The sequence below is a fragment of the Eucalyptus grandis genome, chromosome 5, assembly GCF_016545825.1.
Source record: "Eucalyptus grandis isolate ANBG69807.140 chromosome 5, ASM1654582v1, whole genome shotgun sequence".
Taxonomy (NCBI): domain Eukaryota; kingdom Viridiplantae; phylum Streptophyta; class Magnoliopsida; order Myrtales; family Myrtaceae; genus Eucalyptus; species Eucalyptus grandis.
Window position 1 is genome coordinate 50567038 of NC_052616.1, and position 72089 is coordinate 50639126.

Sequence of the window (72089 nt, forward strand, 5' to 3'; positions counted from 1 at the left end):
ACTGAAGTTAGTTCTCTTTATAAAGCAAGAAAATACTTTAAATTATCATCGAAGAATTTTATCCCTATAATTCCACCCGTTACAATCAAATTTCTAATTTTGAGATATTTTTAGTTTCATGAAACGCATGATTTTTATTCTTGCTCATCGTGCAAGATAAAGCGCACGCACCCATGCCTTTAATGCTAGCCACCATTTAAGTAAAATCCTCTTTCGGGATATATAGGGGACAAAAGGGATATGATATGTGAACAGATGTATACTATTATTTTGCTTAAAATATATGTAAAAAATAATTTATAATCCCGTTTTGATTATGAGTGATTGGTGGAATTTTTTTTATCAATGGTTGAAGCTACACGTAGATGATAACAAATAGGGATAGGTGCACTACAAAAAAAAAAAAAAATGTAATAGTCATAAAATTTTTAAAACGTGCAATTAAATCCTAAAATTTATCAAATTAACGTAATCAAGTCATTTTGTTAGCTCCATCGATCTGTCCAATGAAAAATGATGACATGATATTCTTTATTATTTTCTTTCCCAAATCTTACTTAAATTAGATCTAAAAGATTAACATGGGTAGTGTAGCACTAGCCTGTAATACCCAAACAAATTCAGCTTGCCCCAGCAACCTCCGGAAGGAAAGAAATGTGGCACTTCAAGGAGGAACATCTTCAGCTGTTATCAGCAATGTTCATATCTCCATTAGACTGTAGATGTTCTCCTTCATTATGTCGAGGAAGAAGGGCATTGTTTAAAGATGATCAGAAGCCTTTGGAGGGAATATATGATCACTTCAACGCAAAATTTATCCAACAATGGGCGGTTGTGGCTGTCCATCGGCGAGGGCCTCATGGCTCTTTTTCCTTTTCAGCTCAGGTCCTTTTTATATAATATTTAGCATTTCTAAATCTAATTTAAATAAGATTTGAGGAAAAAAATGTCTTGTAAGAGATAGAAAACAATGAAATATTTCACATCAGTATTTTCCGTTAAGCTAATTGAAGAAATTAACAAAAGGATTTAATTGCACTAATTTGATAAATTTTATAATTTGAGTGTATTTTTGAAAGATTTATGACTCAATTGTTCTTTTACGATAAATTTTAAGACTTATGGGTCACTTGTCCAAGATTTTTTTTTTTTTTTAAAAGTACATCCAATTTTATAAGGTGCGGTGGCAAATTGCTAAAATAGGAGAAAATTAAAAATAAAAGAAAAGAAAAAGAACTCTAATGGAAGTCACATTTCGCCGAAAATTAAGCCGCCAACTTTCGAGGAAATGTGACTTATGTGGAAGTCACATTTCGCCGAAAATTTATGTACTGCCGACATTACGAAAACAAACGCCCTCCGATGGTTATAAAAGAGTGAATTCGCTGGTAAACTGTCTTGTCTGATTTTCTCTGCTGCATTCTAAAGCAACCAGACACCAGGCATTCTCTTAATTCTCGTTAAGCTCCACAAAAGAAAAGGGAGAACCATGTCCATGCCAAAGAGATCTTTGGGCCCGTTTGGTTCGGCTTTTGGGGAATGTCTTTGGCCAAATGCAAATATCTTTAGGATAAAGGGGTTTTCGGAATGCTCGGCCGTTTGGCAAATTACGCATTGAAAAGTTGCTTGTGCGAAAATACCGTTTGGCAAATTTTATTCCAAATGAGCTTTTGCTTTCAATTTTCTTTTTTAAAAAATCTAAAAATCAAATCCGGCGGCCGGCGATGCCGGACGGCCAGATCTGGCCGTCCGGTCGCCTGAGGTCACGACCTCAGGCGACGCCGTCGCCGCGACCTCAGCGCCCTGGGGTGCGAGGCGGATCCGCCGTCCGGCGGCGGATCACGCCTCCCCGGACTGCGAGATCTGCGGCTCGAGGTCGCGCGGACCCGAGCGGTGCGGCGCGCGACCTCGGGGCGCCTGGAGCGCGAGAGCGAGATCTGGCCGTCCGGCGGCCGGATCTGGCCTCCGGACCGCCAGATCTGGCGGCCTGAGGTCGCGCGGACCCAGGCGGTGCGCGGCGCGACCTCAGGCGACGCCGTCGCCGCGACCTCGGCGCTGGGCGCAAAGGCCCAGATCTGGCTGTCCGGCGGCCGGATCGGCCTCCGGACCGCCCGAATCTGGCGGCTGAGGTCGCGCGGAACCCGGCGACGCCGCCCCGAGGTCCGTGCGACCTCGGGCGACGCGGACCTCGGCGCGGCGTCGCCTGGTTCGCTCGGAACCGCCGACGCCGCCCGAGGTCCGCGCCGCCCGAGGTCCGCGCCCCGCTGGGTCGCGCGTTGCGGCACCCCCAGACGATGGTCACCGGCGACGCGCGACCCTCAGGCGGTAGAGGCGGTGGCTGCCGGAAGCTTGGTGGCCGGAAAGACGAAGAAGAAGACAAGAAGAAGAAGAAGAAGACGACCACAAGGAAAAATGATGAACAGTAGCGTGGCATTTCCCAAATGCCGAATGCCCAATGCTGCCCCTCCCCAGCATTGGGCATTGAGCATTCCGAATGCTGATACTTGGGCAAAGGGGCTTCCAAAAAATTTGCCAAACACTAATATTTTTCCCAAATGGGCTTTGGGGGTCAAAGGGGCTTTGGGAATGCCCAACCAAACACCCCCTTTGCCCTCCTCTTCTTCGGGTCAACCAAGTCAACCCAAGAGGCCCTGCTTGCCTCCAATCGAGTAAGCTCACTCCTCCATCGTAATGTTTCAATGCTTGATTCATCGTTTGAGGATCGTGTTAGTTTTAGCTTTACTTGAGGGGGATTCAATGAAGGGTTCTTGAATTGAAGATTCTTGAAATGAGAAATCGAGAAGGTTTTGCCTCATGGCCAGCCAGCCACCTCAGCCCGTTTGGGCTGAGACCCTTCATTTCCTGCGCTGCGCGCCCCCTGTGTTTCAAGGGGGGAAGCCCGCTTGGATCCAGGCGGGGTCCCAATCCCCCGAAGGGGATTGTGGCTGGGGTTCCCCATGGGGGCTTATCTTTTTCGAGGGAGCTCCGCCCTTTACCCAGACTTTTTCTGATGGTCAGAGCCTTTTAAGGTCCTGCTCAAGACCATGATGTTTCAATGCTTGATTCATTGTTTGATAATCGTGTTAGTTTTAGCTTTACTTGAGAGGGATTCAATGAAAGGTTCTTGAATTGAAGATTCTTGAAATGAGAAATCGAGAAGGTTTTGCCTCGTGACCGATCTAAATCGCTTTCGTTCGGCTTTCTTTGTGGGTTTGTGCTGTTGCTTTAACATGAAGTATTAAAGACCTCGAATGTTGTCGTGTCGAATCTGTTTTGTGATTTTGCATTGGCCGATTGCAGTACTTCCACCTTATTCGAACTGAATTCTGCCAGAATCATTTGCCAAGCAAGGGAGCTGTTATCATTTTCAGCTTACTCTGCTATCCTGGTGTCTAAAATATCCTATCTCGCTTGTACTTTTGTGTTGATCTTCATGCAGGGAAGCACGGATTGGGTCTGAGACAAATCTCGTGCTGCGTTACCTTTTGACGAAGGATGAAGTGCGGAGTGTGGTAAGATGAATCAAGTAGCCAACTTGGACATGCAAAATACATTCCTTATTATATCTCAATTCCCGATCTCTTCAATTAGAAGCCGTTAGGAGAAAGTATTCAGAGATTAGTTCTCACCACGTTAACAGTACCACGTCAGCAGCGTCATATGTTGACGCGGCATATATTTTTGTATGAAAGCCAATAAAGGCGCGTTTGGTAACTATTACATTTTAGAGAAACAGATTCTAATTAGTAATGATTATTTTTATTATATTCCCAAGAATGATTTCTAAATGTTTTAAGCCGTTTGATAACTGTAAAAAATTTCTGATTTTTTGTACCGTGCTCATTGATTCCATTCCAAATCAATTTTTTTAAATTTTTAAATAATCTTTTTATTTACATTTTTTCATTTCTTTTTCATTTCTTTTTTCTCCTACTCTTCTTCTTCTTCTTTTTCTTCTTCTTCTTCTTGTGCAAAGGCCAACAACCTCATCGGAGTCACCGGCCCTTGACAAGGTCGGCCCTCATTGGCCGAGCCTCGCCGGGGCCGTCACAAGGCTTGCCCAACCTCGACGAGGCTTGGCCTCGCTGGTGACTAAGCTTGCCTTCGACGAGCTCGCCAAACCTCGCCCTAGCTTGATGAGCTTGTTGGATCGGTTGTCGGCGATGGCGGTGGATGACAATCGCGAAATGGCGATCAATGAAGAAGAATAAGAGAAAAATGAAGAAGGAGAGTTGATTTTGATTCTTAGATTTGTTCTCGAAACAATAATTAACAATTTTTTATTCTTTTTGTATGTTCCAAATCTTTTTTTTTTTGGTAAAGGTAAGAAATGTTCCAAATCTATTTTAGAAAACTAAAAAATGAAAATTTATTCCTGAAAATAAAAATTTTATCAAACACTGTTTCAAAATTATTCCTAGAAACAAAAAAGTCAGCCTAAGAAATTGACATGTGTCCATGACCTGGCAGGTAAAAAAATCAAAATTTAACTTCTGTTTTTTCTCTCCCATCTTTCTCCTCCGTCTACCGCCGTCTCCGTCATTCAATCACCGGCAGAGTCGCCAATGCTGCGTCACCGGCGCGTCTCTATTTGCCGCCACCTCCTTCATTCGACCACTACTGCTTGTCACCGGCGTCATCCCTCGAGACCTTCCATCCACAGAGTACCGTCGTCACTCATGGCCTTCCATCGACAGGCCATGGCCTCGGAGATCTGGGCTCGTCACGGAGATGGAAGATCAACGAGTTCCTCCGGATCCTCACCATCTCATCTCAGATTCAACCTCCTCTCTCGATCCAAACTCAACCCAACATCGATCCACTCTCACGCTTTATTCCTTGAGCCATGGGTGTCACTCTCAAGCTCAAGGAATGGTTCTCTCTTCCCCCCGGCAAGCTTTATTCTATTCAAAAGATGAAAAACAGAGGATGTTTCATACTATGGAAGCGGCGGTGCTCTTTGGATGAAAGGCCGCGAGCGACAGCTCGTTCGATGAACAGGAGCCATTGGCTTGACGCAGCGCCGGCAACTCCACCGGTGACCGAATGAAGGAGGTGACGGTGGAGTAGGAGGAAGATGAGAGAGAAATCACATAAGTTTAATTTTGATTTTCTTTTATTTTACCTATCAGGTCATGCACACGTGTTGATTTTTTATTGGCCTTCAGTACAAAAGTATATGCCACGTCAGTCTATAACGTGGTGAGAACTGAGAAGTAACCACTGAATACTGTTTCATAAGGGTTTTACTGTGAAGCAAATCGTCCTAAGAACATGCTTTAGGCTTTTCATGTTGTTTTGGACAGTATGGGTCACGAAAAGATGCAAATTTTCAATGAAGTGCCCTGGACATGTCGTAAAAATGACCTGAATGTTCTAGGCTTTTACTGTGAAGCAGTTGCCCTAAGAACATGCTTTAGGCTTTTCATGTTGTTTTGGACAGTATGGGTCACAAAAAGATGCAAATTTCCGATGAAGTGCTCTGGACATATATGTCGCCTTGAATCTTGGAAATGCAGTCAACATCAATTTGCTTGTAGAAGGAGGACAATGAAGATACCTCTTCGATGTGGAACTTGAATGTGATGGCTATGTGATGGATGATTCTTGCAATGTAATTCTTTGCTATTGCTCTTTGCTGGACAGGTCAGAGAAGAGCTGGAGTGTGCCAAATCTCACGCGGCCGAATGTCGTAGGTGAATATATATCTGTGGTTCATTGGCAGTTTTCTATCTGCAAATGATTCCTCTAGTAGAATTTCCATGTGTATTGTCTTACCAACTAAAAATATCATCAGATTATCATATGCCATCAATCCATGATTCTGTTAGCCAAAGTGGAATACCTATGGATACGGTTTTTGTTAATCACTGAAAAACCGGTGCATTTGTAGATAGCTGCTAATTAACTTTACTGGCTTCTTTTATAAATGTACTGGATAAATACGTATTCCATTTTCATGTTGACTTTTTTTTTTTAATGAGTTTAGTATCTATGTTATTATACTGTAATGAGGTCTAAAATTCTTTTGAAGTAGTAACTAATATATTACATATGGATAATTCTCTATTTGTTACAAATAAGTCCACTGGACAGCAGTTGATCACGGTGTAATTTACATGTTGTAGTTGCACTGGGCATGCTGTTGAAGATATAGCACAACGGGTGCACTCAATAGAAGATACTGTTCAGGAACTGGTAAGATAAACAGAGTATAAAATTACCACCTTGTCTCAGTCGTGTCCCTTCTGCTTCAATTTTTTGATGTCTCCAACTTTGGCTATCCTGCTGTTGGTGTTTTTGAACAGAAGGATGCAATCATTCACTCTCCCCACCTTGCAAGGTACGAATACATTTCCCCTGTGACGCCATTGAGAAAAACTTTATTTGTTACGAATAAGTCCACTAGACAGCAGTTGTTCACAGTTTAATTGATATGGTGTAGTTGCACTGGGCATGCTGTTGAAAATATACAACAACGGATGCACTCAATAGAGGATACTGTTCAGAAACTGGTAAGATAAACAGGGTATAAAATTACCACTTTGTCTCAGTCGTGTCCCTTCTGCTTCAATTTTTTGATATCTCCAACTTTGGCAATTCTGCTGTTGGTGTTTTTGAACAGAAGGAAGCAGTGGAGCTTGCAATCATTCACTCTCCCCACCTTGCAAGGTATGAATACATTTCGCCCGTGACGCCATTGAGAAAGGCTTTCTGTGCAGGGTTGACAGGTTATGCATTGTTGATCTTTTGGGGAATAATGGTCCAACCTACCACTACCACCCTAAGCAGGCAGTCTGAGCTCAGCAAGTGTCAGGCCACAGTGACTCGGTCGTGCACCAACTGTCAATGCTCAATTTAGAACAGAATTTTTGTAGCTTGTGAGCAGCGGAGCATTTTATTTTTATTTTAGGGAAAAAGCCACGAAAAACCGAACTTTGCCCAAAGTGACACATTTACTGCCAAACTTTTTTTGACGTGAAAAACCCCAAACTTTGCCAACCGTGACATTTTACCCCAAACTTTTTTGTGACACGAAAAATCCTAAACTTTCGTTATGTGACACATTTACCCCAAAATTAGGGCATTTTGGTCTTTTCATTTTAAAATTTTTTAAAATTTTTTTACTTTTAAATTTTTTCCTTCTCTCTTCCCTCCGCCGGCTGGCCGAAGGGAAGCCGGCGTCCGGCGAGGGCTGCCCTTGCCGGCGTCGGGCGAGGTCACCCTCGCGGCCTCGAGCTTGGCGGCCCTCGCGGCGTCGGGCGAGGCGGCCCTCGCTGCGTCGGCGAGGGTGTCCCTGCCCTCACCGGACTGGCGAGGGCCGTCCTCGCTCGTCCTCGCCCGACGCCGGCGAGGGCCGCCCTCGCTGCGTCGGGCGAGGCCGGCCCTCGCGTCGCGCGAGGGTGTCCCCGCCCGCGGATCGGCGAGGCCGTCCTCGCCCGGCGCCGGCGAGGTCGCGGGCGCCGGCTTCCTCCGCCGGCTCCACCATGGCCGGCGGAGGAAGAAGAAGAAAAAAAGAAAAAGGAAAAAACAGAATAAAAGACAAAAATGCCCTTGATGGGGTAAATGTGTCACGATTTTGAAAGTTTGGGGTTTTCACGTCACAAAAAAAGTTTGGGGTAAATGTGTCACTGGGTAAAGTTCGGATTTTTCGTGGCTTTTTCCCTTTATTTTATTTAAATTTTTAAAATTTGCATAATTAAACAAGTGAGACAACGGGTCTATTTATCCTTCTAGTTTTCTCGGCTGTAAAACCTGTCCAAGGGAGATGTTGGATGGTTTGTCTCTCTTTGTCATTTCTTTTTCAATTTTCCCAGTTTCTATTTCTAATGGTTGTTTTCTGGAGAGAATGCGGGCTAATGCTAACTCTACGGGAAGGAATGATGTGAGAAACTTACAGCTTCAACTTCGAACAAATGTCACTTCCTCTATATACGCAAACAAACTAGAAGGAGATGGGGGAGGAGACATTTATGTTGACTTGATCGATGCGAATACCAGGGAAGTTGTTACATCAGGCCCGGAATCCTCTATTAAGTTGGACGTCGTCGTGCTTGAAGGTGACTTTAACAAAGACGATGAGGATAACTGGACCCAAGAAGAGTTTGAGAACCGCATGGTTAAACAACGTGAAGGAAAGAGGCCACTTTTGATTGGAGATCTCTTAGTGACGCTCAAAGGAGGTGTTGGGAAGCTGGGAAATCTCATGTTTACTGACAATTCCAGCTGGAATAGGAGTAAAAGTTTCAGGATAGGGCTTAAGGTGGCCTCAGGTTATTGTGGGAACGCACGAATCCAACAAGCAAAAACAGAAGCCTTTGTTGTCAGGGAACATAGAGGAGAATGTAGGTCCTTCATGGCTTGGGACATCCATAGTCTTCGATAGTTTTATAGAGAGCATCATTTCTTCCCAAGCTTTACATCTCAAACAAAATTCTGATAAATAAGAGAAAGAGATCATCAGCTTCTTTGTAATTGGCAGATGTCGACATGCGGATCAGTTTTAGGAGAGAGTTTGCATGCCTCTTAGAAGTTTGCTTCTACTTATTAATCTAATAGTGTCCGAGACCTTACTATAAATGTTCTCTTCATTTTACAGCATACAAGAAACATTATCCACCTGCATCTGACGATGATATCTGGAGGTTGGAGAAGATCGCCAAAGATGGGAAACTTCACAAAAAACTATGTGAAGCAGGAATACACAAAGTGGAGGACTTTCTGCTGCAACTGTTTATTGACTCTGAGAAACTGAGAAAGGTGAGCACTTAGTCAATGATTCTCAACCAGGGTTTGATTGACTACCAAGTATGTAAGTCTTGTGTGTTCATTCATCATAGATTCTCGGAAAGAGCATCATACCGAAGAAGTGGGATATGCTTGTAGATCATGCAAAGACTTGCAAAATAGATCAGAAACTTTATTTGTACTATTCTGATGGCATGAGGAAGCATGGTGCTGTATTCAACACTAATAAGCAACTGATTGGTCTGATCAAAGACATGGTATATTTTGCTACTCATCAACTTACTGCCCAAGAGAAGGTAAGTAACCAAGAAGTTCCTACTGAATTTTTTCAAGCCAGTTCATGCACTACACACCATCATGTTGAATTCATATAATTTGTCTAATATTATCTATATAATCAGTAATTTACTGTTTACCGCTAGCTGTGTGGCTTAACAGGTGTTGGAATTGACAAGAGATACTGAAATTGGAAAGAGTAGTTGGTTGGACATCTAGATACTTTGTTTTTTTATTTGTCAGTAAAAGTAATGGGAAGTGCCTGTGGAGAAAACAAAAAGAATATGTAGATGCTGGTGATTTTTAGCTTTCGCTCTTTGCAATGCAAAGTTGAGGATGATGACCTTGTAAAGCCAAGTGGCCTTCTGTAGAGAGCATTTTCAGCAGTTGATTTGCCGTCATCCATGACAATTAACACATTCACGTTGCAAAGATCTCAATTAATTTGCACAGTACATGTTGATGCGTATTTTATCTCTGTCCTTTCTCAATCAACTTTTCATCTTAACTCAGAGGTCCATTACGTCATTCAAGCACTTGACCTTTATGTTGTGGAGAAATGGGCAGCGATAGGCATGAAGTGAATTGAGCTTCTTTCAATGTCTTTATTCTTCTTTCTCTGCGTTGCACTTGCATACTTAACTCTGAACACAAGTTCATCCATTGGAATGCAACAAAACTCGCTGAAAAAGGAAATTGTTGCTTGAAGTCGGAGCATGTACCTTCTATAGCGGAGATAAATACTTCCATTGGTCCAGCTTGAACGATATGAGTGTTTTTCTTTCAGGAACATGGAGATACAATCGTGAAAAAGGCCTTGGCTAACTTGAGTGATGTTTACGAGTTCAGTGGTGAGACCTTTTCTGGTTCAATGCAGAAGAAAAGCTCAACATCTTTTCCATCTCAAGTCTATGAAGGACAAATTGAGAATCTCACCCCAGTTCAAGGTTCTATGGCTGCAGCAATCTTCCCTGCTCCAGTTAATCTGGAAGCTCCTCTGACAAATGGGGGCGTCACTGCTGAAGGTACATGCTCTAAAGCACAAAACTGTCTCCCTATAAGCACATACAAGGATTTGGCCTGTGAAATAATGATGAAAATAGGACTTTCAACTTGATTGTGGAGCTTTATCAAATAAAACCAAGGCGTTCCAGTTCCTTATGAACAGGGATCCACGTACTATGAAGATGTGTATATGTTCGGCTACCTTTCAATTGAACTTGCATCTGACAAGAAGTTACATGTGGAGGATTCCCATTTGCAAGCTAGGCTTGTGTCTCTAGATGCAACTGGAGTGCATAAAAATAGTTTTATTGCAGGTCACTACCAAAAGAAGTAATTCAATAGATTATCAATGCAGAGGCAAAAAGGGCAATAATCAAGGAGTTCATTTTATCAGGGTTCAATTTAGGAGATGCAACTTCAATTTGGACATGAAAGATTTGAGAATTGAAGTATCAAAGAGACCTATAAGGAGATGCAATGTGGAGAATGGTCAATAGTTAATGCTAATTATACACGAAAAGAAATATTAAGGCTCATTCAATACACTCTATCCATTTGGCCATGTATGTATGTATGTATGCATGCACGTGTTTTCCCTTTTCAATAGCTAACCCCTGCACTAATATTGTGTGTCAAACATCCAAAAGTGTCTCATTGGCTTCAAGGGATGTCAACTGTTTCCACACTTTGAATAGCTAATACTGACAAACACCTTCACCTAGGTGATGCTATGCTAAGTGGATATTGACAAGATATTGTTATCACTAGGTAGATATAAAAAGATGTAATAAGTACAAGGCAACTTGTTTATATGTGCATTTTTATCCAATGGTGACTGGAAGATCATATTAGAAAAGAAGGTCGGTTAGTTAAACTTCTAGTGAGAAATTGAAGCACTTAAAGATAAAAGAGACCAGTGAGAGAAAAATTAAAGAGATATGTAGGATAGGGAAAAAAATTAATAACATTTTCCGTGATATCATAACACTAAAAGCTCATAATCATTCTTTCTGGAGTTTTTTTTTTATAAGATCGTTGACCTGCGCTCATGTCTGCCTAGTTCACTGACCATATTAATGTCCTAATTCTTTCTCCAGGACAGTACAGTAGTGCAACTGCTTCAACATTGTCAGGACAGTCACAAAATCCCAATTTTGGAAATGCCATGGGGTGTCCCATCGATGAAAATGCTCCTCCCGCTGCATGTCAGCCCATATTTGCAGACCGCTCGAATGGTCTCTTTTCTCCAGGAAATAATGGTATTACTACTTGCGGATTGCCAACACAGTCCCCTGATATCATTTCACAGGATGCCATGCGTAGCCAAATGACGGATTCTTCGAGCCACATGGACTGTAGAGTAACTGAGAATGTCCTCCCCTCTGAACCACCCTGTGCCTCAACATCAAGCTTCCCATCTAGTAGCTCACTTGCTCATCTTGAAGGCAATCACGCGACTAAAGATTTTCATACAAATGTTTCAAATGACAATTTGTGGAGTTCTTGGCCTGATTACGCACCAGATGAAGATGCTTACATTAAGCTATTCGTTAGTGTATAGTACAGCTTTGTTGAACGCCTTCCTAGGAGACTAACTTTTTCATCGGAAAGTCTCTCCCTACTTCAGTTATCTTAACACCTTTTTTCAAAAGTTCTCTGATATTTCACATGCAAGGAGTGCAATGCATATTCACTAAGAGTGTACTTTGATTCTGTGCTTATTATGCATCTGGAACTGCGACCACGTCCATTGAGTCCTATGTATTCAGCCTCGCTCGTTTGCTGCTATCTGTAGGCAGTAAAACTACTTTTCGTCTGTTAAATTATGATGCTAATCATTCAGACTGACAGGTTACTAGTGATGTTGAGTTTCAAATGATAATTAGTTCTATTATCGCTGGGAAAGTAGCAGAACTAAATTTTGCAAGACTATTAAACGGCTATAAGTTGAGGGTTAAGCCAAAGGTGTTTAGTGGGAAGACGCAAATCGTCTTCAATACATTTCCAATGAAGAGAAGGTTTCTCCATTTTCTATTCGTACTTATTATCCTGGTCTTCCCCTGTTTTCTCGGTTCTCATTTCTCCAGAACGAGCTTGTGTAAAACGCCTTGTGGAATTTAAAAATTCAGTATAGGGTGTGCACTGGCAGTGGACTTAATAACAATCGCTTATTTTATTGGTAACGATGTCGCTATTTCTGCACTTGCATAGGGGAAGAACACATTGAAGACGCCAAGATGTAATCTCATAATCTTAAACCTACTATTTGTTTGAGGATTCAATCTCTGAGATTGGAATATAGCCTATATTCTGTAATGCCACCTTAAAGCTATATATTTGGCTACTCATGTTCCACACAAGAATGTATTTTATGCATCGGATTGGACGCATCGCTTAATAATAACACACGGAGGACCAAATCAATCTTAGGAGAGAAATTTCAACATTCAAATGCAGAGTTCTTTAATCAAATACACTGCATGAGCCATTCAACCGAAAGTATAAATAATCAGAACCAAACATTTAGTTCTCTTACACATGAAAATAATAAACATATACAGATGAAGCAAAAGCTCGGCACTATTGAGTGGGTCTCAGAGCTCGCGGCAATGAAGACAGTTACCAATAGATAAAAGCCATGGGTAGCATATTTCGGTCGATTCTATCAAACTCAATAGATAAATGGCTATCTTTTACTCCATTTTTTCTCTCCGGGCCCGCCTAGCAGAAAATGCACTTGACAGGTATAAATTAAGACTAGCCAAAAAGCTTCAGTCAGAAATCCCACATGCATTAAGTCACAAAGGGACCATCATTCTGAATCAGAGATTTCATCTTCATCATCATCCTCATCCAGTATGTGGAGCAGGGCCCGCTTGCTTGCAGCCAAAACACAAGCCACACCTCCACTTTCTGTTGCCAAATAAACATCAACCCGATTTCACTCTGACGTTCCTTTGGCATGATATAAGAAAAAGTACAATACTTGCTTGTGCTAAAACACAGCAGGGAAGCAATCCTCACGAAACTAAAGGGGCTACGGTATGCATGTGAACTATGAATTCTCTGTATCTGGCTATACTAGATACCATGTAGTATCCATCATCATGAATGTATACACACCAGTTCTCAGTAAGTCAGACTGCATCGCAACTAAACTGAAAAATGTTCTTCTTCGGAGGATAAATTTGCACTTCTTCAAACCGTAGGATCACACGTGAAGTGGTCCATTAAAGAGGCACCATGTACTTATGCCAGTCATATTTCAACCTAAGGGTAGGTTAAGTGGAAATGTAGTAGGAGCATGGACAGGATTAATTCAGTTCCACCCGCCAGCCAATGATATAAATTCGTTACCAACACCAGAAAGTTTATCAGACATTGATACAGAAAGGAATTAGTATGGGCAACAGTAAGTTTCATGACATCCAAAGCTGCAAATGGACATGGTAAGAAGCTCATGGAAAAAAATTTCAGGACTATACGATTGATGGCATGGCAATGTGTCCTTAGCACGATAGTGTGAAGGCGTCAAAAAAATCTTACCACTAACTGAGAAGGAAGGAACTGCATTATGGGAATGCTGCAAATCTTCTCATTCTGCATCTCTAGTTGTAAGTCTAGATGCGTAGTTTCAGAGGGTTAGCATTTCAGAAGTGAGAATAAGATAAGCAGGCAAAAATCCTCTCACAAACTAGAAGCAAAAGCGGCGCTAGGGCCATCAAATGCAGAATTATTAACACACTTACACGTGCATGGCTCCAACCGTCAAGAACGTTGGAACTTTTGCAGTTATGGTAAGGCAGAAAATAAAACATCCTGTAAATTTGCAAGCGTGAAATGGCATATATACATGCACATAGAAGGAAAAACCTAAGCTGCTACTCATCGTGCCGATGAGGAGAGCATATAAATAATAAACAGGAAGAGCACGGAACAATTTTTTTTTTATTAAACCCAGTTAAACCGATCGGAGCCCGCTTGAGCATAAAAGTCAGGACTCGAGCTCTCGAGCGCATCGTTCAATTTTCCGGTAGATTAAGCCAATGCAGCCAATGGAAGCAAGAAGACACCGGACCAAATGGCCGGCACGCTTGATATCCACAAGAGGTTGGGAGTTCCAGACCCTCAACCCCAGCTCTAACACTCTTCCTTTCTAGTAGACTTTCGAGCACTTCGCCTCTAATGTTCACCAATTCTCCATCGAACCCGATTCGATCTAGATTGGCAATTACAGTTGGTTCCTATGGCGAAAAAGGAAGCGTGGCACATTTAGGAAATGCTAAAGAAGGAGAACGAGATCAGGCCAATGCCAATTGAAGCGACGAAGCACGACCGCCTTCGAAGTCCTCCGTGACCATCGCCAGCGAATCCTTCTCTGGATTCCACTCCGCCATCTTCACCTGCCAATCGGAAGAAATAGAGCAAAAACCTCACGACGCCGACGTCGGAGCCGGACTCGAGGAGCCAGCGGTTCATCGAACTGGGATAAACGGAAGCACCGCGCCGCAATCCTCCGCCGTTGGTCTCCATGGCTGAAGAGCTCCGGCGAGCAGCCGATGATGCCGCAGCACCGGCCGCCGGGAGCGTCGGACGAAAACAGTTGCAGACGAAAAACAGGCGGGAGAGAGAGATTTGATCCATGGCCGGGCCGGGCCGATGGGCCGGACATGTCGGGCTCAACTTGTTGTACGCTCGACCGTCATATAAAAGGCGCGTGTGATTTCGCAACGGGCCACCACTGGCTCAAATGGGCCGGGCCTTTCCGGCCGGACTTTAGAATTCAAATTACCTCATCTTGAAAAGCCGGTCATAAAAAACAACGTGCCGCCGCCCTTCCCTGCGGTCGAATTTATGCTAAACTTCACTTACATGAGGGATGCCTGCATGTCAATGAAATCTTCCTACTGTATCAATCATCACTTCTTTTACAACAATTGCAGCTCACAAAATATATCTTTTTCTGCATATAATTAGCATCCAATATCAACTATTTTGCACTTTGTGTGTCCTTATAGATCATTCCGATACTTTCAATTCTTAAATCTTTTTTGTCCAAATTGAAGTTACATCTCTTAAACCAAACCCTCATAAAATTTAGCTGTTAAACCCTCATAAAATTTAAGTACTCGATCATCGCCCTTTTACCTTTGTACTGATAATCTATTAGTGCTTTTGGTAGTGACCTACAATAACCTACTCCTCTTAATTGTTTGTCATCAGTAAAAACTATTTCTAAGCTATGATTATGAACTTGATTTAGTCAGTTGGACTACTCCATGTACATTGTGAGATCAGAAATTTTAATTCAGAAAATGTCAAGTTAGAAAATATTGTTTTATTAAAAAGCAAACTTGGGGTGGGGGCAATTAATTTGGTAATTATCATGCTTTCAATTTTAAAGAATAATTGAACAAATTTGTTTGATATCATCACATATTTTAAGAAATATCAGAATATCTTCCTTGAATCGAAATAGAAATAGGATTTTTTTGGTAATCTTGCAGGACAACCCTAAACTAGTGAATATAAATTCAAGGGGGCTTCGCACAGTTCAAAGTTGGAAAAAAAGAAAAGAAAAATCGTGAGAGAGGAGATAGAGCAGGGCAGAAAAGACAAGAAGCAAGCACGCTCCTTGTTGCTGCTAACTGAACTTGTTGGAGATATGACTGAAGATCATGATCACGGCGTCGATGTCAATTGCAGTCTAATTGATTCATTCAATCCATGAATGGTTTAGTAAATGGGAAATTAGTGATCTTGGTATATAGGAAATGATCTTTGTATATTATTTCCTATTTTACCTTTTCTATTCTTCCACTATAAACACATCAGTGTACTTGTATACAAAGAACAGATTAATACAACGCATTCTACTTCCAATTTCTTTTGCTTCTCTAAGACCTCTTCGAAGAAGAACGAAGAAGATGCCGGAGGCAGGACCGACCCACCACCATGTGAGGGACTACGCAGGCCCTCCGCCGGAGCCGGCTCCTCACCTCGACGTGGCCGAGCTCAAGCTCCCATACTTCTACAGAGCCGTCGTTGCGGAGTTCACAGCCACTCTCCTCTTCCTCTACGTCACCGTCGCCACTCTCGTCGGCTATAAGACGCAGACCGGGCCTTGCGACGGCGTCGGCCCCTTAGGCATCGCCTGGGCCTTCGGCGGCATGACCTTCGTCCTCGTTTACTGCACGGCCGGAATATCCGGTACGCTATACGACTCTCGCACGCTCGGTCTATCTGATTTTTTTCATGCTCTCTGATTGTTTCGACACAGGCGGGTACATCAACCCGGCGGTGACGTTGGCGCTATATGTGGCAAAGAAAGTGAGCTTCATCAGGGCAGTGTCGTACATGATCGCCCAGTGCTCGGGCGCGGTCTGTGGTGTAGCCTTGGTGAAGGCATTCATGAAGAAGCCCTACCACGACTCGCTTGGAGGAGGCGCCAACTCGGTGGCTCCGGGCTACGGCATGGGCGCGGCTTTGGGTGCCGAGATCATCGGCACGTTCGTGCTGGTCTGCACCGTGCTCACGGCCACCGACCCAAAGAGGAGAGCTCGTGACTCTCACGTCCCCGTACGTCCTACTACTTACTAGTTGCTGCTGCTAAACTTTGTTCTTCCTTTCCAAGTCCAGATGGAGTAGCATTTCATTTGACGAAATGAATTAGCTTTTTCCGATGAGATGGGGCTTGTGTTTTTGGGGGTGTGCAGGTTTTGGCTCCGTTGACGATTGCTTTTTCAGTGTTCATGGTTCACTTGGCCACCACCCCCATCACCGGCGCCGGCATCAACCCGGCAAAGAGCTTCGGTACTGCCGTTATCTACAACAACCAGAAAGTCTGGAAAGACCACGTAAAGCCTCTCTCTCTCTCTCCTTCCTTAAGCCAGGCTTTCCTACATAAATAGAGCACATCAAGAGCTTGCTAAAACATGCGAAATGTTTGCATTTATCGCTGCAAGAACTTTGGTTCGACCCCTTTTATCCAAAGATGTTATGTGTGCATTTGGATTTGATATTTATTGCCATGAGATAATGATTTTAGGCAAGTGTTAATTGATGTTTGCGAATGTGGATGCTCATGAACAGTGGATCTTCTGGCTTGGACCATTCGCGGGGGCTGTAACAGCAACAGCATACCATCAGATCATCCTCAAAGTAACTTCCATCAAGGCCCTCATAGCAATCATCATCGTCGGCATCTGTGGCAACCCCACCAACTAAAATTTTTCCTTTTTTTCGTGTTTTTTTCTTAGGCCTTTTAATCCCATTTGTTTGTTTTTGTGAATGAGACACAACTATGATGATGGAACCCTCTTGATTTATTGATTTATTGATCCCAATTATCATTATTATTGCTGTTACTGTTCAATGTTCAATGATCATTCTAACCCCCGTGACCGTGGAAGTGTTCCCTTTTCTTCTTTCGATCTTCGGATGATTCATTCTTAACCCCGTGACCGTGTGCGTTGGTGGACTAAAGACTCCATCCAACCAATTGACCCTGAAGGTGGAAAATATTGAGTTGGCTGTCTTTCCATTCATTGCTCATCTTTTCGGATGAAACATAAACACTTTTTCTGTTTTTTCTCTAACAAGGGCTGAATTGCTCGTTCCCGAAACAATTTTCAAGAAACAAATTTTTGGTTTTGTTTCTTCTTCTCTCTCTCCTCTTCTCTTCCTCTTTTCTTCTTTCTCTTTGGCCCGTTGCCGGCCTCGGCCTCGCCTCGCGTTGGTGGACTCAAGACTCCATCCAGCCCAAGCCAATAGGACGTGAAGGTGGAAAATATCGCCAGTCCGCGAGGCTCGAGGCTCCGCCGCCGCGAGCCCGAGCCTCGCCGGGGCCGGCGACGCGGCCTCGCCGGGCGGCGAGCCTCGCCGTGGCTGGGCGAGGCTGGGCCCTGCCCCGTCATCACTCCATTCATAAAGGAAAAATGAAAATCATCAAAAATATACATGTTTCTGTTATTTTATGTGTCTTTCTTTGCCTCTTGCCAGCCGTGGATGAGTGGATGGTAGTGTCACGAGCCAACCATGGACAACGGCATCTCCAGTTATGGACGAGCTAGGCTCGCCAGGGATGCCGACACTCGTCCTGCTTGATCTAGTCGGTGTTTGGGCGAGGCCAGATTTGGAGTTCACCAAATCCAGGTCTAGACGAGTGGCTCATGAGTGACGGGGACTCTCATCCATGTTTGTCATCGGCATTGTCAGGCTAAATTTGATTGAAAATATTGAAATTTTCTGTTACTTTCTCCATATTATTAGAATTGTGAATATTACGAAAAATAGTTGTAAGGACATCCAAAAATTCTCCAGTTGATCCGGTCTATGCAAATGTTGGTAGTATAAAGTTCTGATTAGTAGCCTTTAAAGATTTGGAGAGATTATCAAAAACTAGCACATTCGAATTTGAAAAAGTATCTAATTTCTATCTGTTTTAAGAAGAATGGACTTATTTTCTGCAAAAATTGAGCACTTTTTTGGATGCTTTTAAGGCTTTAAGGAAATTTTGGACCATTGGGGGTACTTTTCGGGCCCATGGACGTCATTTTTGTAAATTTTGTACTAAACGGGCTTCCTGGCCCAAGTGAATTTAGCCGCTATTTTTTAGGGGGCAATTTCTCAAGAAGGGCTGCAAACGTGCTTGTTACTAAAAGTATCTTGTTATAATATTGGATCCGAGATTGGATGGATTTTCTTATTTTCGATTACATCGAATATGATCATATGGGCGAATCATTTCAAATCTTTACTAGTATACTTAATATTATCAAATCTTTACTAGTATACCTGATATTATGTATCGATATTGTATTGATGCACATGATCAACTTATGTATTGAAAGATGATATATATTTGCTAATCAGTCCTATTTTGGGAGCCATAATTGATATGAAATCTAGGGCTTAACTATAATGGATGCAGTTCTCTAGATGGTGTCACCTACCAAAGTGTGGCCATAGTGTTCCAATATGAGCAATTGGTTTGGTATTTGTATGTTGAGTTGGTTCAACAATGTATGATGTGCGGTATTACATTATATGTGATTTAAATGCGATATTTTTGCTAATGTGGTGTGTCGCATAATTGTTACAAAAAATTTGCATCATTTGCTACTTGATGTCATCGAAGTTGCGATTGTTACTTCCATAGTCATGGTTTTGCTCACCCCTTTCAAAACCATTTCGGGTTGCAAGTAAAGAAACTTGATTGAATCACACATAGAGTAATTTGGAATGGCATGGGGCTCTAATTAAGATTAATTTTTTCATGACTCAAAATAATTTAGATTACTTAAGCAAGGGCTATTAAATGGTTCATGAAACTCCCATATTTACCTAATGAAACTCTCATATTCATTAGGTAAAAAGGTTTATCATTTTTGTATGATGGCTATGATTGGTCGAAGGTTTCGTCCTTTATTTTATAGTGAATATCCGGCCATTCCCTAAATTCTAGGTTTGGATTTGGACTGTGGCGGTAGGTGTCATTCGCGCAGGCGCATTCTTTATGAGATAGAAACATAGTGAACCTTGAAAAGTCAACCAAAGAAAAGAGATGACTTATAAAATATTAAAGAAATAGCATCCATAGCAGCCTAAACTCTAGATTTTATCCAGTTTTAACTTTAGCCCCCCCTTAATTTTTTTTTATTTTTTTTTAGTCGAATGTCCTCCCTTGCATAGCCGCTTGAAATTGCCCTTGTTTGTTTATGTGGGTCGAGGGGGCACTAATAAACTTATATTGTCGAAAAAGAAAATTTCATAATTTCCTTGTTTAGAAATTAGACAAAATAAATAAAATATTAGAGCACCATGAGAGACTATAGAAGGAACTCCTCCGGGCAAAATTGCTAGTCGTAGTCCTCGTAAGCACATCTTCTATTGGATGATGGGCACAATTTCAATTTTGCATAAATTTTGGGACTTTATTGATATATTTTTGCGTCACTACCACACGTCTTTCACCATAGAATGTTGCTAGCATAATTGTCTGGTTATTCTAATTTGTTAACGGTGCAAAGGCCACCGTCATTTTACATGAAAAGGGTAATCGGCATTCGTAATCATTCATCAAAGATGGAAACTTGTTTTTTTTTTTTTTTGGTAAAGAAAGATGGAAACTTGTTATGCTCTGCAAATACAATAAATTGTGGACTTTCACTTATTTTGTTATGGTGATTTACATACACAACTACATACTTCTTGTATTTACACATCAAATTCCAAATAATCTTTCTTTCTTAAACAAGAAATACATTGATTTCTCTAAATTTTTCTCGAAAATAAATAAGAGGTATCTAACATAAATCACTATGTATTTATTTATTTATTTTTGCTTTAAATAAAGATTATCAAACTGATCTTTTCTAATCATTTTTCAAATGAAGGGATTCATTTGATGATAGTTTAATTGATGAAAGTTGTGTTCTCGCAGACGTTAAGATAAATTATTCACTTGTAGATACCAGTAATCCAAGAAAGGTGTTGTGGCATTGGAACATATCGACTTTGTTACACTTGTTATGGGGTCCATTAAATTTTGTGTTGAAATTTAAATAACAAAATTATTAAAGTGATTTTTAAGATGGCCTTAGAATTTTGAAACTAGTAAGGAAAGAAAAAAATGGCAAAGAGAATTTCCTATAGTTCTCTTTTTTTTTTTTTTTTTTTTTGGCCATCAGTTACAAGATCACAATGAATCAATTTTATATAGACCAAAAAAAAATCAAGTATAACTTTTGATCATGCTCATTTGACAATTTCTTATAATATTTAATCAATTATATCACTTGAAATAATTAGTAATGAATTTTTTTCTTTTATTATTTTCCCTTGATTTAATTGAAACCTTTAAATAAATCAAGATAAATATTTTTATTAGCAAGAAATATTGCATTCGCTCCATTTGAAGATATTTATCATTCATTTATTTTTAGAATGAGATATAAAGGATATTTTTCAAAGAGATGATTTTTTTAAAATATGGAAGAGATATATATGTTTTGCGAAAAAACCGAAGCATGAGGGGATATCACATGGCGGCCACAACACGGTCCCTACTCTGGTAGTGGCGGCGCTGTCATCTTCTGAATTATCTTCACCAAATTACACGAACGCGTCTTTGCCACTCACAACAGAAAAAGCCAAGCACCCCTTGGCGTTGACGTGACCTCACTTCACTCGGTCATCTCTGTAAATCTTTAATTTAATCAATCTACCACCTTATACTAAATCCGCTGGCATTCTTTATTTTATCCTTTTTTTTATTTCCATTAAAGTCAGCTCTCTTTAAAAAAATAAGAAACTTTACATTATTACCCAAGAATTTTATCCGTGTAATATCATCGGTTACAATCAAATTTCTAATTTTAAGGAACTTTTAGTTTCATGAAACACACAATTTTTTATTCATGCTCATCGTGCAATATAAAGCATACGCATCCATATCCTTTATTGCTAGTGACCAATTAAGTAAAATACTGTTTCAATAATATACGGGACGGAAGGGACACGATACACGGATGAATGTACGCTGTCATTTTGTCAAAGAGCATGTCGAAACAAAGGTGGGACATTATTATAATAAAATTGTAAAATGATGTTGTCTTGATATTAAATCAGTTTTACTAAAAGTAAAAGCCATAATCGCTTTGTGATTATAAGTGATTGATGGAATTTTTTATCATTTGTTCGAAGCCACGCATAGATGATAAAAATTAGGGAAAAGTACACTACAGGTTTTAAAAGTACAATCAAATTTTAAACTTATCAAATTAATGTAGTCATGTCCTTCTTATAACTCTATTAATTTGGCTAATAGTAAATAATGATGTGACAATCTTTATTTTTTTTCTTCCCCAATTCTTACTTAGATTAGATTTAAAAAAATAAAAGAGGTTTTTTTAAATAAATCCTAATTATTAAAAGCACCCTCACTGATGAGGCCATTGCTGGAAGGGGCCAGCAGACAAGGTTGGGGTAGGCTGATTTTTTTTGGGAATTCATTTCATCCGGAAGGTGTTGTGAAAGCAAGCAATCGAATAATAAAATAGACAAAATAAGAAAAAAAATCGAACACCAGATTTATGTGATTTACTTGTTATGACCTACGTTCAAGGAGAGAATAGTAATAAATTACACTATAGATCAAGCAATATAATAGAGATTACAATTACACTCTAGTCATTTGAGTCACTTAAAGCCTATCAATATTTCCCAAGCCCCAATTATATCAAATATCTCATGCAGTATTTAACCTTGCAATTCATTGCTAAATAATCTATTAATCTTACAAAAGAATTATATACTAATTCTTATCACAATAATTTCATTGGCTTCAACACTATACTTCTTGGTGTAATTGCATAAATGAAACCAACGCCAAGCACTCCTGGGAAAAACGGTGCTTCAAAACTCTTTAGGTCAACCGCAACCGCAATCATAACGGCAGCCACATAAGGAGCCCACATCAAAATATGGGGATGACAACATTTGGAGTGCCAAAACTCAGCATAGGGGACACTTAAGTGTCAAAATCGGAGAAAAATAAATCACTTAAGTGCTAACGGAGAGAAATTTTGGTCAAAAATGCTAACGTGATTTTTTTAGGCTAGACAAATACAAAATAATGTTGTTTCGCATGCTAACATGGTTAAATAAGCCAAAAATGATGTTGTTTTGCATTGAATTTGAATTTTAATACAAATATTAATTAAATAAAAATAAAAAAATAAAATGAAAAGAAAAAAAGGAAGAAGATTGCAAAAGGCGGTGAAGGTTGTGCAAGCCCCCGCCGCCGCCTCCCCACCTTCGCTAGGAAGGGCCAATGACAATGGAGGTGAAAGCCGTTGACCCTTGCCGAATTTGGGGGAGAGCTTGTAGGCCCTTGCTACCGGTTGGCTAAGGTCCCCAAGGCAATAGTGGGGAGCAGTAGCGAGGGCTTACATAGCCCTTATCAAATTGTTCTACCATCTTCCTTTTTTTTTTTTTAGTTTTAAATTTATTTTAACTTTTTGCTTCTTCTTTGCTAACTTAGCTTTCCAATAAGTTATGTAGGTGAGTTAAATTATTTAAAATGCCATGTAGGATTTCCGGGACCCTTCGCCGAAATTGGTATTGAAATGTTCCAATTTTTTAAAAATAAAAGTGACATTACCTTAATAACTTTTGACATTTAGATATTTCTCAATATCAAGTTTTGATACATGCGTTGTACTTCTGCCTCAAAATATGTTTATATGTGCCCAAGTTGACCAACTTAAAGTCCAACTCAAAGTAAGAGTTGAGTTTTTTTATTCTTTCACTTCCTCCTCATTCTCCGACACAATTGGCAACGATTTACTTTCCTTTATTGTCTTTTATTTCATGGTCAAATTTAAACTTCAGACTTTAATTTATGAAAAAAAAAATACTGCATTTTAGGATGGGGTTAATACCTTGAAAAACTCTAAACTGGTATACCTATGACAATTTTATCTAAAATTATTTTTTTGACCATCAAAAACCCCAAACTTGTATATTTTTGACATATTTACCCTAAACTGGTACACTTGTGATAAATTTATCATATGTTAGTTTCTGTTAAATTTTACTGTCAAATTATTAAATTAAATAACACGTGACAGGTTAATCGGTATACCAATTTGTGATTTTAAGTTCTGTTTATCATAATTTACAATTTCTATGATTTTTTTGTGGTATTAATCCAATTTAACAAAGTGTATTATTGTCACAAATTTATCAATTTGGGATTTTTTGCTGTCGAATAAATTAGTTTGGGGTAAATTTTTCATAAATGTATCGGTTATGGTTTTTATGGTTAGTCGAGGGTAAATTTGTCACAAATGTACCAATTTGAGGTTTTTCATGATCAAAAAAATAGTTTTGAGTAAATTGGTCACAAATGTATCGGTTTTGAGTTTTTCAGGGTATTAAAAGATGTGATTAATAACATTTCTATTCCAAAAAATAATTTCTTTTAAGAAAAGTTTTTTTTTTTTAAATTTCTATCTAATAGAATAATTTTTGAGTAAAAGAATGTGTTTGATAACTACATAAATTTCAATTTTTGAAAAAAAAAAAGAATATAAATGCATTTAGTACAATCTGCAAATTTTTTTGTGAAGCAAAATTTCTTTTAATTTTTTTAATATTTTTTTTAGATTTTTCTTTTCTTCATCTCTTCTTCTTCTTGCTCCTCCTCTAGTCACAGTTGAAGTATGTACTCAAGATGCATGGCAGCCGGCAATCGACCACTAGTGGTGGAGGGGGCGGGTAATAGGTAGCAATTGATGACGGTGACCAGTTAGAAGAGAAAGAAGAAGAAAAGAAAAAATGACTTATTTTATAAATTGTTCCAAAAATAAAAAACCTAATTTTTTTTTTTTTGCTACTTCTTAATTCTGTTTTAAAATTATTCCCCAGCTACTTTTGTATTTTTGGGAATAGAAAAATTAGCCGACGTTACCAAACGGATTTTTGTACATTTTTGTTTATTACTATTGGGAACAAAAGAATAAAAGAATAGAAAAATTGGAATGTTGCCATGCAAACCCTTAATTACTCAATTTCCAACGTCTGAAGTATATCCAAATTTCTAACTTTCTTTTAGTCAATTGGACTTTCTTGCAATTTATCTCAAATTGGATTTCATTTATAATTTCAACTCGAGAAATAATTTTAACATAAGAAAATGGTTCTTCACGGAGGAACGTCTTCGGTTGACAGAGTTATCAGCAATGTTCATTTCTCTATCAGAATGCATAGTCCTCCTTCGTTATGTTGAGGAAGAAAGCATTGTTGAAAAATGATCAGGAGCTCTGGGAGGGAAAACATGACGACTCCAACGCAAATTTTTTCCAGCGATGGGCGGCGGCGGCAACACTCCAGTAACTCATTATGTTTAAAATTTCATGGAAAAATATTACCTAAGAGAGAAAAATAACAACAAATTTCACATAAATTACTTTCCATTAAGCAAATTAATGGAGTTAACAGAAATACTTGATTACACTAATTTGATAAGTTTTAAAATTTAATTATATTTTTAAAAATTTTTAAAAATATAATTATATTTTTACGATAAGTTTTTAAATTTTTGGAGCACTTATTCAAAGTATATACCATTTCATGAGGGTACGGAGGCAAACTGCGAAATCGGAGAAAATTGAAAAAAAAGAGAGAGAAGGAAATAGAAAAAACTCTGAACCGGCAACGTTTCGCAGAAATTTCGCGGAAAATTATGAGCTCCGGACATTATAAAAAGGAAAACGTGCTCACAAATGTTTCCAAAAAGAGTTTCGAGTTCGTTTGATAGACCGTTCTGTCTGATTCTTTCTCCGCTGGATTTTTCAGAATCCAAGCACCAGAGATTCTCTTGATTCTTGCTAAGCTCCACAAGAGAAAAAGATCAACCATGTCGATGCAGAAGAGAGCTTTGGTCTCCTCTTCTTCGGGTCAACCAAGTCAACCCAAGAGGTCCTGCTTGCATCCGGTCGAGTAAGCTCGCTCCTCCATCTTAATGTTTCACTGCTTGATTCATTGTTTGATGATCGTGTTAGTTTTTAGCTTTATTGAGGTGGATTGAATGGAGGGTTCTTGAATTGAAGATTCTTGAAATGAGAAATCGAGAAGCTTTTTGCCTCATTGACTGTTCTAAATCGCTTTCGTTCAGCTCTTTCTTTGTGGGTTTGTGCTGTTGAGTTGATGCGAAGTATTAAGGACCTCGAATGTTGTCGTGTTGAATCTGTTTTGTGATTTTGCATTGGCCAAAGTAGTACTTCCTCCTTATTCGAACTGAACCCTGCCAGAATCATTTACCCAGCAAGTGAGTTGTTGTCATGAGCAGGTTACTTTGCTATCCTGTTGTCTAAAATATCCTATATTGCTTGTGCTTTTGTGCTGATCTTCATGCAGTGAAGCATGGAATGGGTCTGAGACGAATCTCCTGCTGAGTTGCCATTTGACAAAGGAGGATGTGCGGAGTGTGGTAAGATGAATAAAGTAGCCAACTTGGACATGCAAAATACAGTCCTTAATATATTTCAATTCCTGATCTTTTCGATTAGAAGCGGTTAGATGCATTTCCAACATTCCAATCAGTTTCTGGATAGTAATCCACATGAGAAATTGCGGTGAGATATAGAGAGAATTATTGTTTGAGTGGTAAAAATGACCCGCTGAATGTTCTGGGCTTTTCCTGGGAAGCAATTGCACTAAGAACATGCTTTAGGCTTTTCATGTTGTTCTGGACAGTATGGGTCACTAAAAGGTGCAAATTTTCAATGTAAGTGCCCTGGACATAAATGTTGCCTTGAATCTTGGAAATCTGGTCAGTATCAATTTGCATGTAGAAGGAGGACAATGAAGATACCTGTGATGTGGAACTTGAATGTGAAGGCTACATGACGGATGATTCTTGCAACATAATTCTTCGCTATTGCTCTTTGCTGGACAGGTCAGAGAAGAGCTGGAGCGTGCCAAATCTCACTCGGCTGAATTTCAAAGGTGAATATGCATGTCTTTGGTTTGTTGACAGTATCTTATCTGCATCAACTGATTCCTCTAGTAGAATTTCCATATGTATTGTCTCACCAAATCAAAATATCATCAGATTATCATGTGTCATCAATCCATGATTCTGTTAGGCAAAGTAGAATACCTGCAGATACATTTTTCTTTTTGTTAATCACTAAAAAGACAGTGCCTTTGTAGATAGCTGATAAATAACTTTACTGGCTCCATTTATAAATGTTCTAGATAATTACATATGCCAGCTTTATATTGACTCTTTTTAATGAGTCTAGTAGCTATGTTTTTATACTGCAATTAGGTCTGACATCCATTTGAACCAGTAACTAATATGTTACACATGGATATTTGTCTATTTGTTACAAATAAGCCCACTAGACAGCAGCTGTTCATGGTATAATTTACGTGGTGTAGTTGCACTGGGCATGCTCTTGAAGATATAGTGCAACTGATGCACTCGCTGGAGTATAATGCTCAGAAACTGGTAAGATAAACAGAGTCTATAAAATTTCCACTTAGTCTCTGTCCTATCTCCTCTGCTTCATTTTCTTCATGTCTCCAACTTTGGCAATTCTACTGTTTGTGGTTTGGAACAGAAGGAAGCACTGAAGCTTGCAGGCATTCACTGTCCCTACCTTGCAAGGTATGAAAGCACTTCCCCTGTGATGCCGTTGAGAAAGGCTTTCTGTGTAGTGTTGACTGGTCAAGCATTGTTGATGTTTTGAGGAATAATGGTCCGACCGGTTGTCCATATGTTACATACAGTTTTTTGTCTATTTGTTACGACCAAGTCCACTGGACAGCAGTTGTTGATGGTGTAATTTACATGGTGTAGTTGCACAGGGCATGGTCTTGAAGACATAGCGCAACAGATGCACTCACTAGAGGATGCTGTTCAGAAACTGGTAAGATAAACAGAGTCTATAAAAGTACCACTTTGTCTGCCATATCCCTTCTGCTTCATTTATTGTTTTTAATCTCCAACTTTGGCAATTCTGCTGGTGGTGGTTTTGAACAGAAGGAAGTACTGGAGTTTGCAAGCATTCACTCTCCCCACGTTGTAAGGTATGAATGCACTTCCCCCGTGGTGCCGTTGAGAAAGGCTTTCGATGTAGTGTTGACCGGTTATGCATTGTTGATTTTTTGGGGAATAATGGTCCGACCTACCGCTACCATCCCAAGCAGGCAGTCTGAGCTCAGTGAGTGTCAGGCCAAAATGACTCGGTCATGCACCAAGTGTCAATGCTCAATTTAGAACAGAATTTTGTAGCTGGCAAGCAGTGGAGCATTTTATTTTATTTTACTTCATTTTTAAAATTTGCATAATTAAACAATTGAGACAACAGGTCTGTTTGTCCTTGTTCTAGATCGCTTGGCTAGGTGTCTTGTTTCTCGGCAGTAAGACCTGTCCAAGGGTTCAGATGTCGGATGGTTTGTCTCTTATATTAATTACTTTGTCATTACTTTTCCAATTTCCCGATTTCTATTTCTAATGGTTGTTTTCTGGGGAGAATGCAGGGCTAATACTAACTCTACGGGAAGGAATGATGTGAGAAACTTACAGCTTCAACTTGGAACCAAACTGTCACTTCCTCTATTTACTGGAAACAAACTAGAAGGAGATGGCAGAGGACACATTAACGTTGCCTTGATTGATGTGAATACCGGGAAGTCGTTACATCAGGCCTGGAATCCTCTATTAAGTTGGATGTTGTCGTGCTTGAAGGTGACTTCAACAAAGACGATGAGGATAACTGGACCCAAGAAGAGTTTGAGAACCATGTGGTTAAACAACGTGAAGGAAAGAGGCCGCTTTTGACTGGAGATCTCCTAGTGAAGCTCGAAAGAGGTGTTGGGAAGCTGGGAAGTTTCATGTTTACTGACAATTCCAGCTGGAATAGGAGTAAAAGTTTCAGGATAGGGCTTAAGGTGGCCTCAGGTTATTGTGGGAACACACGAATCCGAGAAGCAAAAACAGAAGCCTTCACTGTGAGGGAGCATAGAGGAGAATGTAGGTCCTTCATCGCTTGGGACATCCCTAGTCTTCAATACTTTTATTGAGAGCATCACTTCTTACAGACCTTTAAATCTCGAACAAAATTCTGATAAATAAGAGACCATCAGCTTCTTTGTAATTAGCAGATGTCGACATCTGTCAATTACAAAGAAACTGAGAGAGGTGAGCACACAAGAAACATTATCCACCTGCATCTGACCATCAAAATTCTAGTAGTGTCCAAGACCTTACTATAAATGTTCTCTTCATTTTACAGCATACAAGAAACATTATCCACCTGCACCTGACGATGAAATCTGGAGGTTGGAGAAGATCGCCAAAGATGGGAAACTTCACCAAAGACTAAATGAAGCAGGAATACGTAAAGTGGAGGACTTTCTGATGCAACTGTTCACAGACTCTAAGAAACTGAGAGAGGTGAGCACCTAGTCAATGATTCTCAATTGGGGTTTGATTGACAACCAAAATGTAAGTCTTGTGTGTTCATTCATCACAGATTCTTGGAAAGAGCATCACACAGAAGAACTGGGATATCCTTATAGATCATGCAAGGACTTGCAATATGGATCAGCAAACTTTGTTTGCTACTCATCGACTTTCTGCCCTAGAGAAGGTAAGTAACTGAGAAGTTGTTACTTGAGTTTTTTCAAGTCAGTTCATGCGCTACACACCATCATGTTGAATTCATATAATTTGTCCCATATTATCTAAGTTAATGTTTACTGATAGCTGTGTAGCTTAATAGGTGTTAGAATTGATAAGAGATGCCAAAACTTTAAAAAGGAGTTGGTTGGACATGTAGATGCTTTGTTTTTTCTTTTTGTCAATAAAAGTGATAGGGTAAATATCCCGATAATCCCCAAACTAGTACATTTACAACAAATACCAAAAACTAATTTTTTAACTACCAAAAACCCCAAATTGATACATACGTGACAAATTTACTATAAACTAATTTTTTGTCTACCAAAACTCCCAAATTAGTATATTTATAACAAATTTACCCTATGTTATTTTTCACTAAATTAGATTAATGCCACAAAAAACTATAAATTCGTATATTGATGACAAACAAAGGGTAAAACAACAAACTTGTATACTCATGAACTATTATGTATCATCTAACTTAGCAATTTGACTGTAAAATGTAACACAAATTAACAGAGGATAAATTGAGCACATATGTACCAATTTGAGGTTTTTGATAGTAAAAAAATTAGTTTAAGGTAATTTTATTACAAGTGTACCAATTTGAGTTGTTGGTGTTTCGACCCAAAGTAATATGAAGTGCTTGTGGAGAGAACACAAATAAATTCTAGATGCTGGTGATTATGAACTATCGCTCTTTGCAATGCAAAGTTAAGGATGGTGACCTTGTAAATCTAAGTGGCCTTCTGTAGAGAGCATTTTCAGCAGTTGATTCAATTTCATCCATGCCAATTAACACATTCACGTTGCAACTAGGACTTTGCAAGTATGAAACTATGAAGATCTTGATTACTTCCACAATACACGTTGATGCATGTTTTATTCGTTCGCTGGTCCTTTCTCAATTAACTTTGCATCTTTACTGTGAGGACCCCTACCTTGATTATACTCTCCATTCCATATTTCAAGCACTTGACGTTTATGTGGTGAAGAAATGGGCGGCGATAGGCATAAAGTGAATTGAGGTTCTTTCAATGTTTTTGTTCTTCTTTCTCTGTGTTGCACTTATGCACTCAACTCTGTCACAAGTTCATCCATTGGAATGCAACAAAACTTGCTGAAAAAAGAAATTGTTGCTTGATGTCAAAGCGTGTACCTTCTATGGTGGAGGTAAATACTTCAATACCCAGTGTTTTTCTTTCAGGAACGTGGAGATACAATTGTGAAAAAGGCCTTGGATAACCAGAATGATGTTAGGGAGTTCAATGGTGAGACATTTTCTGGTTCGATGCAGAAGAAAAACTCAAGCCCTTTTCCATCTCAAGTATTTGGAGGACGAATTGAAAATCCCACCCTAGTTCCACCAAACTTGGCTGCTTCTGTTGGTCCGGAAGCTCCTTTGACAAATGCAGGTTTCCTTGCTCAAGGTACGTGCTCTATAGCACAAAACTCTCTCTCCCTATAAGCAGATACAAGGATTTGGCCTGTGAAGTAATGAACTGTAGAATTTTGGATGATCTCTGATACCATGTTTAAAAATATGAGATTGTGAGAAAGCATGGTTTTGATATGGATGATAGTTTTTAGTTTAATGATGAGTGTGGGTGTATATGTGTAGTATATATTTGGTGGAGGATGGACAAGGGACGAGGCAAGGCAATGGGATAGAGCAAATGTTGTTTCACTGGTTTAAGAAAATGGTGTCCCATAGTCGTGGAAGGAGATGTTGGAGTTGGTCGAGGAGTATATTGATATGGAGTTTTAAACCCACCTCTCAAAGCACCTTACAAGAATGAGTCCTTGCCTATTTATAGAAGAGTTTCGTGGACTTCAAGCACAAAATTTTTGACTTTTACACCATCATAGTACAGTCAGAAGACAACTAATTTTCTTCTTCTCCAAGTATTCTTGCTTCCCACGTAGGACTAGAAACTTCTTCCCATGGGAGTCTTCACCTTGGACTTGCTTTTTCTTGCATCCTACTTGCAACCTCCTAGCTGGAGATTTCCTGCACGTTCTCTAGGCTTCTCTAGATTGCATGGTAAGGATTTGCTAGCTGGTTAACTAGTTGCAGCTAGATCTTCAATTTCTTAACTTCATCATTAAGCAAGTAGTTCTAGAATTAAAAATGGATCACAATTTCCAACATGAACATAGGGCTTTCCACTTGATTGTTGAGCTTTATTAAATAAAATAAATGCGTTCCAGATCTTTATGATTAGGGATCCATGTAATACGAACATGTGTATATGTCCAGCTACCCTTCAATTGAACTTGTATCCAACGAGAAGTTATATGTAGAGCATTTCCATTTGCAAGATAGATTGTAAGTGTCTCTACATGCAACCGAAGTATAGATTTTACAGATGACAAACAAACAATAGTAGGTCCTTACCAAAAAAAAAAAAAACAATATTAGGTTATTGCAGGTCACTATCATAAGCAGTAATCTAATAGATTATCAGTGCAAAGGCAAAACGGCAATAATCAAGTGCTTCACTTTATGAGGGTTCAATTTGGGAGTTGCAACTTCGATTTGGGCAGGAAATATTTTAGGGTTGAAGCATCAAAGTGACCTACAAGGGTATGCAATATGGAGAGTAGTCAATATTTAATGGTAATTATACATGAAAAGAAATACTCCATAAGCTGTGATTGTTGCAAAATGAGCCTTATTCAATACACTCTATCCGATTTGGCCATATATGTATGTATGCATGCATGTGTTTTCCTCTTTCAATAGCTAGTCCCTGCTCTAAACCTCCAATAGTGTCTCATTAGGCTTGAAAGGATGTCAACTGTTTACACACTTTGAATAGCTAATACTCACGAACACCTTCACTTAGGTGATGCTAAGTGGATATTCACAAGATATTGTTGTCACTAGGTTGATATAAAAGGATGTAATAAGCACACGGCAACATGTTTATATGTGCATTTTTATCCAATGGTAACTGGGAGATGGTATTAGAAAAGAAGGTTGAAAGAAAATCTAAAAAGATGTGGAGGATAAGAAAATCAATGACGCTTCCCTTGATATCAGAATACTAAAAGCTCATAACCATTCAATTCTTATATATATTTGATTGTAGACTTGTGCTCACATCGGCCTATGTTATAATTCTTGGTCCAGGACATAATGGTGCAGCTGCTTCGGCATTGTCAGTACAGTTGCAAAATACCAATTCTGGAAATGCCATGAAGCTTTTGGTCAATGACAACGTTTGTGTCGCGGTGCAGCAGCCCCCGTATCCAGGTCCCTGGAATGTTCTAAATTCTCGAGGAGACAATTGTATCCCTACTGCCGGATCGCCAATGCAGTTTCATGGTAACGATTTCCAGAATGCCATGTGGAGTGATACGATCCATTCTTCGAGCCAAACGGACTATACAGGGGGCGGGAGTGTCCTCGACTCTGAACTGCCCTGTGCCTCGACATCAAGCCTCCAGTCTTGGAGTCCACTTCCTCATCCTGAAGGCAATCCCATGATGGGAGATTCCCCAGCAATTTATTTAGATGACATTTTGGAATGTGATGACTTGTCAGATCCCACGATACGATGATGATGGTTCTGTTAGAGGTACCAGGAACGGTGGTGTTAAGTCCGAAATTTAGCCCAATTCTCTTTCTTCCTCATATCTGCAACTTTTCTCCGCGAATTCTCAGACTCCGCTGGACCTCACAAGCCTCCCTCCATTGAAGCTCCATCCTTCACAAGCTCACCATGGGTTTGCATTTCCCACCGACGCTTCTGTGCCCTCCTCGCGTTTTGTTATAGCATATCTGGTGGCTGCATTTTCGGTTGCTAGTCGCGTGTGCTTCTGTTTCAGCTTCAGTTCGACAAACTGCTTTGGCTTCTCAGGTTCTGCTTCCGTTCAGCGTTCTTTCACGACCTAATGGGTGGGTCGACTCGATTGTTCCGGCCCGGTTTGGCTCGATTTCTTCCAATTGGCAGGTGAAGATGAAGGAGTTGAATCCGGAGAAGGATTTTCTAGCAATAGTCACGGAAGACTCGAAGGCTGTAAACAATCTCTCCTGAGTATAGCTAAGACTAGAGAAACTTCTTTTATTTATTTATTGATCTATTCATTTATTCATTCATTCAGTGTGTTGGTTTCTTCAACGATGGGCATTTGTGCTTTAGTATATTTGGTGTCTTTCCAATTGGACATATCATAAGCGTCCCGTGTGTTGAAATCAACTATTTAGCAGTAAGGTATATTGGATACAGCCGACGATTCATTCTTTCCTTGTTCTGGCTTCTCATTCAGCACTTTTTCTTAATAAATCAGTATTGTCTGAAAAGTAATGGGCTGATTAAGTAAACAATTATACCAGGTGAAGTTATGCTTGTGAAAGTTTTAGTTGTTTATGCCATTTCCCAAGCTAGATTTCACATCCGTTGGTCACTTCAGAGATGACACCCTTCCAACTTGGATACAGAACAATTTATCTTATTTTTGTTTGGCCTGAGGTTAGCCTGCCTTACCTACTTGCTCTACTCTAGGCTATTGGGTTTCTGCTCTGTTCTATGAAGATTTCCAATCAATTCTCCAAGCTTGATTTGATTCGTCCTTAATGTTGTACTAGGTAAGATGATTCTCCGTTTACTATCTGATAGAATTCTTGCTATTTTTTTCTTAGACGAGGGCATATGAGGCCCTATTTGGTAACCATCCAAACAAGGCCAAATTCTGATTCTTTGTTCCCGAAATCAGTTTGGGCCTAGAATCGCGTTTGGTAAAATTTTTGTTCCGGAGAACAAATTTGTCCCGGGAACAGATTGGGAATAAAATCAAGAAAAAAAAAAGTTGATTCTTGTTCCGAGAACGAATTTGAGAATTAAAATCAAGAAATTTTCTTCTTCCCTTCGGCTATCTCGCGACCGCTGTCCACCACCGCCCGCCACCATCCACCGTCCGCTGTTGCCGTCCACCGCCGCTGTCCGCCACCTCCGGTCCGGCGAGCTTGCCGGAGGCTTGCCCAGCCACCGGCGAGGCTTGGCCTCCCCAAATCTAGCGAGGTCGAGGCCGAGCCTCGCCGGGGGCCAGGTGGGCTGGCTCGCCCACCGGTGGTCGGGTAGGGGCTTGGGCAAGTCTCGCGACGCCCGGCCCCGCCGGTGGCCCGCAGCCTCGCCTAGCCCTGGGCCTCGCCCGGCCCCGGTGAGGTCGGCTGGCCACCAGAGAGGTCGAGCCTCGGCGGGGCTAGGCAAGCCTCGCCCAGTGCCGACGAGGCTCGGCCGACGAGGGCCGGTGATGCTTTGGTGAGGTCGCCGGCCCTTGTCGGCCGGTCACCGGACCGACGACCGGCCACAAGAAGAAGAAGAAGATGAGAAAAAGAAAAGAAAAAGGAAAAAATGAAAAAAAAAAAAAAAAAAAAAAGGAAAAAGTAAAGAAATTATTTAAAAATTAAAAGAAATTGATTTGGAACAAAATTAATGAGCACGGTACCAAATGCAATTCTATTCCAAAATCAGAAATTTTGGACAGTTACCAAACGGCTTAAAATGCTTAGAATCAGTTCCTGAGAATAGAATAAAAAAGAATAAGTTCTGATCAAAATCTACTTCCGGGAACAGAATCGTTACCAAACGTGCCCTGAGTTACTCATATGTGTTTGGTTATTCATTCGTGTATAGAACAGCTTTGTTTAAAGGCCTTCTTAAGCGAATAAACTTTTTCATCAGCTCTTTGAAATTTAGTTACTTTCTCTCCTTTCTTAAATCAAGCTCTACTACATGAATAACACATTAGGAGCTAAATTAAAACATGCGAATCGTTTGCACTTATGGTAGCGAGAATTTTGGTTCCTTTGGTTTGATGACCCTCTTTGATCAAAGACGTTTATGTATGCATTTGGAATTGACATTATTGCCAAGAGATAATGATTTTAGGCTAGTATCGATTGATGTCTGTGAACGTGGATGTTCATGGGCAGTGGATCTTCTGGTTTGGACCATTTGTAGGGGCAATAGCAGCTACAGTACCATCAGCAGGTCAAGGCCCTCAAAGCAACTGCCGTCAAGGCCCTCGGCGGCAACCCTGCCAACTAAAATATTTCTCGTTTTCTCTTTTGCATTTTTATGCCCGTTTTTTTTTTTGAACGAAAGACAACTATGACGATAGATGGTGATGGTGGTGATGACGGAAGCCCTCTTGATTTATAGATTTATTGATCGCATTTATCATTATTATTGCTGTCGTTACTGTTCAATGATTAGTGGTGGAAGTGTTTCCTTTTCTTTCGTGTTCTATCCCCCTGTGATCGTGGGCGCTCCTGTCGAAAACAACCCGACAACCCCAATCAAGTCGAGTGTAGAGACTGGGGGAGACATAAACCCTACATCCAAGACTCCTAACGATGAGCAAATATTCGGTATAAAACTAGAATTGGACCAGGAACATGCGTGATCAGCATGAGGATGAACGTTCCGCGCGTCTCTGAGGCAACGCACCTAGTACTAATAGGATGAGCAAAAAGATGCTCGAACTATGTAATAATACTGATGAGGCTTTGAGTCGGCGTGTTTCTATCGTCGAATGAAACATTATAGTGTCTCGACTTAGGGCTGAATCGCAACTAATCCTGGCAAAAAGCCAGGGTGACAAGAGGGGGTTGGGGAAAGAGGTGAGGCGACAAGTGCCGCGGCGATCTACTTTGGGACTCAAATTTGCATCTAGCCAAGTAGACAGAGAAAATATGAGAAAATATTGGGTAGGGCTATCATTTGGGCCAAATGTGAAAAAGGTTTAGGACTTAATTAACACAATTGAAAGGTTCGGGATTAAATTAGCATAAATACGATAGGTTTAGGTTTTTTTTTTTAAAAAATTTCCCGTCAGTGCCATGGTTCATACAATTCGACATTCTGACCACTAAATGTAAAACAGGTCAATCAAATGATGAAATTTGACTTAAAGATCAATAATATCACACTAATTCAACTCTTTTTCCCTCCTTACTCAGATCTTACTATTGCTTTAAAAAAACAAAAATTCAACGATGGTTATAGCGTATGATATATGGTCATAAAATCCCATAGAGTTGCCTCCAGAAAATTTTGCAAGCTAGGCATTCGGAATACTATCATGACAATTCAGGATTACTACACATAAATTTACGATGTCATGATGCTTCACTTGTAATCAAATTATATTATATTATATAACAGTACGGTGAGTGAAGGTGCCAAAAATTTGGCTTATGGGGAGTGAGATTTCGAGTACATTTGACTTTCACATTTAATTCCAAGTTTTGGTAACGATGTATTTAGTAATAACAACTTAATTGATTAATCGATAATAATAAAAAATAAACAGAAAGACCGTGTATATATGAAAAATAAAAAAGTATCAAACTTAGAATTTAATCAAAGGAAGCATCGATTCCTAAAATAAATGTAGAAGAATGACTTCAGGATTAGGCATGGGACGACTCAAATAAGTGCTCAACGGCTGGATTATCGCACTTCCAAATAATATTGAAAATACTAGGTATGTAGGTTTACTGCTCTAGATCCCTCCGTGACTTTATCTTCTTTTATCAAGCTCATGAAATATATAAGTAAATTCTTCATGATTTTCGGAAATATTGAATATTTCTGTTACTTTTTCGAAATTATTAGGATTGTGAATGTTACTAAACAATGAAGATATAGTTATCTAAAATTTATCTAGTTGATCCGATAATATTGGTCGTATGAAATTATAAGCGGCAGCCTTTTAAAGGATGGTGAGATTATTGAAGAAAATACACTAGTACGATCGAAGTTTGGAAAAAATAATCTAATTTCTATCTGTTTTATGGAAAATGGATGTATTTTCTGCAAAAATTGAGCATTTTTTTTTTGAGCACCTTTGGATGTTTCAAGGCTTTATGTAATTGTTGGACCATCGGGGTACTTTTGGGCCATGGACCCAAAATGGAGTATCGAAGGGCAATTTCGTAAATTTAATACTAAACGGGCTTCTTGGCTCAAGTGAGTTTAGCTGCTATTTGTGAGGGTGCAAATTCCTGAAAAGGGGATGAAACTTGCATCGCATTGTTACTGAATAGTAAAATTATTTTGAGGCATGTTATATTTACAATAATGGATCTGGTATTGGCCAGACATTTCAAGGTGGTGTTATTTTGGATATACGTCGAAAATGATCATATGAGTGAATCATTTTAAATCATGTTGGATATTATGTATTGATATTTAATTATGCACATGATCGACTTATCTATTGAGAGATGACATATATTTGCTGATCAACTCTATTTTGGGGCTTAACTATGACAGATATGATTTCCAGGGTTTAACTAGAATGGATGTAGTTCTCTAGATGGCATCACCTACTGAAGTGTGGCCACAGTGTTCCATGCAATTTAAATGTGATACTTTTGCTAACTTGGTGTGCCACATATTTGATACAAAATTTGCTTCATTCACTACTCAATTCCATAGAAGTGGTGATTGTCACTTCCCCAGTCAAGGCTTTACTCGCCCCTTTCAATGTTGTTTCAAGTCATGAATAAGGAAACTTAACTGAACCACGTAAAGAGCAATCTAAATTAGCGTGGGACCCTAATTTAGATTACTTTTTTTTTTTTTTTGTGGGTAGAAATAATTTAGATTACTTGAGTAAGGGCTATTATATGGGTCATAAAACTCTCATTTTCATTCATTCACGACACTCCGAACTTTGTTATCATATTCATTCGGTGAAAGGGTTATCATTTTCGTGTGATAAGCCATTATCGGTTGGAGGTTTTGTCCTTTATTTTATTAGGAATATTCGGTCATTCCCTAGACTTTAAGGTTGGATTCGGAGTGCGGCAGTAGGTGTCATTCGCGTGCGCACATTTTTCACGAGATGGAAGAATAGTCAACCTTGAAAAGCCGACCAAAGAGAAAATATTACTTATAAAATATTAAAGCAATAGCATCCATAGCAGCCTAAACCCTAGATTTTGTCCAGTTTTAACTTTAGCCTCCCTCGACTTTAAAAAAAAAAAAGAGTCGAATGGCCTCCCTTGTATAGCTGCTTGAAATTGCCCTTGTTTGTTTACGTGGGTCGAGAGTGCATTAATAAATTTATATTATCGAAAAGAAAATTTTATAATTTTCTCTTTTTGAAAAAGAGACAAAATGAATAACATATTAGAGTACCATTATAGAAGGAATTCCTCCGGGCAAAATTGCTAGTAATAGTCCTCGTAAGCACATTTTCTATTTGATGATGGGTTCAATTTCAATTTTGAATACATTTTGGGACTTTGCTGAAATATTTTCGCGTCACTCACCGTGTTACGTAAACGCGTCAAGAGGATGAAGCTTGAACTGCAAGATTGGCCACGTACACCATAAAGCCAAGCAGCCTTTGGCGTTGACAAAATCGCCACTTCACTCGGTTATTAGGTTTGCAAATCATTAATTTATAACTCCACCTCCTTATACTAATCCACACGCGTTCTTTGTCTTATTATTATTAGGGTTAATATTAGGAAAAACCCCAAACTAATAGATATGATAAATTTATTATAAAGTAATTTTTTGATTGCAAAAAATCTTAACTAGTATATTTATGATAAAGTTATTGAAAATTAAATTTTGGTCATAGAAAACTCAAAACTAGTATATATGTAACAAATTTAATCCAATATTAGTATATTTGTGACAAATTTATCATATGTTAATTTTTGTTAAATTGAATTAATATCATAAAAAAAACCCTAAATTAATACACATGTGACAAACGGAGAGTAAAACTTTAAATTGGTATATTCGTTAATTATCACGTGTTATCGAACTCAATAAATTTAGCGGAAAGTAATGAAGGATAAATTTGTCATATGTATATTGTGTATCCATTTAGAATTTTTGTGATATTAACTCTTATTATTATTTTTCATTTTTTTCATTATTATAATAAAATTGGCCACATACAAGAGAAAGCACGTGATTGGAAGTGATCGATGGAATTTTTTAATCGATATCAAATTAAGTGCACTACAAGTTCTAAAAATTATCATAAAAATACAATTAAGTTATAATATTTTCAAAAAAATGCAATCAAATCTTAAAACATGTTAAATGAATGCAATCAAGTGCTATTAACTCTGTCACGAAAATTGTTGACGTGACATTCATTATTATTTTCTTCCTCAAATCTTACTTACATTAGATTTTAAATTAAAAGGGGTAAAAGAAAAGCACCTTGGCCGGTGGGGAGTTCGCTTGAGGCTGGCTGAGTTTGTTTTATAGGCTGGTGCAGCAATTTATTTCATCCAGAAGGAAAGAAATGGGGCACTTCATGGAGGAACATCTTCACTTGACAGAATTATCAGCAATGTTCATTTCTCCATTAGAGTGCAGATGTCCTCCTTCATTTATGTTGAGGAAGAAGGCATTGCTGCAAGATGATGAGCTTTTGGAGGTATGCATGATCACTCCAGTGCTGATTTTTTACAACGATGGCGGCGACCACGGCGAGGACCCTATAGCAATTTTTTTTTTTTGGAGCTCAGGCTCTTCTTTTTTTTTTTTTTTAAATAAAACTTTAGCATTTATTTATTTATTAATCTAATTTAAGTAAGATCTGTTAAAAAAATAATTGAAAAATGCCACGTAGGAGAAAGAAAATAAAAAAAATGACATGTCAACATTTTTTATTTTCATAGTTAACTAAATGACCTGATTGCACCAATTTGATAAGTTTTAAGACTTAATTACGTTTTTTAGAAACTTTAGAACTCAATTATACATTCGTAATAAGTTTTAAAATTTCTAGTATACCTATCTTTAACATCATTTCAAGCAGGTCCCTCATTGATAAAAGATTGGGTAGAATAGATTTACCTCAAACTCACGCTAAGGCAAAAATAGCTTAATCATTTAATTGGCTAAATCTGGAAAAAAGATGATTAAACAAAAAAAAAAGGTCGACACAAATTCATATGGATAAGGGAGCAAATTGCTAAAATCGAAGAATTTTTTTTTTCTTTTTTTTTCTTTAGTGACCTCCGCAGTGATAATGGAATTCATATCATCAGTAACTACGGTTGAGCATTGTCCTAAAATGGGGTTATAATCTCGTTAGCCCACCGTTTTGTAGAGATCAGAGTAAAAATGCTGCGTAATTTCCTTCAAAGTATCCTCATCTCGCACCCGTATAAAAAAAATCTAAATCGGCAACGTTTCGGGGAAATGCATGATGAAGTCACATTTCGCCGAAAATGAGGCGCTGCAGACATATACAAAAAGAGACGCACTCAATACAGGAGCTTGAGTTCGTTGATGAACTGCTGATTCTCTCTCTGCTCTCTCTCTCTCTGCTGCGCTTTTTCAGTAACCAGACATTCTCTTGCTTCTCGTTGAGCTCCAGAAAAGAGAAGGGAAAAGCCATGTGGAAGCCAAAGAGAGCTTTGCCTCCCTCTTCTTCTTCTTCAGGTCAACCAAGTCAACCCAAGAGGCTATGCGTCCCTCCAATCGAGTAAGCTCGCCCTACCCTCCTAACGTTTCGATGCTTGGTTCACTGTTTGATGATCTTGCGTTAGTTTTAGCTTTACTTGAGGGAGATTCAATGAAGGGTTCTTGAGTTGACGATTCTTGAAATGAGAGATATGGTGAAAGCTCGCCATCGATAAGCTTTTGCCTCATGACCGTCCTAAATCGCTTTCGTTCAGTTCTTTGTTGGTGGGTTTGTGCTGTTGCTCAGATGCGAAGTACTAAAGACCTCGAATGTCGTCGTCTCGCATCTGTTTGGGCCACTCGCTGTACTTCCTCCTTATTTGAGCTGAATTCTGTTAGAATCATTTATCTAGCAAGTGAGCTGTTATCGTTACCAGGTTAATTTGCTATCCTGTCGTCTAAAATATCCTATCTGGCTTGTACTTTTGTGCTGATGTTCATGCAGTCAAGCATGGAACGGGCCCGAAATGAATCCTGTGCCGAGTTGTTGTTTGACTTGCTGTTTGACAAAGGAGGATCTGCGGAGTATGGTAAGATGAGTGAAATAGCCAAGTTGGACATGCAAAGTACAGTCCTTATTATATTTCAATTCCTGTTTCTTCGATTAGAAGTGGTTAGATGCATTTCTGACATTCCGGCCAGTTTCTGGATAGTAATCCGCGTGAGAAATTGCCAAGAGATGTATAGAGAATTATTGCTTGAGTAGTAAAAATGACCCTTTGAATGTTCTAGGATTTTCCCAGGAAGCAATTGCACTAAGAACATGCTTTAGGCTTTTCATGTTGTATTGGGCAGTATGGATCACAAAAAGATACAAATTTTCGATGAAGTGCCCTGGACATAACTGTCGCCTTGAATCCTGGAAAATGTGGTCAAGGACCTTTTGAATGTAGGAGGAGGAAAATGAAGATACCTGTGATGTGAAACTTGAATGTGATGATTACGTGACAGATGGCTCTTGCTTATGTAATTATTTGCTATTGCGTTCTTTGCTGGACAGTTCAAAGAAGAGCTGGAGCGTGCTAAATCTGACTGGGCCGAATATTTTCAAAGGTGATTATATTTCATTTGGTTTGTTGGCAGTATCATATCTGCATGAACTGATTTCTGCACAAGAATTTCCATGTCTATTGTCTCACCATAGTATTAATGCCAAAAATCCAAATTCCTGTTCAGCAAAGTGTAATACCTGCGCATACCTTTTTCTGTAAATCACTGAAAGGACGGTGCTTTGGAGATAGCAGCTAATCAACATTTCTTGCTTCTGTTATCAAAGCACTGGATAAATTTGTATTCCAGCTTTATGTTGACTTTTTATGTCGATTTAGATTAAGGAATGCATTTGATGAGGCTGGTATTTATGGTATATACAGTAATTAGATCTGACATTCATTTGTACAAGTAACTAAATGTCAAGGGTTTTTGTTTTTTTGTTATGAATAAGTCCACAAGACAGCAGTTGTTCATGGTATCAATTTTTATGGTGTAGTTGCATCTGGAATGCTCTCAAAGATTTAGTGCCACAGATGCGCTCAGAGAATGATTCTCAGAGATTGGTAAGATAAACAAGCTTATAAAATTTCTACTTTTTCAGACATATCTTCATCAACACTTTAGGTATGAGTTGTTTATCTGCATGTCATGAAGTGATAGAATGAACTTACTAATTGCTTTATTCTGACAGTTTTAACAGCATTCATCGAGCACAAACTTCGCACGATCTCCTTTGTCTATAAGTAAATATTCATTTCATTGCGCAACCTGTGGAAAGAAAAATATGGGAAGGCCTAATTTCCATACAAGTCTGTTACAGCATAATGTCCCACATAGGCAGCCGAAATTGAGGTGCCAAACCTTCTTCTCAATGTGAACTCTTGGGGAAGATCAACCTGTTATCTATAGAGTAACTTATATCCATTGAGTGAGGGCCTTCCACTCCATACTGTCCACTTACTAGGGCCGACTTGCATCCCTGCTCAACAGTAAGAACGGGAGATCCTTTTGAACAACTTGTTATAATAGGAAAGCCTTATATCTTGACACAGGAGATCCTCTTGTGCAAATTATTACGACTTACTAGCCATGTTCTAAACCCACGTCTTGTCATATTAGGCATAAACCATACAAGCCTAAGCCAAGTCACTTTGTTCCCCCATTTCCTCACTAGCTTCCAACTCTCCTTTATAGAGAAAGAGCCCCTAGATGATCCAGTAAATACCACACTGTCTATAGAGCCGAGTTTTGAGCGGTCAACCCACACAAAGCCATCTGAGTTTCAAGCGGATCATCGGACCTTCTGGAGGCCATCTCCATTCATTCTCCTCAATAACAGTTTCAACTGTGGCTTTATCACCTAAAGCTAAATCATAACCATTCTAAAGCACATGAAAATTTTTTCATGGACATGGAATGGAAGGGGAAAATGAAAATGCTTAGGATTGATCATATGAGTTTTATAGACAACTGCTGTTCGGTAAAAGATAGTGAATTCAAATATGCATGAAGAACTAAGCTCAATAAGGTGTTTGATAAGTTGTTTTTAGGAAAGAGCCACAGCATAGGTTTTCCAACTCCTTTTGATGGAATGGATTGGTTTTGTATCCCTCCTGCTTCATTTTTGGATGTCTCCAACTTTGGCAATTCTGCTGTTGGTGGTTTTGAACAGATGGAAGCAAAGTGGAGCTTGTAAACATTCATTCTCCCCAACGTGCAAGGTATGGAAGGGGAAAATGAAAATGCTTAGGATTGATCATATGAGTTTTATAGACAACTGCTGTTCGGTAAAAGATAGTGAATTCAAATATGCATGAAGAACTAAGCTCAATAAGGTGTTTGATAAGTTGTTTTTAGGAAAGAGCCACAGCATAGGTTTTCCAACTCCTTTTGATGGAATGGATTGGTTTTGTGTCCCTTCTGCTTCCTTTTATTGATTCTCCAACTTTGGCAATTCTTCTGTTGGTGGTTTTGAAAGGATGGAAGCGATGGAGCTTGTAAACATTCATTCTCCCCAACGTGCAAGGTATGGATGCACTTCCCTCGTGATGCTGTTGAGAAAGGCTTTCTGTGTAGTGTTGACAGGTTATGGGGAATAATAGTCCGACCTACCACTACCACCCCAAGCAGGCAGTCTGAGCTCTCAGTGAGTATCATGCCACAATGACTCGGTTGTGCACCAAAGTGTCAATGCTCAATTTAGAACATAATCCTTGTAGCTTGCCAGTGGAACATTTTATTTTATTTTACTTCATTTTTTTAAATTGTGCATTATTAAACAAACAAAACGACGGGACTATTTATCCTTGTAGTTTCCTCGCGGTAAGACTGTCAAGTGGGATGTTGGGTATTTTGTCTCTCTTTGTCGTTACTTTTCCAATTTTCCGTTTTTATACACATTCCTATTTCTGATGGTTGGTTTCTGGACAGAATGCAGGGCTAATGCTAATTCTACGGGAGAGAATGATGTGAGAGACTTACGGCTTCAAATTCGAACCAAACTGTCAGATTCCCTATTTACTGGACAGAAACTAGAAGGAGTGGGGGGTGCTCACATTTCCGTTGCCTTGATCAATTCAAATACAGGGGATGTAGTTAGATCAGGCCTGGAATCCTCCATTAAGTTGGACGTCGTCGCGCTCGAAGTTGACTTCAACAATGTTGGGGAGAACTCGGGTACAACAATTCACCACGTCCAAACGCAATCCAGGATCAATTTCTCCCCCGAAGCAAAATCAACTAAGAATTTCTTAACCCCCAGCAATGTACAGCCTTACAAAATGCAAATATAACGCCGAAATAATAAGTAGACAAAGCAAATAACGACACCAGTGATTTAACGTGGAAAACCCGATGCGGGAAAAACCACGGACCGCCCAAAAACATCCACTAGTTACCAAGAATAGCAGGATACACAAAGTACTCTTCTCTAGTCACACACTAAAGTCTCAACATCAACATTACAATCATCTTCTTCTCACCACATAGGTAGACAAACAAGTTTGGAGCAAGAAAACCTTAACCGTAACTGGAGAAATTTGGAGACGGTTCTCAACGAACAAAAACCATCAACTCGTAGCCCTCGGTCTCACGAACAACATACTGAAATTTGAGCCGATTCCGACAATATTTGGCCTTCGAATCAAAGCCGCAAAGTTGCAGCGCTCTTCTTCTCTTCTCTTTCTCCTTTGTGCAGTTTTTGTTTTCTCTCTCTCTCTCTTCGTCACTTTTCGGGCGCACACACCACGTACGACAACTTCCACTTCTTTTTGTTCTTTTCTTTTTCTTTTTTTTTAATGCTGGCTGGGCCCCACATGAAGGTGGACCCAGCCAACAAATCTCCCCCTCCACCTCATGTGGGAAGATTCATCATGTCCGCTTTTCTTCTACAAGCATCAAGCTTCATCACGGGCAAGGCTTTGGTCATCATGTCGGACTTATTGTTGTCGGTATGAACTTTCTCAAGTAGGAAGAGCTTCTCTTCTAGCTTTTTCTCGGATCCAATGATACTTCACATCAACATGCTTCGATCTTGAATGAAATATCGGATTCTTGTTAAGATGGATGGCACTCATGCTATCGCAATATAGAACAAACTTCTCTTGCTTCAAGCCCAACTCTTGTAGGAATTTTTGCATCCACAAAAGTTCTTTACCTCCTTCGGTAATAGCAATATACTCCGCTTCAGTTGTAGACAAAGTGGTACATTTTTGTAATCTCGATTGCCATGAGACAGCTCCCCCTGCAAAGATTATTATCAAACCCGATGTGGATTTTCAGGAATCAACATCACCGGCATAGTCCGCATCCGAGAAGCCACTCAACTCAGGTTTTGCATTTCCATAGCACAAGCAAAGTGTAGAAGTGCCTCTAAGATATCTCAGAATCCATTTAACAGCAATCCAATGCTCCTTACCTGGATTAGAGAGAAATATACTCACAACACCAACTGCATGAGCAATATCCGGTCTTGTACAAACCATGGCGTACATCAAACTACCCACGGCCGATGCATAAGGAATTTTCATCATCTCAACCTTCTCTTTCTCACTTGAAGGACACTCATTACTACTCAACTTGAAATGGCCTGCAAGTGGAGTACTCACCGGTTTACATGTGCTCATGTTGAATCTTTCAAGCACCTTCTCAATATACTTCTCTTGAGATAACCACAGTTTATTATTCTTCCTATCACGAGTAATTCTCATGCTTAAGATTTGCTTAGCCGGGCCTAGGTCTTTCATTGCAAAAGCTTTACTCAACTCATCTTTCAAGCTCCTGATTTTCTTGGCATCATGCCCAACAATCAACATATCATCCACATAAAGTATGAGAATAAGAAAATCATTATCTGAGAATCTTTTCATAAAGACACAAGAATCGGAGTTTGTCTTACCATATCCTTGTTCTTCCATGAATGACTCAAACTTCATATACCATTGCTTAGGCGCTTGCTTGAGACCATATAAGCTTTTCCTCAATCTACAAATAAGATGCTCCTTGCTTTCAACTTCAAAACCCTCTGGTTGCTCCATATATATCTCCTCTCCTAGATCTCCATGAAGAAAAGCCGTCTTTACATCAAGTTGTTCAATTTCTAGATTCAAACTGGCGGCCAACCCAAGAACAACTCGAATAGAAGACATTTTTACAACCGGTGAAAAAATCTCTTCAAAGTTTATACCATTCTTTTGACGAAAGCCCTTCACAACAAGTTTGGCATTGTATCGTGGTTGCAAACTATTTTATTCCGTCTTCAACTTGTACACCCACTTATTTTTTAGTGCTCTCTTACCCTGAGGCAACCTCACCAATTCAAATGTGTGGTTCTCATGTAAGGATTTAAGCTCCTCTTGCATGGCTTCATGCCACTCATTCTTTCGTTCACATGATATAGCATCTTCATAAGTTTCTGGTTCCCCTGCATCAGTGAGTAACACATACTCATGCGGTAAATATTTTTGAGAAGGCCTACGCTCTCTTTCAGATCTTCTAACTTGAGGTAGGATAGATTGCTCTTGCTCAACTATTTCACCTGTATCAGCTGAAGCATCAACATTATGTGAGGACTCACCATCTTCATGATTTCCATGCACTTCTCCCCCATAATTTCTATCAACATTAGAATGATTTTGGCTGAAACTAACTGAACGTTGAGCTGTATTCTTTGGTCTCTCCACCTTGTCAATGTCTTCAATAGTTTCATACTCACAAAACACTACATCTCGGCTTCTAATGACTTTCTTTGCAATTGGATCCCATAACCTGTAACCAAACTCTTCATGTCCATAACCTAAGAAGATAGACTGTTTAGACTTATCATCAAGCTTGGATCTTTCATCTCTTGGAACATGAACAAAAGCCCGACAACCGAACACTTTTAGATGGCTGTAGGAAACATCTTTGCCACTCCAAACTCTTTGTGGAACATCCCCCTTAAGAGGAACAGATGGAGATAGATTTATCAAGTCCACTGCTGTTCTCATCGCTTCACCCCAAAATGACTTAGGCAACTTCGCATGAGAAAGCATACACCGAATCCGATCATTAATTGTTCAGTTCATTCTCTCTGCCATTCCATTATGCTGTGGTGTTTTTGGAACAGTCTTCTCAAGCTTGATACCATAATCCCTGCAATAGTGTTCAAATGGGCCTCTATATTCACCACTGTTGTTAGCTCGAACACATTTAAGCTTTTTCCCGGTTTCTCTTTCCACATTGACATGAAATTGCTTGAAAGCCGCAAGTACCTGATCTTTAGATTTCAAAGCAATAGCCCACACTTTTCTAGAACAGTCATCAATAAATGTCACAAAGTATAATGCAACTCCAAGAGTTCTAGCGTTCATGCAACAAATATCAGTGTGAACTAAGTCAAGTACATCTGATTTCCTGTGTGGAGAGGAACTATGAAATGAGAATCTATGTTGCTTACCAGTCAGACAATGAGTGCATTCCTTTAGATTTTTCTCCTTTAAAGGTAAAAGGTTCTTTCTAGCAAGAGTTTCAAGTCCTTTCTTGCTAAGATGACCCAGCCTCATATGCCATAAATCAATCAAGGAATCCTCCACTGCATTTACCTCTTCTTTAATCAAGTCAGCTTGCATGGTATAGAGAGAGCCTGTCTTCTTACTTTTTGCCACTACCATGGAACCTTTAGTCAACTTCCATTTGCCATCAAAGAATGAATTACAATAACCATCATCATCTAAGGCACCCGTAGAGATCAAGTGAAGTCGAATATCCGGAACATGTCTCACATTTTTCAAAACCAAATTACATCCGACGTTAGTTTCCAAATAAACATCTCCCATGCCAATAACCTTGGAAACATCATTATTTCCCATCCTTATGCAACCAAAGCCGCCGCCGCGATAAGAAGCAAAGTAATCACGCCGTGAGGTGACATGAAAAGAAGCCGCGGAATCAACAACCCACATAGAGTCTTGGCATGTAAAATTCACATGTCCGTCATCACATACAAACACAATATCGTCATCGGATGCAACCGCCGTTGTAGCTTGTTTCTCTTCTTTCTTTTGATCTCCATTTCTATCATGGAATCTATCTCTCTTTGGCAACCAACACTCTTTTGCATAATGTCCCATTTTGCCGCAATTATAACACTTGACACTCCTCCTCGGTCTCGATTTCGACCTTCCTCTTGACTTGCCTCGGGTATCAATTCTTTGAAACCTTCTTGATTGACTTCTCTCCCTGTTTTCTATAACAAGAGCATCCGATGTAGAAGCATAATTCAAGCCTTTTCTTCTTGTTTCTTCATTGAACAAGCTTTCTTTAACCATACTCATAGAAAGCACACCAAAAGGAGCCGAGTTATTTAATGCCACAACCAAGGTGTCCCAACTATCAGGAAGAATACCAAGTAATAAGCATGACTGCAATTCATCACCAAGATCAATCTCAAGATTTGTCAATTGATTTACAACATCTTGAAATTCACTCAAGTGTTCCGCCATGTTACTCCCCTCCTTGTATCTCAAATTCACAAGTCGCTTAACTAAAAGAGCTTTATTTTGTGGATTTTTTCTCTCATAAAGATCTTGTAATTTCTTCCACAAAGTGTTCGCCCTCGTTTCTTGAGCAACATGATGAAACACACTATCATCAATCCATTGTCGAATAAACCCAACTGTTTTCCGATTCATTCTCTCCCATTCTTTATCTTCCTTATCTCCTTTGGCTTCATCACCCTCAATAGGATCAAATAAGTGTTTGCAATATAACACATCTTCCATTCGAGGCTTCCAAATAGAATAATTCGAGGTATTTAACTTAAACATGGTGCTGCTGGTTTCTTCCATTTAACACTAAAATTCAACCGTGCTCTGATACCACTTGTTGGGGAGAACTCGGCTACAACAATTCACCATATCCAAACGCAATCCAGGATCAATTTCTTCCCCGAAGCAAAATCAACTAAGAATTTCTTAACCCCCAGCAACAACCAGCAATGTACAGCCTCACAAAATGCAAATATAACGCCGAAATAATAAGTAGACAAAGCAAATAACGACACCAAGGATTTAACGTGGAAAACCCGATGCGGGAAAAATCACGGACCGCCCAAAAACATCCACTAATCACCAAGAATAGCAGGATACACAAAGTACTCTTCTCTAGTCACACACTAAAGTCTCAAAATCAACATTACAATCATCTTCTTCTCACCACATAGGTAGACAAACAAGTTTGGAGCAAGAAAACCTTAACCGTAACTGGAGAATTTGGAGACGGTTCTCGACAAACAAAAACCATCAACTTGTAGCTCTCGGTCTCACGAACAACATACTGAAATTTGAGCCGATTCCGACAATATTTGGCCTTCAAATCAAAGCCGCAAAGTTATAGCGCTCTTCTTCTCTTCTCTTTCTCCTTTGTGCAGTTTTTGTTTTCTCTCTCTCTTCGTCACTTTTCGGGTGCACACACCACGTACGACAACTTCCACTTCTTTTTGTTCTTTTTTTTTTTTAATGCTGGCTGGGCCCCACATGAAGGTGGACCCAGCCAACAAACAAAGACGATGAGGATAACTGGACCCAATAAGAGTTTGAGAGCCACGTGGTTAAACGACGTGAAGGAAAGAGGCCGCTTTTGGCTGGAGATCTCGTAGTGAAGCTCAAGGAAGGTGTTGGGGAGATGGGAGAACTGATATTTACTGACAATTCCAGTTGGAATAGGAGTAAAAGATTCAGGATAGGGCTTAAGGTGGCAACGGGTTGTTGTGGGAACACACGAATCCGAGAAGCAAAAACAGACGCCTTCCAAGTCAAGGAACATAGAGGGCAAGGTAGGTCCTTCATAGTCTTTCTACAGTATATAAACCTTATCCTTTATGACTAAACATAAACATGATTTTGGACATCCTGAGTCTTCAATTTTTTAATTTAGAGCTTCATTTCGTGTGGACCTTTACAACTCGAAAGAAAATTCTGATAAACAAGAAGCAATCGGTTTGATTGTTATTAGTAAATGTCGACACTTTAAATCAGTTTCAGGGAGAGATTGCAAGACTGTTAGAAGTTTTCTTCTACAAATTAATCTAATAGTGCCTGGGACCTTATTGTATATGTGCTCTTCATTTTACAGCATACATGAAACATCATCCACTCGCATCTGACGATGAGGTTTGGAGGTTGGAGAACATTGCCAAAGGTGGGATATCTCACCAAAATCTGAGTGATGCTGGAATATATAAAGTGGAAGACATTCTACTGCAACTGTTCACGGACCCCAAGAAACTGAGAGAGGTAAGCACTTAGTTAATGATTCCCAATTAGGGCTTGATTGACTGCCAAGAATGTAAGCCCTGTGTGTTCACTCATTATAGATTCTTGGAAAGAGCATAGCAGAGAAGAAGTGGTATAGCCTGATACGCCATGCAAAGACTTGCAAAACAAAGTGGAAACTTTACTTGGACTATCCTGATGGCGTGACGAAGCATGGTGTTGTATTCAACACTGATGGTCAACCAATCGGCCTAGTCAAAGACAGGGAATATTTTGCTACTCCTCGACTTTCTGCCCGAGAGAAGGTAAGTAACCAAGGTGTTCCCACTCAATTTTGTCAAGCCAGTTCACTCGCTTCACACCATCACGGGGAATTTGAATAATTTGGCCCATATTTTCTATGTAATCACTATTTTGATGTTTACTTGTAGCTGTGGCTTAGTATGTGTTAGAATTGATTAGAGATATGGAAACTTGAAACAAGGAGTTGGTCATCTAGAGGCTTTTCTTTTCTTTTCTTTTCTTTTCTTTTCTGATCATAAAAGTAAAATGAAGTTCCTGTGGAGAGAATAAAAAGAAAATATAGATGCTACGTTTAGATCATAATAGAGACCTTCTATTAATAGAGTGATTTTGGGGTTGCGCTCTTTGTGAAACAAAGTTGAGGTTAGTGACCTTGTAAATTTAAGTGGCCTTCTGCATTGAGTAAGTTGAAGACCACTTTCAGCAGTTAATTCGGTTTCGTCCATGAGAATCTGAGGCACTCATCAACAAATTGTAGTTTGAATGATTAACACATTCCCGTCACAACCATTACTTTCCAAGTTTATAACTATCGAGATCTTAATTACTTGCACAATACATATTGATGCGTGCTTTATTTCTTCACTGGTCCTTTCTCGATCAACTTTGCATCTTTACATTGAGAACCCTTGCCTTGATTGTACTCTGCATTACATGTTTTAAACACCTGACTTTAGGTGGTAGAGAAATGGGCAGATATTGGCATAAAGTGAATTGTGGTTCTTTCAATATTGTTCTTCTTTCTCTGTGCTGCACTCACGTACTAATCTGAATACAAGTTCATCCATTGGAATGCAACTTTACTTGCCGAAAAAAGTAGTTGCTTGAAGCCAGAATGTTTACCTGTCAATAGTGGAGATAAATACCTCCATTAGTCCTGCTTGAGCAATGTACAAGTGTGTTTCTCCCAGGAACTTAGAGATGCAATCGTGAAAAAGGCCTTGGCTAACTGGAACGATGTGAGAGAGTTCAGTGGTGAGACGTTTTCTGATTCAATGCGGAACAATAGCTCAAGCTCATTTTCATCTCAAGTCTCTGGTGGACAAACTGAAAATCTCGACCATGTTCAACGTTATTTGGCTCCACCAGACTTTGCTGCTCCAGTTGGTCCGGTTGCTTCTCAGGCAAATGTGAGCTCCACTGCTGAAGGTACGTGCTCTATAAAACAAAACTGTCTCTCCCTTTAAGCACATACACAGATGTGGCCTGTGAAATTACAATGAAAATAGGACTTTCCACTTGATTGTTGAGCTTTAATATATAAAAGCATTGTGTACCCGATCCTTACGATTTTGGGTTCCAAATCATATAGAGACGTTTGTTTGTCCAGCTGTGATTGTTGCAACATGAGCCTCATTCAATGCAATCTATCCATTTGGCCAAAATATGTATACATGTAATGTATGCATGTATGTGTTCTGTTGGAGCAATTGAAAAGCAACTAAAAAATTAGTTGGTAACATGTGTCTTTTTTGAGAGGGGGATTGGGGGAGGGGGAGGGTGGATACTCGCAAACACCTTCAATTAGGTTATACTAAGTGGATATTGACCAGATATTGTTATCACTAGGTAGATATGAATAGATGTGATCACCCCGCAACGTGTTTAGATGTGCATTTTTATCAAATGGTGACTGGAATCATTTTAGAAAGGGCCTTGTCAATTGAAGCACGTAAAGATTACAAAGATCAGGGGCAAGAAAAATTAAAGAGATGTGCAGCGTAAGAGAAAAAAAAAATAGCAGCACTTTCCATGATATTAGTAAAAGCTCATAACCAATCATTGCAAGAATTTTTGTAAGCTCGTAGACCAGTGCTTACGTCGGCCTATGTTTATGAACCACATTAATGTCTAAGTTCTTTCTCCAGGACTTAATGCAATGGCTTTGGCGTTGCCAGTTCAGCCACAAAATACCAATTCTGGAAACTCCATGAAGATTTCAGTTGATGAAAATTTTCGTCCTGCTGCATATCAGATCATGTCTGCAGACTGCTCAAATGTTCAGATTCCTCCAGGATATCATGGTAGTACTACTGCTGGATTGCCAACACGGCCCCATGGTATCGATTTACCAAATGCCATGAATGTTAGTAAAATATGTCTTCGAAATGGGTTGAACAATGAAATCGGATCGAATAAAAACAACTCGGACTTTGAGGCGTGATATCACTTTCTTTAAGGATTTATTTGCCCCACAACGTTGCTAATGGTCACCGGCAAAAATCCTCCAGGATACAACAAAGTCTCGGATGAGAATACCAAATAGCAATTCTAGTATTTCTCCGGGGTCTCTCTAAGAAACAATCGAAAAATTGGCTGCAGTTTTTCAGAAAGAAGACTCGAAAATGACCACCATTTTCTTTCCGAAAATGACAAGTATTTATATGAAATAGTCTTGCAACTCTTCGTGAAAATTGCGAACAAACACGTCTTTAGAAAATTGTTCGGATAAACAAATGCGACTCTTCGGAAGAAGTCGAAAACCGAACAATTGCAATCCTTCGGAAAAATTAAAACCGAATAAGTAATTTTCCAAAGGTTGTCTTGAAAAGACACAAATAAAATTCGAATAATTATTATTATTTTTAAATAGAATTTCGAATTTTCTTTTATATTTCATTTCGAAATTCTCAAATTAAAAGGCAACCTTTGAACTAAAATATAAAATAAAATAAAATAAAAATAAAAAAATAAAAAGCAAGGGATTAATGCTAATTAAACCGCGGGTGCGCAGGCGTGCAAAGTGCTAAGTGCGCCAAATAATCGCGCCAAAATCGCGCAATTATCCGCGCACCCGCACGCGGGTATGGTGGGTCTAGCCCCACCTAATCACTCCTTTAACTACAAAAGGAAATTTCTCATTAATAAACTAATCCTCCTGCTCCCACCTTTTCTATGTGTGACAAAGTAAAAGGCACTTATTTTGTTTTAACAAACAAAATTCCAACAATCCCCCACTTTGTTTGTAAAACAAAATTTCAAAATAAAATTTTTAAAAAACCATACAGCCAAAGTTTCGGTAAGATTAATATACATACATAAAGGTCTCTTTCGAGTTAAACCTTTACTTAGTGCAAGTATATCAAATCTCTATCAAAGTGACAAGTAGCTCGGCTTTAAACTTGTACTTTTATGTAATAGAACCGGACATACCACACATACACTAACCTCTTGTTTCAGCGAGAATTTCTATATTACTCCGCACTATTATGGCCTTGTGCTTGATCCTGTTTCATGAGCTCTCTAGAAAGCAACCCTCACTTTCGTAAGAAGCGGCACCACTTCTAAGCTCATATAGGTGAAGTATCTACCATGTGTTTCGTTACTATCAACACACTACAAACTTGTATCATACTTCATTAAGAATTCAATTCAGCCTACAAAACGTAACAGACAATACCGACTTCTCATATCGGGGCTATGTCGGTATCAAACAATCACATTTAATAACGTGCTCTTACCTATTAAACATTGTAACTAGTGATGTTCTAGAAAAAAAGTCGGGTTACCATTATTGGTGATTTCAATTAAGGAGTTTTAGTCCCATTTCTTGTGAGGTCAGTATTACCATGTGTCTTGGTAAAGCCTTCGTCAAAGGATCAACAAAATTATTACTTGACCTCACATAGACAATTGTTATGGTACCATCTTTAATCAATTGTCTCACATATTCATGTTTTAGACTAATGTGTCTAGACTTACCATTATAGGTGCTACTATAGGCTCTTGCCAAAGTGGCACGACTATCACAGTGAATAGAGATAGGAGGCATAGGACTAGGCCATAATTTGATATCCAACAACAAATTTCTAATCCATTCAGCCTCTTTCCCAGCTGCCGCCAAAGCAATAAATTCAGATTCCATTGTTGAGTGAGTTATACATGTCTGTTTCTTGCTCGCCCAAGATACAGTACCTCCAGCTAGTGTGAAGATCCATCCAGAAGTGGAACGCTCATCTCCCACACTTGTAATCCAACTAGCATCGGTGTATCCTTCTAATACAGTCGGATAATTATTGTAGAACAATCCTAAATTTTTAGTTCTCTTAAGATAACCAAAAATTCTAGTAATAGCTCTCCAATGTTACGTACTTGGATTACTTGTATACCTACTCAACTTGCATACAGAATAAGCAATATCGGGTCTAGTACAATGCATCGCATACATTAAAGACCCTATAGCACTTGCATATTCTAGTTGTGCCACTGCTCTACCAGTATTATAATTTAATTTAATACTAGAATCAAATGGAGTACTTATTTCTTTAAAACCAAGATGTTGAAATTTATTTAATAATTTTTCAACATAATTACATTGGCTTAAAGAATAACCCCAACTATTTTTCTTAACTTTAATACCTAAGATAGTATCTACTTCACCCAAATCCTTCATTTTAAACATGGAAGTTAGATACTTCTTAGTTTCATTAACTCCGGTCATATTCGTTCCAAAGATAAGCATATCATCAACATACAAGCACACTAAGACACCATAGTCTTTAGTGAATTTAGAGTATATACACCTATCGGCACTATTATTGATGAAACCATTTGACAATATGACCGAATTAAACTTTTCATGCCACTGCTTAGGAGCTTGCTTAAGTCCATAAAGAGACTTAATCAATTTACATACTTTTCTTTCATTTCCAGGAAGAACAAAACCCTCCGGTTGTTCCATGTAAATCTCCTCATTTAAGTCTCAATTTAAGAAAGCAGTTTTAACATCCATTTGATGAACACAAAGATCATAAATGGAAGCTAGAGCAAAAAGAACTCGAATGGAAGTTATACGTGCAACGGAGCATATGTATCAAAATAATCTATTCCTTCTTTTTGTCTATATCCCTTAACTACAAGCCTAGCTTTAAAAGCTTGAATAGAACCATCAGAATGATATTTTCTTCTAAAAACCCATTTGCTTCCAATAGGTTTTGATCCTTTTGGTAAATCTACTAATACCCAAGTATTATTGGACATAATTGAGTCCATTTCATCATTCACAGCTTCTTTCCAAAAAGAAGCATCTCTAGAAGACATAGCATCATCAAAGCTTCCAGGATCATCTTCTAAATTTAACACTAAAGGGTATTTATTTACCACATTATTATATCCATCTCCTTCAACAAGAAAAACATGAGTAATAAAATCAGGACCTAAGTCTTTTATTTTCCTAGCTCTAGTACTTCTCCTTAATTCAATCATGTCTTTAGAATTCGTTTCTTTATCTTGAAAATCACTTTGAGTTTCAATAGATCTTGAATTATTTTCAATCATTTCAGAACTTGTAAAACATTTATTCTCAAAGAATTCGACGTCTCTCGATTCTACTATGACACTAGACTCTAAATCAAGAAGCCTATAAGCTTTACTATTTTCAGCATACCCTGAAAAACACTTTTGATAGCTCTAGGACCGAGCTTTGTTCTCTTAGGATCTGGAGCTCGGTAGTACGCTAAACACCCCACACTTTAAGATATGACAAATTTGGCTTTCTACCTTTCCATATTTCATAAGGGGTTATGTCATTTTTCTTGGAAGGTATTCTATTATGAATATAGCATGCAGTAAGTAATGCTTCTCCCCAAAGATTAATTGGTAGCTTTGAATTTGAAAGCATACAATTAACCATTTCTCCAAGAGATCGATTTTTCCTTTCAGCTAAACCATTTTGTTGTGGAGTATATGGTGCTGAAGCTTGATGAATAATACCATGTTCTTCACAAAATGAAGAGAATTCATTTAAGAAATATTCTCCACCTCTATCTGATCGTAGAACTTTGATTTTCTTTTCTAATTGATTCTCTACTTCAGCTTTATATTTCTTAAACATGGTAAATGCTTCATCCTTCGATCTCATGAGATAAACATATAAGAACCTACTACAATCATCCACAAAGGTAATAAAATACCTTTTACCTCCACGTGTTAGCATACCATTAAATTCACATATATCACTATGAACCAAATCCAATAAATTCAATTTCTTTTAACACCAGGAAATGGCTTCTTAGTAAGTTTTGACTTAGCACATATTTCACATTTATCAGATTCGCCATTAAAATTTATCAAGTCTAATTTTTTCATATTCTTCAAATAACGAAAATTTATATGTGCCAACCTACTATGTCATAAAATTGAAGACTCGACAATATAAGCAGAACTAGAAATATTATTATTGATACTCGGTTGATACATGCCATCATTGGCATAACCGTTCCCAACAAACAGCCCATTTTTCGACAGGATAACCTTGTCGGATTCAAACAAAACCCGAAACCCCCTCTTACAAAGTAAATCAATAGAAACTAGGTTCTTCCTAATTTTGGGTATAAATAACACATTAAGAAGAGTTATCTTCTTTCCAGAAGTGAAGTCTATCTCCACCGCGCCTTTTCCAGCAACCTTTGCAAGAGCATTATTCGCCATCAGGACCTCTTGAACATTTGAGTCAACCATCTCTTCAAATTGCTCGAACATGTATTTGTCGTTGCACACATGAACAGTTGCTCCAGAATCTATCCACCAACCGGATTGGACAGTGGTAGAATTAATTTTAGAAACCATAGCCATCGCATCATTTATTTCAGAAATTTCCATGTTCGAAAACATGTTCGAAATCATGGCTACATAATTTTCTTCAACCAGATTTGCATCTGCTTTCACCACCGGAATGTTCTTGTCCTTTGAAATGCTCTTACGGTGAATGCAATCCTTGGCGTAGTGTCCCTGTTTGCCACATACAAAACAACAACCCTTTTGCTTCTTTTGTGTTCTCTTGAATTTATGCCCCCGCTTTTACCTTGAAGTTCTGGCCGAGTTTCCGTTTTTATCCACAAAATTCACCTTGGAATTGTATAAAACAGAATTATCACGTAAACGTGACTCTTCCTCAATGCGAAGATGTTTCTGTATTTGCTCCAAAGTAAAGTCCTCCGACTTGTGAATCAGCCTTTTCCATAGTCTTTCCAACTTTGAGGCAATTTCGCAATAATTGCTCCAACTTGAAAAGCTTCTGGAATATCAATCTTGAGAGCACGAATCTTATTCACAATCACTTGCAATTCATGGACTTGTTCCAGCAAGAGCTTAGTATCAATAAACTTGAAATCAAAATACTTTGCAATTAGATATTTGTTGGTACCTTGCTCCTCCGCTTTGTACTTGAATTTCCAGTGCATTCCAAATTTCTCGGCCGACTTCATTTCAGTGAATAAGTCGTACGGGACGATCGGAGAGTGTGTTCAGAATGTGTCCTCGACAAAGTAATTCATCCTCCGCACGTTTCTTCTTTTCCTTATTAACCCTCTCAATGGCTTCCGCACTTGGCTGTCCTCCATCGAAAGTAGGCTTAGGATCTTCTATAGGCGCCAGTTAGGATCCAGAATGTAGGAGATCTTCGAGCAGTGAGTAAGAACATCATCTTGTCCCTCCAGCGAGCAAAATTGTTCCCATCGAACCGGTCTAGTTTGACCATATCTTGATTCATAACTTTGATTGTCTCCGACTCCATTGTAGCAAAATAAATCCTTAAAATTGTTAGTAAAATATGTCTTCGAAATGGGTTGAACAATGAAATCGGATCGAATAAAAACAACTCGGACTTTGAGGCGTGATATCACTTTCTTTAAGGATTTATTTGCCCCACAACGTTGCTAATGGTCACCGGCAAAAATCCTCCAGGATACAACAAAGTCTCGGATGAGAATACCAAATAGCAATTCTAGTATTTCTCCAGGGTCTCTCTAAGAAACAATCGAAAAATTGGCTGCAGTTTTTTCAGAAAGAAGACTCGAAAATGACCACCATTTTCTTTCCGAAAATGACAAGTATTTATATGAAACAGTCTTGCAACTCTTCGTGAAAATTGCGAACAAACACGTCTTTAGAAAATTGTTCGGATAAACAAATGCGACTCTTCGGAAGAAGTCGAAAACCGAACAATTGCAATCCTTCGGAAAAATTAAAACCGAATAAGTAATTTTCCAAAGGTTGTCTTGAAAAGACACAAATAAAATTCGGAATAATTATTATTATTTTTAAATAGAATTTCGAATTTTCTTTTATATTTCATTTCCGAAATTCTCAAATTAAAAGGCAACCTTTGAACTAAAATATAAAATAAAATAAAATAAAAATAAATAAATAAAAAGCAAGGGATTAATGCTAATTAAAATCTGGGCGCGCAGGCGTGCAAAGTGCTAAGTGCGCCAAATAATCGCGCCAAAATCGCGCAATTATCCGCGCACCCGCACGCGGGTATGGAGGGTCTAGCCCCACCTAATCACTCCTTTAACTACAAAAGGAAATTTCTCATTAATAAACTAATCCTCCTGCTCCCACCTTTTCTATGTGTGACAAAGTAAAAGGCACTTATTTTGTTTTAACAAACAAAATTCCAACAATGAATAGGCAAGTGATCAATTCTTTGAGCCAAATGGTCTATACAGGATATGATCATGTTCTTCCCTCTGAACCATCCTATGCCTTAACTTCAAGCTTCCAATCTAGTAGGACACTTGCTCTTCCTGAAGGCAATCACAAGACGGAAAATATCCAATCAATTGATTCAGATGATAATTGGTTGCAATGGTTGGCTGATGACCCATTATTTGATAATGGTTATGTTAGAGGTACCGGCAGAGGTGTTATTGGCTGGCTCAAGATAAAGGCAGTGTTCAAGTGGGGGTACTTCATCAGGAAGAGAGGTGGCAGACTTGTGGAGTTAGACCAACCACTGATCGAAGTCCAGGCTTGTTCATAGTTCTTATGCCGCTTTAGGGAAAGATGATTCTCTGTTTACTTCTGACAGAATTGATGGTATTTTTTTCTTAAACGGTGGTTATATTTCATTGATTCTATAGATTCACCTGTATATAGAACATCTATGTCGAACGCCTTCTTAAGCGACTAATTGTTTCATTATAGTGTCTCTCTACCTCAATTCTTTCCACATCTTTCTTCAGAAAAGTTCTCTTATATATCACATGTAAGGAACGCAAGGTTATATCATTCAAAGGGTGTACTTGGATTCTGCGCTTATTATGCATTAGATTTGCAACCAAATCCAAGGAGTCCCATGTAATAAGTCCTGCCTACTGCAGCTATCCAGTGGCAATGCAGCTCTTTTCCGGAACGCATACACCGTCAAGCTTTGATGTTAAGTTCCCTCGTACCCATTTTCCCGGCCTTCCCTTCTTGTTTTCTTGGTCCTCAAATTTTTTTACCATAACGAGCTTTTGGGCAAAGCAGCTCAGGGTTAGTTTAATTTAATGTTGGTTCTGCACTGGAATTGTAACCTTATAATATAGGATTAAGTTTTGAGATCTTTCATCTTTAGTGTGTCATTCCACAATTCCTCCACTTCCTGAAGTATTTAAACAACTGAACATTCCTGCATGTTTATACATCATTAAATTTATTGGCTAAGTGATATTCTTGGTTAAGAAAACGCAAGTCCATTGAAAATATTGTAGACATAATCTCATAATCCTAAACCTACCATTTATTTGCAGATTCCAAAGCTCTAGGACTGGAAAATGATCAATGTCCTTTAAAACCACCTTGAAACTATATATCTAGCAGCTAGTCATGTTGATTATATTGATCCCAGAGGGCAGTCCTTCCACGCAAGAAGGTTTTTTGTGCATCGGATTGGATGCATCACTTAATGGTGACGTGTAGAAGCAAGTTAAATGTAGGCGAGAGATTTCAACACTCCATTGCAAAGTTCAATGGTCGATTACACTGAGTGAACCACTCAACCCAAAGTATAAATAATCTACACCAAGCAATTTGTTCTCTTATACATGAAAGTTATTGTTTATATCAGATGAAGCATAAGCTTGGTACTGTCGAATGGGTCTCAAATCTTGCAGCAATACCACGGAGACGATTGCCACCACATGAAAGCCATGGCTCTAATTAGTAGACAAATACCTTTTACTCCAATTTTCTCTTCAATAAATGCCCACCTAGCACGGAGCCAAAAAGCTTCAGTCACAAAAGCCAAAATGCATTGCTTCTCACACCGATGTCTGCATCTTCGGAGAGCAGAGGCCCACCCACAGGAGCAACACGGGCATAACTACCACAAAATCTTGAACAAACAGTCATTCTGAATCAGAGATTTCATCTTCATCCTCGTCCAGTATGTAGACCAGGACCCATTTTCTTGCAGCTAAAACACAAGCCACACCTCTACTTGCTGTCGCCATAAAAACATTAACTTGATTTCAGTCCAACGTTTCTTGAATATATGGCCATGACTAACGTGATGTTTAGATACCCTTGTTGGGTAAAAGCAAAAGTACAACACATGCATTATGCTAAAACACAGGCGGGGAAGCAAACCTTGCTGCCTAGGGAGGCTATGGTATGCATGTAAACTATGAATGCTCTACAGTATCTTGCTACACTAGATATCATGATAGTATCTATCATCATGAACATGTACATGTTCTCAGTCAGTAACTAGACCGCAGTGAACCTACCATAAGAAGATTATTCTCTGTACTTGTGTGGCCTCTAAAGATTCACCTTTTTTGCACTTTGACCTCTCAATTGATTTAAATTTAGGGGAAAACCTGATACATTAGTATATTACTTCTTCAACTGAAAAAATATTCTTCTTTGGAGCATAAGTTTGCACTTCTTCAAACTGTGGGAACAAACATGAAGTGGTCCATTAAAAAGACATATTGTACTTAAGCCAGTCATAACCAGTCATATTTAAACTTATGAGTAGGCTGTTAAGTGAAAATGTAGTAAGGAGCATGGACAGGATTTATTCAGTCCACTACCTAGTCAACAGAGATGGAATTGTTGCAAACACTCGCAAGTTTATCAAGCATTGATGCACAAGGGAAATAGTATGGGCAACAATAAGTTTCCAAACATCCAAAAATGCAGATGGACATGGTAAGAAGCTCAAGGAAAAAAAATTCAGGACTATAAAATTGATGGCATGACAATGATTTAATCCTTAGCTCAGTTGTATGATGGTGTAAAAAATTCTTACCACTAACTGAGAAGGGAGGAACAACAGTATGGGGAATGCTGCGAATCTTCTCATTCTCCACATCTAGGTGTAATATAGAGTCCTACATGCATAGTTTCACTGTGTTAATGTTTCAGGAGTGAGAATAAGATAACCAAGCAAAAAATGTTCTCACAAAATAGAAGCAAAAATGGCACTTCTTACCTATTAGGGACATTCTGACCAAAAAAATAAAAAATCAATTAGGGACACCACATGCCTACTTTTTAACCAACATACATGTAGAAGGCTTTAACTGCCAAGATAAGTTGGAACTTTTGCAGTTATAGTAAGGCAGAAAGTAAAACACCCTTCAGAGTTCCCAAGCGTGAAATAGCATGTCCATGCACATAGGAGGAAAAACTAAGCTGCTGCTTCTCATGCTGATGAGGAAAGCATATAAATAAAAGATAGGAAGAATAAAATTCCTAGTGTTTTTGAAACCGGACAAGTGGTTCAATCCGGTCAAACTGGTAGAACCGTGTTCTACCGCTTTAATGGGTTTAACATATTGCATGTGATGTCATCGATAGAATACTCCACATATAATAGATTACACGTGTTCAGATTAATAGATGCCTGGCTGAGTTGGCAGAGCCTCATTGAGCACAAATGACAGCATTCAAGTTCTCAAGAACATCATTTAATTTTCTAATAGATTAAACCAATAAGGTCAATGGATAATAATGCACCACCAAATTGAAGCAAGAAGACACTGGAGTGAATGGTTGGTACGCTTGGTAGTTACAAGAGGTTGGAGTTCCAAACCCCAACCCAACTCCAACACTCTTCCTTTAAACATTTTGAATGCCCAGAACTGGTCCAAACTAGTTGACAGGATTGTGGGTCAACAGGTTGACAAGATTACGCCGATAACAATAGGGTCAATACCACCAGTTCTTGACCACTACTGTTTCTTTGTGAAACCAGACTGGACAGGTCTGGTTCCCGATCCAACTTGAGCCGGTTCTTAAAACATTGAAAAGAACAGAGTAAACCGAAAAGCAATTTTCTTTTTGCCATCAATGTTTTAAATAGTGAACTGACGCGTATCGAACAAACAGTGTCCTATACGTATCACGAGTACGAAATCAATATGCAAGCTTAGGATCCAAGAGTTACCTTTAATTGGTACAACTCCCAGTTATTTGCCCGAGTGGTTCCTGAAATGTGCACAAATGGAAGGTCACTGGCCTGCAAGATCATCATCCAGGCATCTCCCAAATTTTCACCAGTATCATTCATCTTATTTAGCAACATAACAATTTGATGGTCCTGTTTCAAAATAAAATATATTAGCCACATCCACAAATTCTTAAAGCAATATATGCCAGGCTTTTACCTTATATAGAGCCAAATCCACACAATGGTAACCATAGGGGATGCACAACAAGATTGCTTCCAAAGGTCTTCCCTGCTTCACATTGCTTGAATCATTCATAGATCCCCTCACTACAGCTATACAGTTTGTAACATCTAAAAAAGACTCGTCAGGTAATTGGAAGGAAATATAGTCTGTAAACCCAACTTCATGAGTCAGATTAGATGAAGCAAATTCAGAGGCATCCTGCAAAGCCATATGAAGAAACGATTAGCATGAAAAAGCAGTTGTACTCTGCCCATGCAGATCTCCGGATAAAATTGTAGATTCAGATTAAGGGTAAATACCTCATAGGAGGACAGTGAAATTGGAATGTATCGGGTGGATGCTGAAACTGATGTAAGACGGAATAGAGGCAAAAATTTCTTACAACATATGTTTTTTGAAATGGTAGAAAAAGGCATCTGGGCAGCTTCCTTGAAACTGTAAAAATTTAAATTTATTCCTAATCAGTAAACATGAGATACGGCATTATCACACACAATAATCATAAACTAATCAGAAAGCCCAATCCAATAAGATCACCCAGCTTAAGTTTCCATGTACATTGTCAAGTAATCAACCTGAGATTGAATACGAAACACTAGATTATTAGGTAGAGGGTAAGTAAAAAACCATTGTTGAGTACAACCTTCAGAAGACAACCCCCACCCCCGAGGGTTTCCTTTTTTTCCTTCTCTCATTATAGTCTCAAGGTTCTGGCCACTCAGACAAGGAAATATAAAATATAGCTACAATTTTATTGTAACAGGAATTTGGATAGAAAGATCTACTGACAAATGCATTATCAAGATACCTAAATTAGCCAAATGAGAAATGAATATTTCAGCTCAATTAAACGATGAGTTGGGTGAAACCAAAGCACAAGGTTTTAAGTGAAGGATTGCAATGTTTATGTAAACCGTTTTGGAGCCGGACCATCATACTCAAACCTCTGTTATGCATACAAAGAGATCGAGAATTTCATATTCGGTACACTTGTCAGCAATGAGGACCAGACTTGGAGGAGGGAAAAAATCAATCACTTCAAATGACAGATGACAGCAACGATTTACCCAGCGTTCATATATTCCCCACTGAGGTAGCATGCGGAAAAACACCAGTGAATGGAAAATCTAGATATAGCATAAATACAAAGAATCGACAATGAAAGAGCAACAAGACACATTCAAGTAAGAACTTCCATGTATGAACAAGATTCTATTAAATTTCATTCAATTCTTTTGCTGATACCTGTGTTCCATCTGTTGGAACTCCTTTGTAAGTGTCCTTCGCAAATATTTGCTGTCCCCAAATCCTCCAAATTGCACTAATTCTTTGACTCTCTTCATAGTTTCTCTGAAACAATAATGTGTAAAACATCTTATTGACCTGACATCAAACATCAAGGCAGACAAGCGCATGAAACTACATTTGATTTTCAAAAGACTTTCCAGTCCAATGAGAAACGACAATCAACCCGTCAATTTCAATCCTCGTTACCCTGTCATTAGCAACATATGCTGGACCAAGAATGACCACAGTCAAAGCCCAGCAAAGCACCCTAACTTGAGTCAACCTCATCTCTTGTGCTCTTAGAAGTATTTAGGAGGACGGTAGCAAGATGACTTAAAATGAAGAACTAACCCTCAAACCAGGAGTCATTTACAATTTCGATATTCTGAATTTAGCAACTAATTTGGTCGCATTGCAAAAAGGCATGAGTAAGCCACTAGAGTGCATGAAAAGAATACTAGGCTTGACAGGATACCGCTCTGACATTTAAAGCGTGACCAAGGTCCATTACGCCATGATATTTTAATCCTCTGGCACACAAATGGATAGCACAACCTAGTGAAGGGCCACCAAAATTTGCTGCTAGAGTACATGAAGGCAATACTAAGCTGTCGACACTTCACAGTATCCAAGCCATTGCCTCACCAAATTTCAGATACAACGAATGAAGAGATGGCCCACACTTGGAATTAGAAGGTTATGTCAAATTATGAATCCAGTCATCATGTCTGAATGATACATATGATTCCATAACTAGGGCCAGGCAATAACATTTTCTTATTAGATGAATGAAATTCATTAAGAACACCAAGTAGGAGCCGAACTTCAGATGATGCACAAGAGAAGAAATTTATTAATTCAATGGGTAGCCATTCTATCAAAAATAATGACATGTCACATCTCAGCCCAAGTAAAGTTAATGTCGACTGAAATGAGGGAAAATAATTAACTTTCAGGGAGTATACAAGCCATTTCTACTGGAAGCTCTGTATATGGCAATGCCAAACAGTCCACTTGGTGACTCCATCAGGTATGAACACATATTAACTAAAGATTCAGGGGTTCTGTGTGCCATATTGTAAATGACTTAGAATTAGGAACTGGACAAGTTGGAGGAAATCACTTACAAATCAATGTCAATTTCTTCATCAGCCTCGGATAGATCCAGAAGCTGCATAACAGGATCTTGATCATACAGAAACTTCAAGAACACAACAACAAGTTCACTGTCGAAATTCATAAGAGTAAATAGGGATTCACCATAAGGACTGAACCTGATGGACAAAAGTTAGACAAACCTATTGTATGTTAAAAGTTTATCACTTGGCTCTGACATAAGTTGCTTTATACATTTCAGAAGCCAGCTGAAGAAATTTGCAAATTGAAAGAGACACAAAACCAAAACCAAAACCAAAAGCTTCAGCAACATGCACATTATCAACCAATAAAAAATGCTTACACCGCTGGCTCAAGAATTTAGGATCCTACCAATATTCTGAGCTTGTCTAGATTTCAGTGGTCACACTGGCAATATTTCATTTTAAAACAAGAAAGAATGGATGTCTCCAGCATAGCATGTGCGAAATTGAAAAGGTATCGACAAACCCTAAGTTGTCAAGGTACCGTAAGCAAAGATAAAAAAGTCATGCAATTTCTCTTTGGTCCTTCAAATACACAATGATATATATCAACAAATAACAATGTGATATTGTCAGTATTTCATCATGATCTTAAAAGGTGCGGGATGAAACTTTGTTAAACAGGTTCAAGTCATGTGCAAATGCCCAGCTAACAATATCTTCTTCAAAATCTCAACGAAAACGCTTGTATTTCAAATATTAAATGTTATTCGGCTTAGAATAATATGTCATTCTGAGCACACGAGATCTTGTGTCTTATATCCACAAGTAGTTCAACTCCATGTTTAAAATTTAGGAATTTAGCATGACTAAAGATATGCACGATGAGAGACGGGCAAGATTTTGGAAAAGAGTAGCAAACAGAAGGTATCAAGAAACGTAGAGAAATCATAACAAAGATTGTAACAGGCTACCTGCTGCACAACAGATGAGAGCACCCTTGTGAATCGCTCAACCTGTACAAGCAGCATTCCAGCCTTTTCTACTGCATTGTCCACCAGTGTCTCATCCAAACCAATACCCAGGTAACAAGAGTGCCATCTTGAAAGACCCCTGAGCTCACCCATTCTAAAGCCAATAATTTCTACAGCAGGCTGATTCTCTCTCTCTCTCTCTCTCTCTCTCTCTCTCTCTCTCTCTGCTCTCTGCTCTCTGCTCTGTGCTGCGCTTTTTCAGTAACCAGACATTCTCTTGCTTCTCGTTGAGCTCCAGAAAGGAGAAGGGAAAAGCCATGTGGAAGCCAAAGAGAGCTTTGCCTCCCTCTTCTTCTTCAGGTCAACCAAGTCAACCCAAGAGGCCATGCTTGCCTCCAATCGAGTAAGCTCGCTCTTCCCTCTTAACGTTTCAATGCTTGATTCGTTGTTTGATGATCTTGCGTTAGTTTTAGCTGTACTTGAGGGAGATTCAATGAAGGGGTCTTGAGTTGAAGATTCTTGACATGAGAGACATGGTGAAAGCCCGCCATCGATAAGCTTTTGCCTCATGACCGTTCAAAATCACTTTCGTTCAGTTCTTTATTTATGGGTTTGTGCTGTTGTTTTAATGCGAAGTACTAATGACCTCGGATGTCATTGTCTCAAATCTGTTTTGTGAATTTATGTTGGCCAATTGCAGTACTTCCTCCTTATTTGAGCTGAATTCTGTTAAAATCATTTATCTAGCAAGTGAGCTGTTATCGTTACCAGGTTAATTTGCTATCCTGTCGTCTAAATATCCTATCTCGCTTGTACTTTTGTGCTGATGTTCATGCAGTCAAGCATGGAACGGGTCCGAAATGAATCCTGTGCCGAGTTGCTGTTTGACTTGCTGTTTGACAAAGGAGGATCTGCGGAGTATGGTAAGATGAGTGAAGTAGGCAAGTTGGACATGCAAAGTACAGCCCTTATTATATTTCAATTCCTGTTTCTTCGATTAGAAGTGGTTAGATGCATTTCTGACATTCCGGCCAGTTTCTGGACAGTAATCCGCGTGAGAAATTGCCAAGAGATGTATAGAGAATTATTGCTTGAGTGGTAAAAATGACCTGCTGAATGTTCTAGGATTTTCCTGGGAAGCAATTGCACTAAACACATGCTTTAGGCTTTTCATGTTGTATTGGGCAGTATGGTTCACAAAAAGATACAAATTTTCGATGAAGTGCCCTGGACATAACTGTCGCCTTGAATCCTGGAAAATGTGGTCAATGACCCTTTGAACGTAGGAGGAGGAAAATGAAGATACCTGTGATGTGAAACTTGAATGTGATGATTACGTGACAGATGGCTCTTGCTTATGTAATTATTTGCTTTTGCTTTCTTTGCTGGACAGTTCAGAGAAGAGCGGGAGAGTGCTAAATCTGACTGGGCCGAATATTTTCGAAGGTGATTATATTTCATTTGGTTTGTTGGCAGTATCATATCTGCATGAACTGATTTCTGCAGGAGAATTTCCATGTCTATTGTCTCATCAAAGTATTAATGCCATAAATCCAAATTTCTGTTCGGCAAAGTGTAATACCTGTGCATACCTTTTTCTGTAAATCACTGACAGGACGGAGCATTTGGAGATAGCAGCTAATCAACATTATTTGCTTCTGTTATCAAAGTACTGGATAAATTCGTATTCCAGTTTTATGTTGACTTTTATGTCGAGTTAGATTAAGGAATGCATTTGATGAGTCTGGCATTTATGGTTTATACAGTAATTAGATCTGACATTCATTTGTACAAGTAACTTAAATGTCAAGGGTTATCTGTATTTTTGTTACGAATAAGTCCACAAGACAGCAGTTGTTCATGGTATCAATTTTTATGGTGTAGTTGCATCTGGAATGCTCTCAAAGATATAGTGCCACGATGCGCTCGAGAATGATTTTCAGAGATTGGTAAGATAAACAAGTTTATAAGGACGCGTTTGGTAACGATTCTGTTCCCGGGAGCTAATTCTGACTAGAATAATTATTTTTGATTCCGTTCCCGGGAACTGATTTTGAGTAAAAAAGCGCGTTTGGTAACTGTTCACAATTTTTTATTCTGAAATAGAATTGCGTTTGGTACCGTATTAATTGATTATGTTCCAAATTAATTTCTTTTGATTTTTAAATAAATTTTAAATAATTTCTTTACTTTTTTTCCCCATTTTTCCTATTCTTCTTCTTCTTCATTTGGCCGGTCGTCGGACCGGCGGCCGGCCAGACGAGGGCCTATGGACGCTCACCGGAGCGTCGCCGGCCCTCGGCGAGGTCCGCCTCGTCGGCCCGAGCCTCGGCAGCCGCGGCGAGGCTCCCCCGCCCGCCGAGGCTCGGCCTTCGCCCGGTCTCGCGGGGCCGAGCCTCGCCGTGGCGGCGAGCCTCACCGGCAAACTGGGCGAGGCTCGCCCGGCCACCGGCGAGGCTCGACCTCGCCCGGTTTGGCGAGGCCGAGCCTCGCCCGCTGCCGGAGAGGCTTGCCTCGTGGGCTGGGCTTGCCTCCGGCGACCGGCGGCGGCGGACCAGCGATCGGCGGCGGACCGGCGACCGGCGGCGGCGGCGGGCGGCGGCGGACGGCGGCGGGCGATGGCGAACGGCAACCGAGATGTTGAAAGAGAAGAACAAGGGTTTTACCGTTTTGATTCTTTTTCGATTCTCGGACGTGAAATCAAATTTTTTTTATTCTCAAATCTTGTCCAAAATCGTTCTGGAAGAAAAGTTTACCGAACGCGATTCTCGTCCCAAACGATTCGAGAACAAAAAATCAGAATCTGGCACTGTTTGGCAAGTTGCCAAACAGGCCCTAAGATTTCTACTTTTTCACAGACATATCTTCATCAACACTTAAGGTATGAGTTGTTTCTCTGCATGTCATGAAGTGATAGAATGAACTTACTAATCGCTTCATTCCGACAGTTTTAACAGCATTCATCGAGCACAAACTTCACACGATCTCCTTTGTCTATAAGTAAATATTCATTTTGTTGTGCAACTTTGTGGAAAGAAAAGCATGGGAAGGCCTAATTTCTATACAAGTCTCATTCAGCATAATGTCCCACATGGGCGAGACAAAATTGAGGTGCCAAACCTTCTTCTCAATGTGAACTCTTGGGGAAGATCAACCTGTTATCCATAGAGTAACTTATATCCGTTGAGTGAGGACCTTCCACTCGGTACTGTCAGCATACTAGGGCCAACTTGCATCCCTGCTCGACGGGAAGAACAGGAGATCCTTTTGAACAACTTGTTATAATAGGAAAGCCTTATATCTTGACACAGGAGATCCTTCTGTGCAACCTATTACGACTCACTAGCCAGGTTCTAAACCCATGTTTTGTCATATTAGGCATAAACCATACAAGCCTAAGCTAAGTCACTTTGTTCCCCCATGTCCTCACTAGCTTCGAACTCTCCTTTATAGAGAAAGAGCCCCTAGATGATCCAAGAAATACCACACTTTGTCTATAGAGCCGAGTTTGGAGCAATCAACCCACACAAAGCCATCTCGAGTTTCAAGCGGATCATCGGACCTTCTTGGAGGCCATCTCCATTCATTCTCCTCAATAACGGTTTCAACTGTGGCTTTATCACCTAAAGCTAAATCATAACCATTCTAAAGCACATGAAAAAAATTTCATGGACATGGAATGGAAGGGGAAAATGAAAATACTTAGGATTGATCATATGAGTTTTATAGACAACTGCTGTTCGGTAAAAGATAGTGAATTCAAATATGCATGAAGAACTTAGCTCAATAAGGTGTTTGATAAGTTGTTTTTAGGAAAGAGCCACAGCATAGGTTTTCCAACTCCTTTTGATGGAATGGATTGGTTTTGTATCCCTCCCGCTTCATTTTTGGATGTCTCCAACTTTGGCAATTCTGCTGTTGGTGGTTTTGAACAGATGGAAGCAAGTGGATTTTGGAAACATTCATTCTCCCACCGTGCAAGGTATGGATGCACTTCCCTCGTGATGCTGTTGAGAAAGGCTTTCTGTGTAGTGTTGACAGGTTATGCATTGTTGATGTTTTGGGGAATAATGGTCCGACCTACCACTACCACCCCAAGCAGGCAGTCTGAGCTCTCAGTGAGTGTCATGCCACAATGACTCGGTCATGCACCAAAGTGTCAATGCTCAATTTAGAACATAATCCTTGTAGCTTGCCAGTGGAACATTTTATTTTATTTTACTTCATTTTTAAAAAAAATGAGAATTATTAAACAAATAAAACGACGGGTCTATTTATCCTTGTAGTTTCCTCGGCAGTAAGACCTGTCCAAGTGAGATGTTGGGTATTTTGTCTCTCTGTCGTTACTTTTCCAATTTTCCGTTATACACATTCCTATTTCTGATGGTTGGTTTCTGGAGAGAATGCAGGGCTAATGCTAATTCTACGGGAGAGAATGATGTGAGAGACTTACGGCTTCAAATTCAAACCAAACTGTCGATTCTCTATTTACTGGACAGAAACTAGAAGGAGTGGGGGTGCTCACATTTCCGTTGCCTTGATCAATGCAAATACAGGGATGTTGTTACATCAAAGCCCGGAATCCTCCATTAAGTTGGACATCGTCATGCTCGAAGGTGACTTCAACAAAGACGATGAGGATAACTGAACCCAAGAAGCGTTTGAGAGCCACGTGGTTAAACAACGTGAAGGAAAGAGGCCGCTTTTGGCAGGAGATCTCGTAGTGAAGCTCAGGGGAGGTGTTGGGAGATGGGAGAGCTGACAATTACTGACAATTCCAGTTGGAATAGGAGTAAAAGATTCAGGATAGGGCTTAAGGTGGCAACAGGTTTTTGTGGGAACACACGAATCTGAGAAGCAAAAACAGATGCCTTCCAAGTCAAGGAACATAGAGGGGAAGGTAGGTCCTTCAGAGTCTTTCTACTGTATATAAACCTAATCCTTTGTGACTGACCATAAACATGATTTTGGACATTCACAGTCTTCAATTTTTAATTGAGAGCTTTGTTTCGTATGGACCTTTACAACTCGAATGAAAATTCTGATAAATAAGAAACAATTGGCTTGTTTGTTATTGGTAAATGTCCACACTGGGATCGGTTTCAGGGGAGAGATTGCAAGCCTCCTAGAGGTTTGCTTCTACAAATTAATCTAATAGTGCCGGGACCTTATTGTATATGTGCTCTTCATTTTACAGCATACATGAAACATCATCCTCCTGCATCTGACGATGAGGTTTGGAGGTTGGAGAACATTGCCAAAAGTGGGAAATCTCACCAAAAACTGAATGATGCTGGAATATATAAAGTGGAAGACTTTCTACTGCAACTGTTCACGGACCCCGAGAAATTGAAAGAGGTAAGCACTCAGTTAATGATTCCCAATTAGGGTTTGATTGACTGCCAAGAATCTAAGTCCTGTGTGTTCACTCATCATAGATTCTCGGAAGGAGCATAACAGAGAAGAAGTGGGATAGCCTGATACGCCATGCAAAGACTTGCGAAACAAAGTGGAAACTTTACTTGGACTATCCTGATGGCGTGACGAAGCATGGTGCTGTATTCAACACTGATGGTCAACCAATCGGCCTAGTCAAAGACAGGGAAT

At 39.3% G+C, this 72089-nt stretch overlaps 4 protein-coding genes and 1 non-coding gene across 5 annotated transcripts in view; 4 read left to right on the forward strand and 1 right to left on the reverse strand.

The window, feature by feature from the left end:
* The first annotated feature begins 7690 nt into the window (after positions 1–7690).
* LOC120293487 (calmodulin-binding protein 60 D-like) lies at positions 7691–11826 on the forward strand. Its single transcript, XM_039312896.1, has 5 exons — positions 7691–8345; positions 8600–8760; positions 8841–9044; positions 9812–10049; positions 11127–11826. The coding sequence occupies exons 1-5, from the start codon at positions 7769–7771 to the stop codon at positions 11588–11590; spliced, it is 1644 nt and encodes a 547-aa protein (XP_039168830.1). The 5' UTR covers positions 7691–7768; the 3' UTR covers positions 11591–11826.
* Positions 11827–15803: 3977 nt separating this feature from the next.
* Positions 15804–17256, forward strand: LOC120293996 (probable aquaporin PIP2-8). Its single transcript, XM_039313841.1, has 4 exons — positions 15804–16239; positions 16310–16608; positions 16746–16886; positions 17122–17256. Exons 1-4 carry the CDS (start codon positions 15804–15806, stop codon positions 17254–17256), a joined length of 1011 nt encoding a protein of 336 aa, XP_039169775.1.
* Positions 17257–25343: 8087 nt separating this feature from the next.
* LOC104445381 lies at positions 25344–33483 on the forward strand. The gene is made up of 12 exons (XR_005551291.1): positions 25344–25536; positions 25954–26026; positions 26495–26544; positions 26983–27052; positions 27165–27211; positions 27404–27473; positions 27587–27633; positions 28087–28579; positions 28842–29002; positions 29082–29198; positions 30438–30660; positions 32367–33483. It is a non-coding gene; the product is annotated as a calmodulin-binding protein 60 B (transcript).
* A 16275-nt stretch (positions 33484–49758) lies between these two features.
* Positions 49759–59787, forward strand: LOC104435824 (calmodulin-binding protein 60 F-like). The gene is made up of 6 exons (XM_039312899.1): positions 49759–49993; positions 50293–50453; positions 50534–50737; positions 51647–51884; positions 52604–52821; positions 59146–59787. The coding sequence occupies exons 1-6, from the start codon at positions 49843–49845 to the stop codon at positions 59497–59499; spliced, it is 1326 nt and encodes a 441-aa protein (XP_039168833.1). The 5' UTR covers positions 49759–49842; the 3' UTR covers positions 59500–59787.
* A 945-nt stretch (positions 59788–60732) lies between these two features.
* LOC104435036 (anaphase-promoting complex subunit 4-like) overlaps positions 60733–72089 on the reverse strand; it is a 38653-nt gene continuing 27296 nt past the window's right edge. Inside the window, exons 8-11 of the mRNA XM_039313842.1 lie at positions 63116–63340; positions 62896–63048; positions 61756–61837; positions 60733–60942 (exon numbers count right to left, since the gene is read on the reverse strand). Coding sequence (XP_039169776.1) covers positions 60848–60942; positions 61756–61837; positions 62896–63048; positions 63116–63340 — 555 coding nt within the window. The 3' untranslated portion in view covers positions 60733–60847. The remainder of the gene's footprint in view (positions 60943–61755; positions 61838–62895; positions 63049–63115; positions 63341–72089) is intronic.

Excerpts from the sequence above, each read along its gene's own strand:
- LOC120293996 (XM_039313841.1), top strand. The coding sequence starts at position 15,804 with ATGATCTTTGTATATTATTTCCTATTTTACCTTTTCTATTCTTCCACT. Across the intron at positions 16,240-16,309 it reads CTGCACGGCCGGAATATCCG|GCGGGTACATCAACCCGGCG; the intron begins GTACGCTATACG and ends GTTTCGACACAG. Across the intron at positions 16,887-17,121 it reads AGAAAGTCTGGAAAGACCAC|TGGATCTTCTGGCTTGGACC; the intron begins GTAAAGCCTCTC and ends GCTCATGAACAG.
- LOC120293487 (XM_039312896.1), top strand. The coding sequence starts at position 7,769 with ATGTTGGATGGTTTGTCTCTCTTTGTCATTTCTTTTTCAATTTTCCCA. Across the intron at positions 8,761-8,840 it reads ACTCTGAGAAACTGAGAAAG|ATTCTCGGAAAGAGCATCAT; the intron begins GTGAGCACTTAG and ends CATTCATCATAG. Across the intron at positions 10,050-11,126 it reads TGGGGGCGTCACTGCTGAAG|GACAGTACAGTAGTGCAACT; the intron begins GTACATGCTCTA and ends TTCTTTCTCCAG.
- LOC104435824 (XM_039312899.1), top strand. The coding sequence starts at position 49,843 with ATGGGAGAACTGATATTTACTGACAATTCCAGTTGGAATAGGAGTAAA. Across the intron at positions 49,994-50,292 it reads CAAGGAACATAGAGGGCAAG|CATACATGAAACATCATCCA; the intron begins GTAGGTCCTTCA and ends TTCATTTTACAG. Across the intron at positions 50,738-51,646 it reads GACTTTCTGCCCGAGAGAAG|GAACTTAGAGATGCAATCGT; the intron begins GTAAGTAACCAA and ends TGTTTCTCCCAG.